The sequence below is a fragment of the Solanum dulcamara genome, chromosome 5 (genome assembly GCF_947179165.1).
Source record: "Solanum dulcamara chromosome 5, daSolDulc1.2, whole genome shotgun sequence".
NCBI classification, from domain to species: domain Eukaryota; kingdom Viridiplantae; phylum Streptophyta; class Magnoliopsida; order Solanales; family Solanaceae; genus Solanum; species Solanum dulcamara.
The window spans coordinates 77217139-77282578 of record NC_077241.1 but is presented as its reverse complement, the minus strand read 5'-3'; the positions used below and the strand labels follow the sequence as shown (position 1 = coordinate 77282578).

The following is a 65440-nucleotide window of genomic DNA, read 5'->3' as shown; positions in this document are numbered from 1 at the left end:
AATTTCATTCTTTAAATAAAAATACAAAATAAAAACTCAGAATTTCAAATAAGAAACTTAGGACAATATAGTTTACACACTAAATTGAAATTAACTTTTAATCAAATGGTTGTTTTCCTGATAGTAATATTGAGCACTTTAGTCTTTTATATATATATATATATATATACTAGTTTTTCAGCACGTGCGTTGAATGTGTGATAACATATAGTATATAACAACAACAACACAACAACTCAGTGAAATCCCACAACGTGGGGTCTGGGGAGGATAAAGTGTACGCAGATCTGACTCCTATCAAGGTAGGACGGTTGTTTTCGAAAGACTATCGGCTCAATGATAAAATATAGTATATGATATATAATTATTTATACGTTGAAAACTCTGACTATTTTATCTTAATATTAGTGTCCATTTCTTTCAAGTCTCTATATTCTCACCATTTATTCCAGCATAGAGTCCTAAACATAGAAGCCAAAATACATTGAAGTTTATTACTTCATGTCGATGGGCCAAGTAAGTCCAGCTAACAAAATGTAATACCTATCCTACTATCGTCAATCGATTGTAGATACTTCCTTCGTTTTAATTTATTTTTCTTAATTTTTTTAGTCCCTTTTAAACAAGATGTTCATTTGTTTTTTTTTAAAATTTTTCAATTATAACTTTCCACATGACATGTTTAAGACAATAATACTAAATAACATTTTGATACATTCTATATATTTTAAATTTAAGACCACACAATTCAAAAAAAAAAAAAATTCTAGTTTCTCGACACGAGTGTTACATGTGTATGTCGAGATATTAATGTACATTATTGTAAAATAATATTTTGAGTAACCAATGAACTTGAATGGAAAAAATATAAGTTCAATTTCTCTCAATAATCATTATGGATGTTGTGTGATGACTTGTTTGTCGAGGTTAAAAAAATTGAATATTGTCTGAAAAAATATAATATAAAGAATCAAAATTTAATTTATAGATACATATTTTATTTTTATGAGTTTCAAACATTACATTAATAAGTGGTTATAAGTAGATAGTTGTTCATCGACATGCCTATTTCTAGGCGAAGGTAACTGAAAAATTCAACATTTCAATTTATTTGTCTTACTTTCCTTTTTAGTTTGTTATATATTTGAAAATTACATAAAAAGTTCGATAAATTACAATAATTAACAACTTCAAAATATTTTTTAAAAAAAACATATATAATATTTGATTAACTTTTAAAATTCTATTCAGTATCACGTAAATTGAGACAGAGGGCAAGTTTTTTTTTTTTTGAAAAGCAAAAAAGGAAGTTTTTATGGAAAAAAAAGCATAAAATCAAGCTAGATTAGAGCAGATGTTGCACAAAAAAATCACACTTAACTAAGGATAAATCACTCACCTGCTCACATTTCACATATGAAGTAACATATATTATTTTTTAAAAAAAAAAAAATTTTTTATGAAAAAAAATGTAAAATCAAATTGGATTAGAGCAAAGCGCAAAAAAATCACAGTTAAATAGGTAGAAATCAGTCACTTGCTCACATTGCAAATATTTTTTAATTCTTTGAGTATAATTTTAATTTGTGCACTAATTTAACTGAAATCAAATAAAAAAAATTCAACCTTTGTAACCCAATAAATTTATCTATTTGAGAAACCTGCAAATTTCAGTATTCTATAACAATATTTTCACTCATCAACCACCATAAAAAGTAAAAAAAGAATAAAGTAAACCAAAAATGGTATTCCCTTGAATGCCAACAAACTAATAGATATATTCTATCCCCCCAAAAAATTGAATTTTATAAAAATAACATGTACCCGATCTATATAATCAATTGTTTAATCAATAGTCTAATTGATGACAGATTAAAATTTGTAGTTATGTTTAGAGAGACACGAAAAGATAAAAACTTAACAATGGTAATTGATTGATGTATGAACCTTTCATGAATGTTAGAATGAAGTTATGCTGTGATATCGGATCATCTCTTTTCACTTACTTTGATGTTTTTGGATCTCTTGAGAGTGCCTTAACCAGAAGACATGACATGAAATCGATATTGGTGTGTCAATGAATATGTTCCACTTTTATGGGGTCGACACAACCCTTCATATAAGAAGTTATCGGTGTTTGGCAGTGTTGGAAAGGTTGTGGCTTTTTATTTTGAATTTTTTGATAAGCAGGGGTATTATTTCTTTTAGTAGGGTATTTTTAGATTTTTGTCACGCCCCGGGAGGGTACCCTAGACGTAACCGGCACTCAGAAACCATTCTTGGCTCCCAAGCGAACCACATAGCCTGATCAGACATCCGTTCATCCATTCAATCAGCGGAAGACTTAAAATAAAGAGAATAGTCGGTGGGCAACTCAAATCATCAATCTAACTCAAAGAATAAAGGCCATAGGCCAACAATTCAACTCCAATATTTGTCATTTAAAAAAAATAGTTTGACAAGAATAATTCAAGGAAAGAAATACTCAATCGATCCATCACTATCTAGTCTATGAAGCCTCTATCACTACTATCTAATTGGTGTCAATGACATGTTCATGGCTACCTCAATTCAAATGAAAAGGGCTAACTCGACACAAGAACAACATAAGCGGTGTCCTCCGAATGTAGGGGAGGACTCACCAATACGTTGAGTGCGAATAGATCCCCAATGATGCTCCTATTGACGATCTCTTAAACCTGTCTCTGCATCATGAAACGATGCAGGTCCAAATGGATGTCAGTACATGAAATGTACCAGTATGTAATATGGCAGAATGGAACATACCTCAAGGAAGAATAACATTGGTCCACATATCTCAAATCAGAAAAATAAGAGAGACTCAAATAAGGCGTCATAAGTCTAAAGTAAGAATACAGTTTTAGACAAAGACCTATCACACATCATGCAATCCAATCCAATCATACACAATACAGTCCAATCAAATCATATATCATCCGATTCAATCCAATCGTATACAATCGGTTCAATCCGGTCATATACGATCCGATCCAATCCAATCATATATCCCTCCATTCAACCCAATCAACATATCACCTAATCCAATCCGATCATATACAATCAACTCAACAATCAACTCAAACAATCAACTCAAAGGACTCAACTCAGTAAATATGCAAATTAAATTATGCAATGTTTTACCATTCAACTCAATCATGTACAATCACAATCAAACCAATCACATCATGCACAATCTACTCAATTTGGGAGTTTCTCTAACCGACAACAATCCCACCACCTATATATAGGTGATGCACAACGAGTCACGTCGTTGCTCCGTCCGTTCATACTTGCCAGGGTATGAACGACTCAAACCAATCATGGATCCGTCAATCAATCAAGTCCTATCTTTTCAGGTCAATGAAATAGGGAAATATTCGACACGGTATAATCCCTTCCTACGTTGGCGGCGTAGTTTATGGGATTCGAGTATGGACTATACTCTTACCCAATTCGATGCTCAATACTCTTCCAAAGACTCAATACGCACATAGCTATTTAGTGAGTAAAATATTTAAAATACTCATTTAGTCTCATCGAACTCTTTCAAATCAGCTCATTTAGTCTCATTGGACTCTTTTCAAAACTCAATCAAATCCGGCCTCATTGGGCCTTCTTTCAAATCGACTCATCTCAAATCATCAAACTCTTCTCTTTGAAATTTATGCAATCTTAACTCAATGGATGTAGAAAATATTATATGCATTTAAAATATAATTCCAACTCCTCAACTCAAATTCGAAATAGATATTTTAATATAAAAATACTCAACTCATTTATACTCAAAATATTCATGTTCAAAAACGATAATTTAGAGGCTCCTCAAACTCAACTCATACTTAAACTCCTTTTTAAATCAAAGATGAAAATAATCATTCTTTAAACTCAAAATAGTATATAAATAGTTTATGCAAAAAGGTTCACAAATCATCTATTTAAAACCCCTTCTCAAAATATCATTTATTTTCAAAATGCTCATAAGACTCCAATCAACTCAAATTATGCAAATCACATATCACATAATCGCATTAGACTCCAATCCACTTCATCACACAACATCCTCATCAACAGAACCTCTTCATTCACATCATCATCAAACATCATCATCACATCATCACCAAATATCACCATTCACATCATCATCAAACATCATCATCACATCATCATTAAACATCTACTCCAAAATCCTTATTTAATTCTACATTCCATTTATAGAAACAAAAGTGACATTTTAGCTCTACCAATGTTTTAATTCTTTTTATGCCATTCACATTCATAACTATTCCAATTCATTTTTTTCATTCCAATCAACCCATATACACAAATCATCCATCTCAAACTCAAGACAAATTATGACCAAAAAGAAATCTCATCTTGGGTTCATGTGAATGAAGCATGAATCCATACTCTCAACAAAACTCAACTCAAGAATACCATCAATACCTATGAATTTATATACAACAATCCATTTGTAGTCAATAATATGAAATATAACTATTTAGTCATTCAAGTCATGAAAATCATCATTCAATTAATAATATATAAAAAAATATTCTATAGTTTAGAAAAATTCAAGAAAATCTTCATAGAAGTTTCAAACCTTTCACAATCTTCATCCAACACATTTAGGGAGCATATGAAAGAACTTAATCCATAGTTTAGGTTAGCCTTACATACCTTAGAGTAGATGTTGAAGAAACCTTGATGTTAGGTCTTCAATGGAAAACTTGAATCCTAAAGTTTTGAGGGCAAATCTTGTTGGAGATAAATTTGAGAGAGAAGGGGATGAAGATTAGGGTTCTTTGGAGAGGCAAAAGACTAAAAAATATGGTCCAAAACGCGTCCAAGTTGTATATATAGGTATTAGGTAATTTTCCCTAAATACCCCTCCAAAATCTAGAAAACTGGACAAGTCCGCGACAGGTCCGCGACGCGGACTTGTCGCGCACCTTTCTGTTCGTCAAAAAAATGAAATCTGAAAAATTCGGCAAAGTTCGCTTCAGGTCCGCGACGCAGACAAGTCGTGGACCTCTCTGTTCAACCCAGCATAACTTTTGACTCCGAACTCAGAAAAATGTAATCTTGGTGGCGTTAGAAAGAAGACTCAAAGACCTTTAATTTGATACGTCATGGGCCACCCAATTCATTGTATTCTAGGAGTTATGGTTGTTTGAAATTTACCCTTATACGAACTCATTCGGAAACTTAGGCGAAACGAATTCTTTGGACTCGGCTTTGTTCTAGGGATACCTTATGACCCTAAATCACATCTAATACACTTCAAATACTTAGGAATTGATCCTAACTCATATATACAACTAGGAGTCACCGAGTTCGATCCTACACGCACATGAAGAATGGCTTGATTTTTGGCGGAAAAAAATCCGGGGTGTTACAGTTTTAAAAGGGTATTTCAGTAATTTAACTTTTGAGTTTAGAAGTTTATGCTTTTAAGATAGTATATATATATTGCGAGTGTAGTTAAGAAATTTTCTTATACCAACTAATGGTTGTGTGTATATGCTATCGTCATTTCGTATTTTTGTCTCTATGATTCCTCGGCTGAGAAATAGAAGCGTTGGTCCATTTCGATCAACTTATTTGTGCATGCTATTACTTATATGCTGTAGGACCTTTGTCAATTTGAAATCTCATGATTCTTAACTTGCTTCGTTGATAACTATAGGCTACATCATTGGATGCTTAATCATGATAAATCACAACTTATAATGCATGTTATATATTTTGTATTTTTTTAATTGTTTGAAATTTAAAATTAGTTGAGGATATGACTCATTTAAGAAACTTTTATATTTTTATTTGATATGTCCTTAAATAGAAGATTGTGGAGGATACAGATTATGGTAGAAGGTTAGAAGCTAGGTGGATCCTTGATGTTCGTTCATACTAGCTAATTAATAGTTGTAGTAATATTCTTATAGTTTTTTGCTTTTCAATTTTTTTTATTATATATTATTTCTTATACTTCGAGATAATCGTATTGTTTTGTTTCTATATGTTATTTCTTGTTGAATTTATAAGGGCGTCAAAAACTAAAAAAAATGATGACGGAGATAAAAAGAAAAAAAATGTTTGAAAATATATTTATTTTTACTTATCATTTTTAGTATATATTTTATTTTTTTATATGTCACTTTTAATATTAAATTATTTTTTTAGAAACGTAACTGGATAATTAAAAGTGAACGGGGAAGGATATTGAACGACGGCAAGAACATGATAAATGCTGGGTCGCACTTGCACCACGTGCCTATAAGGATGGGCTCCTGAAAAACCTCTTATTAAAAGTCCAACCAAACAATTAATATTACCACTATTTATTTATTTATTTAAAAGATTAAAAGATACTCCTATTTCATATTAAGTGAATTTTTGAGAGATTTTTTATTGTTTAAAATAATTGAATAGTTCAAAGTTCAAGATAAATGTTTGAAACTTTTTTCATATTTGCCCTTTCATTTATTGAAGTTCTTTTTTTCTAGGAGATAAATCACACTACTTGCAAAGTTATATTTATGATTTTACAAAGGACAATAATGAAAAGTATGGTCCAAATTATGTTCTTGAATATTTTTCTTAATATGTGTGCATTGCCTCACAAATTTACTTAATATGAAATGGGGGAGTATATAACATTGTTTTTTTAATTTCACCAAATTAATGAATGGGCAAATAAATGCTTAAACAGCCCACCAAATTCTTGTCAGCCCTTCATAACCTCCAAGCAGCATCTTTATTCACACTGACTATTTTACCCTTTTAAACCTATTCTACCAATACTAAAGTAAAATAAATATAAATTTCCTATGGACGATTCTGCCAGAAATATGAGATTTTTACGATGAAACACTTGTCGAAAACGTTCTTGATAAGTCAATATTCAACGGAATCTATCACAAATTTCTGTTGGAATTTTACATTTTTTATTAGTATATGTGTTCAAATACACATTGTTTTTCATTACATCGATCTCAAAATCGATTAGAGTTCTTTTATTTTTTTCATAAATTTTAGACATAATACATAAATGTGTCTTTTAACTTGGTCATTTGACATCTATGTCCTCTAACTTGAGTGTGAACAAATAATAGACACTTAAATTTTTATAGAATTGAATAAATAGACACGTCATTTGAGAAGGAAGGAAACATTATGAGGGTATATGTGTCATTTTAGACTAGACAATGTAGTTTTTTCTGGTTCTTATCTACACCACAGGTTCTCTTTAAAAATACATATTTATAGGGGACTTTGTCACCATTCAACAAAAGTGAAAAAAAACTCAAAATTAGATCAACCTGCTTATTTCACTCTGTAACATTTCTTCTTTCATATAATCATGAAAATTCAGTATCTTTCTTTTCTATTTTTGCTAGTATTGGTAATACTCTTTGTTAGTCAATTATCAAGTTGTAGAAAAATACAAGAAATCACTCCAACAAGCACAGAACAAAGATTCAATTCAAGAATTTCATGGCACAACTCTGCACCAGCTCCTAAAAAATCAAGAAATGAAGATATTGATAAGAGTTATAGAGTTTCTCATCGAACCGTTCCCGGAGGACCAAATCCTCTGCACAATTAATCTTCATGTTCTGGTCAACTTACGTGCACCTCCACAGATAGATAGCTTTGTTCATCAAGATTTAGCATGTAAGAAAGAAATCATTTAATTTTTTGTCTCTACTGGAATTTGGACGTTGGTCTTTTAAGGTATTATTGACTTTATTGATCGTTAAGCCACACTCTTGGGTGCCCTTTTGCTCTATATATATTGATGTTGCCTTCTTCATGTGTCTCCAAATTCCCAAGTTTTTGCAGCTAAGTTTGATATTATACATTTTTTTTCTTAATCTTTGTACTGTACATGGAAATCACAAATGTATACTAAGAAAGTCATTATATAGTAATACAAATTGATTGAATTACATTTTCTTCTCCATCTTCTTTCTTTGTCTTGTTTTTTAAGTTTTTATTTGCATACAAAATGTATAAGAAGTAGAAATGACGTAATTAATAAAGTTGTTGTCATGTGATTAGAGACCATACGCTTGAGCGGTGGAAATAGTCCGGTCTTTTGCAGAAATATAGTAAATCTGTTTATAATAGATTCTTGTAGTTAGATTTTCCTCCAAATTTCGTACATAACAAAAGCTTAATAAGCTGGCGGCTGTACAACTCTTTTTTTTCCAAGTTATATATCAAGTAGTAGTTGAAGAGCAACATCATTGCTAGCTGATTAAATTTCAATATTTAAATTATGCAAACAAAGTAGTGTGAAAGTGTGAAAACATGCCAAAATTAAACCAGTTTTCGAATAGCGCTACTTGGATCAGCCACCAACTTAAAAAGTGTTTAGTAATTTTTTATTTTTATTTTTAAAAAAAAAGTAATATTTTTTTTTCAGTAGGAAAATTGCAGCTGATGTAAAAAAGTCAACTCATAGACAATTAAGTAGGTATAGACCGTGGACAAATTAAATAGCAAATTGTTGTTTATTAGTCTCTATTCAAAGCATAGTGCTTAAATAATGTTTAAGTAGTACAAGCCATATGTAATGGTGGGGAAAACCAGCTAGCTTTCTCATGCTTAAAGACTAAAGATATTAGTAATATAATCCACATTTTATATATTATAATGAAGAGAAAAGAAAAAACCTTCGGAGTAAAAAGATAGTCAACAAGGGCCACATGGTTTGATGTGATTTGGTGTCCTAGGCGTAAAGAAATCACACTAATCCATCCAGACAGGTTTATATTTTAGCGATCATGATAATTGAAGTTTAAATTTGAATATTAAAAAAGAAAAAAAAGATGTACAAACGAAATAGCTGAGGACATGCATGCAAAATGATTGAAGGTGACCATTATAAAATTTTAAAAAGGTCGTTTACAATTTGTTTTCGATATATAATTCTTCTAAACGGTAAAAATAAATAAATAAAACTATATTTTGGAGATGACTCTAATGATAAATGACACAGGGCTATCTAGATCTATGCTAGTGGAAAGTTACAGATGTTGAGTATATATAATAGTTGAGTTGTACATATAATATTTAAGTTGTACGCAAATTGATTCATATATATAAGTATATATATTTGAGCATAGTCAAAAACAACTCTTTTTGGAAGTATTTGGAGCCTACTTCAATAATATGACAATTAATTAATGTGATGTGAAGTGATTAGTAGTTTAATATGTATTTTCAAGCAACAATAAGTGACTTCAATGAGAACTTAGTCGGTCATGAGAGACACACAAATAATTTACAATATGATCATCTTATGTCTGCAGAAGAACTTTCCGATTCTCTGAAATTAAAAGTCGTATAGACATTTTTTATATTGTTTGTTTAGTTTAATCGATTATAGCAAGTTATTATTCTATTTTTCAAGATAATATATCATAATTGATACATATAGTTAGTAGCTGTTGCAGATAACATTCACCTAACAGTATAAAAAATAATAATCTTAAACTGCATAATTTTTGTGTAGACGTTTGAGTTTGATACTTAAATGAGTTTCCATCGAGCCTTAGGGTGTGTTCGATAGGGAGGAAAATATTTTTTAGAAAATATTTTTTATTTTTTCATGTTAGGTTGGTCAAAATATTTTGTTTAGAAAAATAAGTTTTTTTTTTTTTAAAATGAGAAAGAAAACTTCCTCATAGGAAGTAAGGAAACCAAGTTTCATAAGTGACATTATATTTCAAGTTTATTGTCTCCTCACACACTCAATTCTTCCAACCCTCACCTCTTGACGACCATTCCATCAATGGCGAAGCCAAAATATTGACTAAGGAGGTTCAAAATGTGAAGAAGTAGACACACGAACTAGTCGAATAGGATTTGACATCTACTATATATACATAAAAAATTATTTTAACTATATATAAATATTATAATTTTCTGCAGAAAGGAATTTGAATGAACCCCTAATATAATTATTTTAACTATGTATAACTATGTATAAATATTATTATTTTCCGCCACTGCATCCCACCTCCACGAACTGTCATTCTATGTTATAAATGCTTTTGAAATAATTTATTATTACGTACCTATCAAACATTAGAAAATAAATAATTATACAGAGCATTCACATATTTTTCTTCACTTTTTCGTGAAAAACATTTGCTTTATATACCAAACACACGCCTTTAGTCATAATATAATTTGGTAAGGAAGACTAAGAGCCCTTTGAATTGGCTTCAAAAAGTGACTTTTAAATCAAAAAGAAAAAAATAGGGAGACCAACTTTTAATTCTTGATTTTTTAAAATAAATTTTAACTTATATATTTTAAACATTTTTTTAATTTGCCAAATAATTTCAAAAATTAAAAAATAACATAAAAACTGATATAATCAACTTTTAAGCTAATCCAAGCAGGCTCTAAGTAGAATATGAGACTATAGTACGTAGGACTGGGTATAAAATACCGAAAACTGAATTACCGAACCGAATCGAACCTGCTATTTTGGTATTCGGTAATTCGGCAATTCAGAAATTCGGTTCGGTATTCGATATCGAAATATAAAATTCGATATTTCGATTTCGGTATTCGGTATTTATAATTATACTGTTCGGTATTCGATAAATACCGAATACCAAAATTAAATGGGTAAATGACCAATACTGAAGTCCATTGTATTCTGTAGGGCCTAAAGGAGTAAAGGAAAGACCCATTGTAAAAATATTAGTAAAATGTCTAGCCCAAATCCCTAAGTCCCTAACCCTAAGTCTTAAGACCTTCACTCCTTCACCCTTCACCAGTCACCACGGCACTTACTGTAAAATCCCTCAATATTTTTTCCTAAGATTCGGACCTCCCTTGTACGCGTGTAGGGTCAAAGTTATTTATTTTGAAATATGTGCATGAGTTGAGACGAGTCTTTGAGAAATTGAGCAGTGTTGGAGGTGTTGTGGGGTCACAAAGGACCCCTAGGACCAAGCTAAGTCCAAAAGGTTCGTCGTGGCTAAGTTTTAGGGTAAGCTCGTATATGGGGTCGATTTCTAACGACCCTATCTTTTGAAAGACGACAATCTAGGTGGCCCACGACCTATCGAATTAAAGATCGTCGAGTCTTCTTTCCAACGCCACCAAGAATGTACATCTTGGAGTTTGGAGTCAAAAGATATGACGATCCTAAGATGAACTAGCACAGCAGAGATTTTCAGGCCTGGGTTGCAATTGCTGGAAAACTGGGCTTGGCGCCGCAGTGGCGCGATGCGCCACTATCACGCCAGAAACATGCCTCAGTAGTTTGGTCTCTGGCGCGGCGCGCCACTAAAAGGTGTGCAGGGTTTTTCAAGCCAATTTCCAAAACCCATAAAATATTGGCCTTGGCGCTGTAAGGGCGCGACGCGCCACTATCGCGCCAAGAATGTGCCTCAGTAGTTTGGTCCTTGGCGCGGCGCGCCACTACGAGATGTGCAGGTTTTAGGCGTAATCAGCCTGGCACTGCAATGGTGCGACGCGCCACTATCGCGCTAGGAGCATTTTTGCCTATTTTTCAGAACTTTTGAGAAGGGGTAATTTGGGAATTCCCCCAAATTATATATGTATCAGCCTTAGCACATTTTGGGATCATTTTTCAATCCCTCACCCTCTCTCTAAAAAGTCCTAGGAGTTCCCCTCTCTCTTCTTCTTCTTCTTCTCCATTTCCAACAAGAGATTGTTCCAAGAGCTTCAAGACTTCAAACTTTCCATTGAAGACCCAACAACAAGGTTTCTTCAAGAGTCTATTCTAAGGTATGTAAGGCTATCCAAAATATGGGTTGAGTCCACTCATGTGCCCTACTCTTGCTTTGAGGTTAGATGTCCATGAAAAATGGAGTTTCTTGGTATGGTTTATATTTGAATGAGTTTTATCCCCTATTTATTTGATGATATATGTGTTGATGTTGTTGAGCTAAGAAGTTCCTAAGACCTTCATGTTAGTATGAGTTGATGGAGATGACTTGTTATTATGTTTTGTTGATCTCTTTAGCCATGTGATTATGTTGCTTAAGTCAATTTCCTTAAATGTGTTATTCTACTTGAATTGTTGAGCTAAAGTCATAGAGTTGTGATGAGTCTTGAGGAGATGTCATAAATGCTTACCTAAATGAGGCTTGGTTGAGTTAATTGGAGGATGGAATTGACGAGTGGACGAGGTCCTAAATGGAACTTGCCATTATGACTTAATTGCGTTGAAATGAGAATAGAGTTGATGAGTTGGCAATGTACCACATGAAACTAGCCGTGAGGGCTTGTTTGAGATGATTGGAGGGAGTCTTATGAGCATGGAGTCATGGGAGGAGTATCGAGCACCGAAGCGGGTAAGAGTATAGTCCATACTCGAACCCCAGAAACTACGTCGCCAACGTAGGTAGGGATGGAACCGTTAAAGTCGGATGCTTCCCATTTTATTATCCTGAAATGATAGGACTTGACTAATCGATGGTATCCATGATTAGGGAGGCGTTCATGCCCTGGCAAGGTATGGACGGACGTGGCAACGACGTCTGATTGTTGTACTATCACTGGCTCATAAGTGATGGTTGTCGGATAAGAGAAACTCCCATTTAGGTCTTGATAGTACTCCGAGTCAGTTGAGTTGAGTGGCATGAGATTTGGTCTGGTCTAAAACACTTCTTGTTAGACTTAGGGCACTTGAGTGAGTTGTTATGTATATATATATGAGTCGGGATCCTGAGTTGATATCGATGCTTTCTTGATGTTTGTTTCCTCCGGGCATTTTTACATACTCGTACATTCCATGTACTGACGTCATTTGGCCTGCATCATTTTATGACTCAGCGACAGGTACTAGAGATTGTTATGTCGAAAAATGGACAAAGTGCAAAATTAATTTCATTTTTATAAGAAAAAATCAATTTTAGTAAAAAAAAGAGTCGCCACTTAATTTTTTTAAAGAAATTAAGAAAACTTAATTTAAAAGACTCTAACAGATTTAAGTCTTAAAAATTTAGAGAAAAAGGGTACGAGGTTCATATTACTATTTTAAGAAGGTTTTAGCACTTAAAATAGCCGCTAACATGCGGTTATCCAACGATTTGAAATTTATTTGACTAACTTTGGGAAATATTAATTTAAAAGAAAACGAAGACTTTGAAATTATTTTTTAGAAAAAAAAAATTGATAAAACTTAAACATTTGATTATAATATACATGTGTATATATATATATAAAGAAGTAAAGTTTATCAATAACTAAGTAAATATAGAAAATTATTTTAAGAATAAATTAACATGAATTGGTTTATCTTTAGGGGAATCTAATTAGGTTAAAACAAATTAAAATTAATAGCTAAGAAAATCATGAACGACATAAATAAATTAATTATTACAAACCGAATCAATAAAATAATAAATAAAAATAAGTAATGAACATATAAAAATATGGCCCGACACTTAGTTTCTGTACGCCTGGACTAAGCTGTTGGGCCACCTACGTTTTGGGCTTTGGGGCCAATTCTGATGTATATCACAACTGTATATACACTGTATATTAGTGCATACAACCAACAGTTTTCTTGTATATCAGATATACATAAAATTGCATATCAGTCAATTTTGCTCCAGCGCCTGTAGAAATACTTAGTAAACATGTTAATAATAAATAATATGAATAGTAATAATAAAAATAAAAATAATAACAATAATAATAATAATAATAATACAAAAATAAAACCCGTCTTATGAACATGGGAGGTCTTGGAAAGCAACGGTAATTTCTTCATCGGCCAATTTCAACTTGTAATATATAATATATAATGTAAACTTAAATTAAAATTTCTGTCTTCAAAATGGAGAGGCCTCGAAACCCGACGGAGAGATTTTTTCATTGACCAAAATAAAGTCTGTTACATAAGTAGTAGACATGTAATCATCCCTCCAAATAATAAAAAAAACTATTTAAAACTTATTTTAAAGAAGTGGGTACTAACTTTATTTAAAGTAGTAGGGTAATAACTTTATTTAAAGTAGTGGTGAAATAACTTTATTTAAAGTAGTAGAGTAATGACTTTATTTAAAGTAGTGGTGAAATAACTTTATTTAAAGTAGTAGGGTAACAACTTTATTTAAAGTAGTGGTGAAATAACTTTATTTAAAGTAGTAGGGTAATAACTTTATTTAAAGTAGTAGGGTAACAACTTTATTTAAAGTAGTAGGGTAACAACTTTATTTAAAGTAGTGGTGAAATAACTTTATTTAAAGTAGTAGGGTAACAACTTTATTTAAAGTAGTAGGGTAACAACTTTATTTAAAGTAGTGGTGAAATAACTTTATTTAAAGTAGTAGGGTAACAACTTTATTTAAAGTAGTAGGGTAACAACTTTATTTAAAGTAGTGGTGAAATAACTTTATTTAAAGTAGTAGGGTAATAACTTTATTTAAAGTAGTAGGATAATAACTTTATTTCAAATTTAATAAAGGGAGACAAGATTAATTATGATAAATGCCAAAATAATTACTACATGCTAGCAAATTTTATAAAAAAAATACTATAATTATTTCCTAACAGTCAAATATTTCAATCAACAAATTATGCCTGATTAGCAAAATATTAAACATTTCCCAAATCTAAATCAAGAAAATAAAATATCGGTTATCAATTAGCTAATCAAATAGATACTCAAATTAAAAGATATGCATTTAGACAATAGCAAATAATAACAATCTCACCGTAAAAAACTTAACTAAATACAAGAATATAAACATGAACATAATTAAAATATAAGAACATGAATATGAACACGAAACCTTAATTAAATACAAGAATATAAACATGAACATAATTAAAATGTAAGAACATGAAACCTTAATTAAATACAAGAATATAAACATGAACATAATTAAAGTGTAAGAACATAAATATGAACATGAACATAAACATGAACATGAACATGAACATAAACATGAACATGAACATAAACAACAACAACAACAAAAATAACATAAATATGCTTTGCAATCTTAATCAATTATGAATGAACAAAAAATTTTTGAATCTCGAGTTTATCAAATCATTTGGAGCAAAAAATAAAGAACTAAAGTGATGTAGTAACATGTGAACAATATGAATCTTATAAGCAAGAAAAAATAACAATAATGGTTAGAGTAATTGATCAGCCCAACATTTGTTATGAAAACAAAATCAGTAAAAGGAGTCTAACATGAGAAAGATCTAAATCTTCTAAGCAAGAAAACTTATCAAGAACACCAAACACAAGATGTAATCAACCCAACATATACACAATAATAAAAAAAATGAACTTTTAGATCTAAAAGAACACAACATATATAGTAAAATAAAGTTAAACGAAACCATACCAAGACGGATTTGTAAAAAATTCGTCTTGTTAGTCTAGCGGCGGCTTGGTGGCTTTTCCTGCGTGGTTCGTCGGAGCTCTCGCCGGAGACGAGTGGAAGAGAAGTATTCGGTGGTGTGTAAGAGGAGAGAGATTGAGAGATGAGGGGAGAGAATGGTGAGGTTGGTAACTTGTCTTGCTTTCTCTTTTTGAGAAGATGAAGAGAGTGTAGAGAGAGAGAGATAGTGAAGAAGAGAGTTTAGAGAGAGAGAGATAGTGAAGAAGAGAGTTTAGAGAGAGAGAGATAGTGAAGAAGAGAGTTTAGAGAGAGGGATAGTTGTTTGATAATGGAAAGAGAAAATAAAAGATATTTTTATTTATTTATTTTTATTTTTAGAAAAAACTAAAAATTTCAAAAATACAAACCATAATTAAACTAACCTAACTAAAATTTATTTAGTAAAAAAATAAAATCTTTTGAGATAATTTTCGAATAATCACATAAATAGTAATCAAAGATATAGTTATATAGAAATATGTATGTTATACTAAAATTTATATAAAGATAAAAATAGTTAAGAATAATATGAAAAAAAATATATATATATATATATATATATTATTTTTTTATTTCTTTTATAAAAGCTAATTATTTCAAAATGTTCGAATTCAAAGAAACTCGCTAGCTAATTTGCGTTGTGGATGGTCAAAATTGGGTGTCAACAGCTGTCCCTTTCTTTGGATATGATCGATAAAAGAGATCCTGGACAAAGAAAATTGACAAATCCAATTTTGGCCGACTCCATCTTCATCTTTCTGGAAAGGGGTTGGTATGAGTTTTGAATTATGACTGGACTCCGAAATAACCACACGCCTTTCAATAGAAATGTTGTTTACTGTGGTGGAAATCGTTTCCTTAGCTCGTGTCCCATGAGCTTGACATTATTCTTGGGACTGTGTCCCAGTTCTCTGCTAAAAGAATTCCACGTTGTGCTGCATCCTCTTTGATGTCGTTCGCACTTTCTTTCATCCTCTTTGCATGTTGAAAAATTCTCATTGATTCATTGGTAGGATAATGTTGCACTATCGGTAGGATGATAATCCATTGATAGGATACTTGGCAAAATAACTGTTTGTCCATCGGTAGGACGAATGAAAATCCATTGATAGGATATATGCAATGGTCTTCTTGGCAATGAATATACAATGGCCCTCTTGGCAAATGAAAATGCAATGGCCTTCTTGGCAATGATATGCAATGGCCCTCTTGGCAATGATGAATGCAATGACCCTCTTGGCAATGATATTACCACCTCCGGTAATATAATATGAATAAAATAAAATATGAATGACCCTCTTGGCAAATGATATTACCACCTCCGGTAATAAATATGAATAAAATAAAATATGAATGACCCTCTTGGTAGATGAAAATGCAATGGCCCTCTTGGCAATGATATTACCACCTCCGGTAATATAATATGAATAAAATAAAATATGAATGGCCCTCTTGGCAAATGATATTACCACCTCCGGTAATAAATATGAATAAAATAAAATATGAATGGCCCTCTTGGCTGATGAAAATGCAATGGCCCTCTTGGCAATGATGAATGCAATGGCCCTCTTGGCAATGATGAATGCAATGGCCCTCTTGGCAATGATATTACCACCTTCGGTAATATAATATGAATAAAATAAAATATGAATGACCCTCTTGGCAAATGATATTACCACCTTCGGTAATAAATATGAATAAAATAAAATATGAATGACCCTCTTGGCAGATGAAAATGCAATGACCCTCTTGGCAATGATATTACCACCTCCGGTAATATAATATGAATAAAATAAAATATGAATGGCCCTCTTGGCAAATGATATTACCACCTCCGGTAATAAATATGAATAAAATAAAATATGAATGGCCCTCTTGGCTGATGAAAATGCAATGGCCCTCTTGGCAATGATGAATGCAATGGCCCTCTTGGCAATGATATTACCACCTCCGGTAATATAATATGAATAAAATAAAATATGAATGGCCCTCTTGGCAGATGAAAATGCAATGACCCTCTTGGCAATGATATTACCACCTCCGGTAATAAAATATGAATAAAATAAAATATGAATGGCCCTCTTGGCAACGATGAATGCAATGGCCCTCTTGGCAATGATGAATGCAATGTCATCCTCTTGGATGATTTGACAACATTTTTTTTTTGAACAACTCGTGTTCATGGGAACTCATGTCTTTGATAAAAGTTATACGAGGCCTCGGTGGCTCGCATATTGAATTCGAGTTCGCTCCATTCTAGTAATGTTGGAGATCATTTGAAGTTGACTTCGAACTTCTGACAATTCTTGATGGAATTTTTGAAATCTTCCTCAAAAATTCTTTCCAGTTAGATCTCTTGATAAATCTCGAGCTGCTGAAAAAAGAATTTTGACATTCTTGTGGAATTTTTGAGATCTTCTCAAAAATTCTGTCCCAGTTACATATATTAACATGATCTCCAATCTTAACTTGCTAGAGATAGTATCTTTTTTCTGAATTTTTGAGATCTTCTCAAAAATTCTGTCCCAGTTTTCATTATAAGGGAGAAATGAAAATCTTACAGGGAACATGACCGAGCCATTGTGGCGCCTACATATCCTGTTGGTGCAGGAATCAGGTCAAATATAGTTCCAATTCTCTGGACGATGAATGCTGCAAAATCTGAGACAAGATAATCAGTAGACACATGTGTAATATGAGCATAATGACATGGAAAACTGTATTAGTTGCAACATTTCCAGCTTAAAACACAAGATATTCCACCCGTCTGATATGGACGATCCAATGAAGTAAAATAGACATCTCACAATGTAAAGAGATAGTCAAATTTTGACTACAATTGGTATCAACAGTTAGGAATGCATGGAAATATTTCTCATTTCCTTTCTTATAATTGAGATTGACTTCAAGGTAATTCCTATAGCTTCAAGTAGTACCTCAAACATACTTAAGTGTCGGCAAGATTTTTTCATCCTGCTTCCAACAAAGGTTTAGAATTATACCAATCATCATGTTTCAAGTGCCCTCACAATAAAGAAAATTCTATTTCGCACATATATGAAGTGTTTGATTTGAGAACATTTTACAAAGTGCACTCACACTCTCAAGAAAGTTCAACACATGCAACTGTGATACCATATGCTTGGCCTGCATGTAAGTCTCCACTAATGTGAGAATATTTGGAATGAGATCATATAGGGCTTGTTTATTGGCTTGTAATGTAGGCTTAGGGAACGAGTGGGATATTAATTTGGGATAAAAGTGACTTAATCTCTCCTTGAGCATCACACTGAATTTGTGTTTTTGATGATTGATACGCCTTTAACGTCTAATCCTCTTTCTTTTGTCTCAACTTCTTCGAGTCTTTATTTGATAGAGTTTTTCCTCTTTTCACCTCTTTCTTTTGTCTTGACTTCTTTGAATCCTTATTTGTTAGAGGTTTTCTCTTTTTCACCTCTTTATTTTGAGGTTTATCCTCTTTTGTCGGAGTAGTTTCCTTTTCGTCTTACATCGATTTTGTAGAAGTTTTTTTTTTTTTTTTTTTTTTTTTTTTTTTTTGTAAAGTCGTCTTTGCTTTCTTGACTTTGGAGACTTTACGTCTTTTGCCTTTGACAATTTTAAAGTTGGATATTCTTCTATAATTTGCACATCTTTGGTGCGCTCAAGGAGATTGGGCCAAGAGAGGAATAGTGCATGTAAGCACTCAGAAGGGAAATGACTAAGATGTGGTTGTCCAAAGGAAAGACTTTAGGCTCAAAGTGGGGAAACTAGGGATTAATGTTATTTGGTAGGCTTTGAAAGACACAATCGGATCAAAAAAGGCCTATAGTCCTTTCTCAAACCAAACATTACTCAGGATTTCGCCTCAACAAACATTCAGGCCAAGGTCTAGATCAACAGTGTGATGCAATTGAATTTTAATCTAAAGCTCACCACACAATGCACATGCAACCATGAGGTTGGTTTTATTCTTACCTTGAATACGTGCAAGAGATTTTTCAAGCATCACAAAAGTATAAATGAAAGATACCAATAGAAGTTATGGTTTACCACAAAGCCAATCTTTTTTTTTCCATCATATCGAATATTTCGCATGCTCCCAATTGTATTTGTCCCAATCAAGAAGATATGACTCTTAAAATATGTACACAATTTTTTTATTATTATTATTTTATTATTATTATTATTTTAATTTTTTTTAAAAAAAAACAAATACCGAACCCAAGAAGGGCTGCCTACGTATCTCACCGAGATGAGAATCAGGTGTGCGTAGTTCTTGCGGTATAATATATAAAATAATTTAGAGCTTTAGACAAACTTGGTGTGGTCTTCCAATGTTAATATTTTTTGTGGAGATGCTGCAGCATGCTTTATAACCTCTCTTGGTCGGAATATTGTGGCTTCCAACTTCATTACTCCTGATTCGACTTTGGAAAGATCAATGATGTCATTTATTAGTTGAAGAACCAAATCTCCTGAAGACAATATTACATTCACAAGCTGACGATGTTCCTTATCCAATTTTGTGGTAGAAAAAATCTCGATCATATTGACCATTCCTGACAAAGGAATCTAATCTCATGAGACATGATTGCAAGCATTTGTTCCTCTCGCATAGTTTTCTATGTTATGTGAATAGTTTTGTTAAGTTCAGTCTCCTTGGCTTTCTGTACAACTATCTCTTCTTGCAATTTTGCCATATTTTTTTTCTCTTTTCCTTATCTGATCAGTTATCTCCATTCCTATATAATTTACACCAATTGTCTCTCCTGCCTTACTGAACACAGGTTCAACATATATTAGAGAATTCTTTGACCCAAATAATCCCTTCTTTGCCGATATTCCCTTTTCCAAAACCTCTCGTTTGAAGTCTCGAGATTCCTTTACATCAGTACTAGTAAAATCTTTACATTTATTTATTGATGATGTCCTCTTCATGCAGACTTGACAAACAATTGTAGATAACATAACTCATTGTCCTGGTGACGGATAATAACGGGTGCATTTTGGAGGACAAATTGTACGAAATTATCTGCTCTTTTCAGAATCTGGGATAATTCTTCTACTGGAGAGGATTGTCTTTCAATGTTTTCTATGCTTTCCTGTAATTTCTCAATTAGTATTTGCATCCTGTTGAACACTTGTTTCCAATAATTTGTCCAAATATTTAGCTCTCTGCTTTCAGTATTTTATGCTGTCATACTCAGTATCTATTTCTTGTTTATCTTGAATTTTTACATCATTTTTTAGGAGACTCTTGGAATATGTATCTCTTTATTTCTTCATCCAATATAGAGGTTGGATGTTTATCACCCTATATCTTTCTTCCTCAAATTGATACTTCTCCAATAAATCCAATTTCTTGAGCTCTGGTTATTGTTGTTGTGTTTTTCTTGAGGATTGTCTCTTATGATTTGAATTCTTCCAACTATTGAAAGAATCATACATTGTTATAACCATCCCCGACAATAGTCGGGGACAGTTTTCCTGCAAAGATATGAGAAAAGTGTGAAAGCGGGGCCATTATAAAAAATAAAAAAAAAAGTAACAAGATATAGGAGTAAGATTTCATAGTCAAAGACTCCCCGATTTATCTTTCAGGCTGTGTATTGGTATCTTGTGAAATTTAATATCATCGTTATTTCCCATTAACTCTTTGTCCCGTGATCCCCTCTCTTGAAATAATGTCGTCTCTTCTGTGTACAAAGAAAACTTCATAGTTAGGGAGAGAGAATTGACCTCAAAATTGAGATCCTTTCATTTATCGCATGATGTCCTTTGATAACAGCCCCTACAAAGAAAGAAACAACTTTGTTGAATCCTCGATCTTTGAGAAGTAAGCAAGTTTGTTTTCCGACATAAATTAGTCTTTCCCTAAAAAAGAAGAATAACTCAAAAGCCAAAGTATTAGTCTGTGCTTGTAATAATTAATGCAAAATATCACATAAAGAACTAAACACATAAATGTTGCTTTGTTTTAAGACAAACTAATCTATGGGTGAAGAAAGAGTAAACGGACAAAAATTAATCTTATGATAAATGTGTGAGAAAAGTTGACTTGTGAATCACAGATTTTTTTTGCGTTTCAACTTTTGTACACTTGTTTTTCTTAGATGCAGAAAAAGTTCTCAATTTCTTTGAAAGAATGAGAAAAACTGAAAACTTCAAAAACAGGGACCGAGCCTTGAAAGACTGCCTACGTATCTCACAAAGGAGAATTCAGGTCCTACGTAGTTCGACCACTTGATTTTTTTTTTGTGGAGATGAGAAAGCAAAGTTTATGATTTGAGTGTAAAGTTCGAATTTTGTTAGGAAATTAAAGACTCATTGAATATTTGGACGCACTATCGATAGTGACTCGATATTTATGCCTATGAGGCTCTAAAAAAAATCTAAAAGAGTGGACTAGCATGTCTCCAAATAAAGCAACATATTTACAAAACAGTTATAGCATATATCACACAAACAATTATTGCGCATCCTAAACAGATATGTGACCTTTTTGTGCCAAAGGTAGGCCTAACGATTTGAAGGATGTATTACGTCATTTGAAACATTCCATTGCCCCAAAACTTATATTTATACAAATATTATGAATAATTTGAATGGGGATACATAAATGGAAAAAAGGGATATAAATAATCAGTCCCACGCAGGGGTACAATCCTAACTAAGCCTTCGTGGAAAATCCTTCTTTCTTGATTTCTTGACATCTCCGAACGCCAACGCCTTTTGGATGAAGTGTCATTTACTGAAGGTCCTTCTTTGACTAGACTAAGCTACAAAAAAAAAAACTCCCAGCCCCGAGGGACAATGGTTTGCCAAACCGCGTATAAAACCTTCAAATTTAAACATATAGGTATGATTGTCCATTTAGGCCGAGGGCCGTTTTGAACTCAAGGTGGTCTTCCTAATGGGCCCAATACGCCTTGGGTATTGGGTCGTCTTAGGCCAATGCACTAAATTAGGGATTTGGTTTTGCTCTACGCTAGGTTGACTAAGAGTGGCTTTTGCAAGACTGGTAACCCAAGCGGACAACTCAGGCTGGAACTTACGACAACCATTGGACGCATGACGTATCAATAAATTGTCGATCGTTCCGAAAAGGGTTAAGTATAAAAAGCCCGACTGCGGTACCGCAAAATCGTTCTTTAATATACTATACATTAAATAGGAAAAATGCTATGAAATGCGAATAACAATTTAATATATAAATTAAACACATAATTGCACAATTAAGGAAAATAAGAATTACTAATTATTACAAACCCAAATAGTTAGTCAAATAAGCAATCAAATCTAATGGTTAGAACCTAATTATTCCCCAGCAGAGTCGCCATTTCTGTTATGTCGAAAAATGGACAAAGTGCAAAATTAATTTCATTTTTATAAGAAAAAATCAATTTTAGTAAAAAAAAGAGTCGCCACTTAATTTTTTTAAAGAAATTAAGAAAACTTAATTTAAAAGACTCTAACAGATTTAAGTCTTAAAAATTTAGAGAAAAAGGGTACGAGGTTCATATTACTATTTTAAGAAGGTTTTAGCACTTAAAATAGCCGCTAACATGCGGTTATCCAACGATTTGAAATTTATTTGACTAACTTTGGGAAATATTAATTTAAAAGAAAACGAAGACTTTGAAATTATTTTTTAGAAAAAAAAAATTGATAAAACTTAAACATTTGATTATAATATACATGTGTATATATATATATAAAGAAGTAAAGTTTATCAATAACTAAGTAAATATAGAAAATTATTTTAAGAATAAATTAACATGAATTGGTTTATCTTTAGGGGAATCTAATTAGGTTAAAACAAATTAAAATTAATAGCTAAGAAAATCATGAACGACATAAATAAATTAATTATTACAAACCGAATCAATAAAATAATAAATAAAAATAAGTAATGAACATATAAAAATATGGCCCGACACTTAGTTTCTGTACGCCTGGACTAAGCTGTTGGGCCACCTACGTTTTGGGCTTTGGGGCCAATTCTGATGTATATCACAACTGTATATACACTGTATATTAGTGCATACAACCAACAGTTTTCTTGTATATCAGATATACATAAAATTGCATATCAGTCAATTTTGCTCCAGCGCCTGTAGAAATACTTAGTAAACATGTTAATAATAAATAATATGAATAGTAATAATAAAAATAAAAATAATAACAATAATAATAATAATAATAATACAAAAATAAAACCCGTCTTATGAACATGGGAGGTCTTGGAAAGCAACGGTAATTTCTTCATCGGCCAATTTCAACTTGTAATATATAATATATAATGTAAACTTAAATTAAAATTTCTGTCTTCAAAATGGAGAGGCCTCGAAACCCGACGGAGAGATTTTTTCATTGACCAAAATAAAGTCTGTTACATAAGTAGTAGACATGTAATCATCCCTCCAAATAATAAAAAAAACTATTTAAAACTTATTTTAAAGAAGTGAGTACTAACTTTATTTAAAGTAGTAGGGTAATAACTTTATTTAAAGTAGTGGTGAAATAACTTTATTTAAAGTAGTAGGGTAATGACTTTATTTAAAGTAGTGGTGAAATAACTTTATTTAAAGTAGTAGGGTAACAACTTTATTTAAAGTAGTGGTGAAATAACTTTATTTAAAGTAGTAGGGTAATAACTTTATTTAAAGTAGTAGGGTAACAACTTTATTTAAAGTAGTAGGGTAACAACTTTATTTAAAGTAGTGGTGAAATAACTTTATTTAAAGTAGTAGGGTAACAACTTTATTTAAAGTAGTAGGGTAACAACTTTATTTAAAGTAGTGGTGAAATAACTTTATTTAAAGTAGTAGGGTAATAACTTTATTTAAAGTAGTAGGATAATAACTTTATTTCAAATTTAATAAAGGGAGACAAGATTAATTATGATAAATGCCAAAATAATTACTACATGCTAGCAAATTTTATAAAAAAAATACTATAATTATTTCCTAACAGTCAAATATTTCAATCAACAAATTATGCCTGATTAGCAAAATATTAAACATTTCCCAAATCTAAATCAAGAAAATAAAATATCGGTTATCAATTAGCTAATCAAATAGATACTCAAATTAAAAGATATGCATTTAGACAATAGCAAATAATAACAATCTCACCGTAAAAAACTTAACTAAATACAAGAATATAAACATGAACATAATTAAAATATAAGAACATGAATATGAACACGAAACCTTAATTAAATACAAGAATATAAACATGAACATAATTAAAATGTAAGAACATGAAACCTTAATTAAATACAAGAATATAAACATGAACATAATTAAAGTGTAAGAACATAAATATGAACATGAACATAAACATGAACATGAACATGAACATAAACATGAACATGAACATAAACAACAACAACAACAAAAATAACATAAATATGCTTTGCAATCTTAATCAATTATGAATGAACAAAAAATTTTTGAATCTCGAGTTTATCAAATCATTTGGAGCAAAAAATAAAGAACTAAAGTGATGTAGTAACATGTGAACAATATGAATCTTATAAGCAAGAAAAAATAACAATAATGGTTAGAGTAATTGATCAGCCCAACATTTGTTATGAAAACAAAATCAGTAAAAGGAGTCTAACATGAGAAAGATCTAAATCTTCTAAGCAAGAAAACTTATCAAGAACACCAAACACAAGATGTAATCAACCCAACATATACACAATAATAAAAAAAATGAACTTTTAGATCTAAAAGAACACAACATATATAGTAAAATAAAGTTAAACGAAACCATACCAAGACGGATTTGTAAAAAATTCGTCTTGTTAGTCTAGCGGCGGCTTGGTGGCTTTTCCTGCGTGGTTCGTCGGAGCTCTCGCCGGAGACGAGTGGAAGAGAAGTATTCGGTGGTGTGTAAGAGGAGAGAGATTGAGAGATGAGGGGAGAGAATGGTGAGGTTGGTAACTTGTCTTGCTTTCTCTTTTTGAGAAGATGAAGAGAGTGTAGAGAGAGAGAGATAGTGAAGAAGAGAGTTTAGAGAGAGAGAGATAGTGAAGAAGAGAGTTTAGAGAGAGAGAGATAGTGAAGAAGAGAGTTTAGAGAGAGGGATAGTTGTTTGATAATGGAAAGAGAAAATAAAAGATATTTTTATTTATTTATTTTTATTTTTAGAAAAAACTAAAAATTTCAAAAATACAAACCATAATTAAACTAACCTAACTAAAATTTATTTAGTAAAAAAATAAAATCTTTTGAGATAATTTTCGAATAATCACATAAATAGTAATCAAAGATATAGTTATATAGAAATATGTATGTTATACTAAAATTTATATAAAGATAAAAATAGTTAAGAATAATATGAAAAAAAAAATATATATATATATATATATTATTTTTTTATTTCTTTTATAAAAGCTAATTATTTCAAAATGTTCGAATTCAAAGAAACTCGCTAGCTAATTTGCGTTGTGGATGGTCAAAATTGGGTGTCAACAGAGATCATCAACCGGCGCTTCGTTGAAGATCCACATACACTCCCAGCTAGTTGGTGAGTCCTCCTAGTTTCCGGAGGATGTTGAGCTTCCTTGTATAGTTTTGTTGTTGTTGTTTTCTTTATCTTGATTGTTGGTAGCCATGGGCTTGTCATTGGAACCTTCCAGACTTTGATAGAGGCTTCATAGACTAGAGTGTGGGGAGGTTGAACTGTTATTTTTGAGGAGTCCTATTATATTTATTCAGTTGAGGTAAACATGTTTGGCCTTCGGCCCCCATATTGTAAATAGCATGTTATAATTGAGCCTTCCTTTGAGCGTATATGACTGAATGATGGAATGATTGAGTTAGGTGGTTCGCTTGAAGGTCAGAAATGGCTTTCAAGTAGCGGTCACGTCTAGGGTACCCTCCCGGGGTATGACACTTACTCAGTTACTCTCACGGCTCCTCTCCTCTCCAACAATTTTCCCAGCTCTTCATCATTCCTCACTATCAAAAGCACATGCATAGGAATAATTCTGGTCTTCTTGTTTTCTCTTGCCGCATTTCCAGCCAACTCCAACACCTCGGCAGCAAGGTATTCAAGAATAGCAGTGAGATAAATTGGAGCACCAGATCCTACACGCTGGGCATAACGACCCTTCTTCAAGAAACGAGCAATACGACCAATAGGAAACTGAAGACCAGCTTTGATTGATTTGGTTACAGACTTCTTCCTTGGGTCACCCTTTCTTCCTCGACAACTTTGGTTGTTTTAGTAGCATCCATTGCTCTGAATTTCTGTGTGAATAAAAAGCTTAAAGAGAAGAAGAAGAAGCTTTGAGTATTTTTGATTGAGATTTGAATTTGATAAATTCAAGATTTGGGTTTTGTTTATCTGTTTGGTTTCTGAAATCAAGCATATATCTGTTGTCATTCTTTTTCAATCTTCAAAACAATTTGATGGTTAAGTTGAATGGGACAATGATTTGTTTGACTGTTATAACCTATTGTGGGTAATGAGGGTCTCTTTTAGATTTTCTTCCAAAAGGCAGTCTTTTTACTATTGTACTGTTGGCTATCAATTTATCATTTGATTCATATCACAAAATTCAAGGTTCTGTGTCTCTCTGTTAAGTTTTGAACTTATTCTCTTCTAGTGTCATTACCAAAATGATAAAGCATCTCCAATATTTGAAGTCCCCAGGCAGCCTGCAAATTGGAAATATTGTTGTTGTTAACTTGTTATTTCATTGACCCCTTGCATAGTATACTTGCATTCTAATACAGTGGACTTCGACTTTAATATGGTATTACTGAATACCGTATCGAATCAAATTTTGATTTATCAATTACCGAATTACCGAATTGAAGTTTGAAAGTTCGGTATTTGATATATACTTTGAATTAACGATTACCGAATTAGCGAACCCGAACTTTGAAAATATCGAACCAAATACCGAACGTCCAACCCTAATAGTACGTATCTCATTTTGCTTTTCCACAAGATCTTCAAGCTAAGCAAGAAACTGAAGTTTAAAGTATATAATTAAAGCTCAAATATTATTGTTGACTTTATTCAAAATACAGTTCTTCAAAGATAGACCTAACACGTAATAAACTATAAGTCATGTTTGCTGCCTGGATAAAATGAAAGTAGGAGATACAGCTTAAGGTTCAAGTTGGTGAAAAAATGAAAGTGGAGATTAGATATGACTTTTCTCGTATCCGTACTGTTTATATGAAATCAAATAATTTAATCTTAATAGTTAAATATAAAATCGGGAATATATTTCATGTAACCTTAGTTAAGTGTTAAATATATTAACAACAGATACATCATGCATTCATTCATTTAGCATATATAAACACGGAATGTGACATATCTTGACCTTTTGATTTCTCTGTGATGAAAAAAATAACCCAGTGTAAGAAAGCTACCTTTAGAACACCATTCATGGTTAGTATCCAAATTAGAATGAAAAAATTAGCTCATAAAAATACAATACGACTAATTAATATGTTCAGGTTTTGGATGGATTGGGCTAAGCATATTTTTATGACGGATCAAATTAAATTGGGCACATCCCCAAGTGACATCTTATAAGGGTGGGCCATAAAGCACATACGATAAGGATCAAGGGAGATCTCATTGTTGCATATTAGTTTAGCCTGTTGAGCTACAATCCATTATTTAGCTTATCTCAACTCAAATAATCTTTAAACGGCTTAAAGACGACCCCCCCCCCCCCAGCCCCTCGTTTATTGATGCAATACATTTTAACTTGTTCAATTTAGTTCAACCTACCCATTTGATCATATCCCAAATGCAGATGAAGATGTTATAACTCAACTTTAAAGAGTTAAAGTGACACTGATAAAAGCAAAGAAACATTCTGATACATAAGCTCTGTGCCCATTGTATCAACATAAATATGAACAGGGAGAACTTCTAAGACAACATAGTAATTCTTGAGGATGTGATATCTTGCTAATTTGGGCAACTACACTAGTAATATTTATGCATACTAAAAAAGATGACAAAACAATTACATAAGGCACAAAAAGGATTATGTTCTTTACATGTTAGTGCACACATGGCAATGATATATGCATTAACTTCACCTTAGAGAAGTTCATGATTTTATAGGAGTATGATCTTGTACTACTTCAGAATTTCCTGCACCAACGGAGGCGCGCAAAAAACAAAATATAAAGTTTATGAATTTCTAGAGTAAACTTAAATTATAAATATTCACTAAATTTTTTAATATCCATACATGTTTATTTTGAGCAAAAGTTAATGAATTCTTGTGAACCCGCAACTTTCACTTTGAATATATCCGCTATTGTCCAGTATTGAACTTAACCAATGTCTTAGAAGAAATTATTAGTCATAAATTAGGATCTTCACTATACTCTTGTTTTTTCACGAGAACATTAATAACAATTACGCCTCAGTCCGAAAAGGATGGTGAGGTGAGGTTGCTGTACTGCAAGACTTAGGATTAATCAAAAATATATTAGTATTGTTTTCAGATTTGAAAACAATAATGTACATCTGAGTTATTTGAACTTTTCTTTTCCATTTTTACTGCATTTTTTTTTACCTTATGCTGTTCATACTTTTTTTAAAATGTTAGATAGATTTGTGTCAAATTCTCCAAAAACATCATTTTTGAGGGATCCAACATAAATGTAACAACAGAATTTGACTATTTGAGCAATATAACTTTTAAGTACATCAGATTAACCATTATACATAATTCATAAAACAACTTACCCAAGATCAACATGAGAATGAAGGCTTGGAAGCTTATCAGCGATAGCCTATATATGTCCTCTCAAAGATGAGCAAAAAAAAGGAAATGCAACATAAGAGAGAATATATAAAGTAGTACTACTTGTGATCAAGTTTCACACTAAATTTTATTTCAATGGCCAAGTTGTGACGAGGGACGCCTTTGTGAGCTGCTAGCACCTTTATTGTAGGAAGAATTTTGTGCGATATAATTGAATCTCTATTGAGATTTTTTTATCATCTCTACACTTTTCGATACTCATCCCCTATGTGATTTTTTGAGAAATGGTTCTTCCTCTCTATTAATTTACACATTGATTTAGTGTATGAACACACCCTTTCATATCAACAAAAAGTATTCAATATGAGCAACTCCTAGATAAAGTCACATTATAATAATGAAAGATTCAAACAAATATAATTTATATGAGTAGTATTTTTTATTATTCGTGTAATATTTAAATTTTAATTTTAAAAATAATTAAATAGATCCACATTGTGGAATTTAACTGGATATGTTGTTGTTCAAAAACAAAACGTGTAATATAATAACATCGAGGAAGCATAAACAAGCAGCACCAGTGGTCTAGTAGTAGAAGATGTTAGGGGGAGGAAGTACCACAACTAAAGTTTGATATGATAATAAATAATGAAAAATAAATTGAACACGAAAATTTTACGTGGAAACCCCTCAAACAGATAGAGGGAAAAAACGACGGGGTAGAAGGATTTTACTATGATAATATGGGAGTACACTGCTCTCATATATAAGAAAAAAACAACAATAAACACTTCTCTCTTGTATAAGGAATAACTCACTAAAGAGGATACTCAAGACTACAATATTTATCTTGATGTATAACTCTCTTTGTGTTCTTACTCATTTGGATTTGTGGGATGATCTAAATATTTATAGGAAACTGAAAACGCGTAAAATACGCATTTTTGTGTAAAATACATGTTTTCTTGTCAAAAGTTGTTAAAGGAGGCAACAATTTTTGAAATGCATAAAATACGCGTTTACTTCTTGAACGGTGTATGTGCACCTCCCTTTTTGACTTTCTTGTAGAAGAGTACCCTGCCACGGTACAGACCCTCCCGGCTGGTGCAGTGAAGAGCTTGCAACGATGGGTCGTCACACTCATCTGATTACAGATGATGGCATATAGTGTATCTAAGCTCTTTTTTTTTGTTGCCGCTACATAATTAAGCTTTGTGCTCTCACTGCATCAAACAGAGATATGAACAGAGGAAACTTTTTGGTGAATATAGTAATATTAATATATATACTGAAAAAGATGACAAAACAATTACATAAGTCACTGTCCTGCACTGAACTTGACCAATGTATTAGGAGATGTTGTAGTCATAAATTAGGATCTTCATTATATCTTGTTTTTTCACGACAACAACAATAACAATTACACCTCAATCTCAAAGAATGGTGAGGTGAGGTTGTTTTACCGCAAGCGGCAAGACTAAGAAGTAAGAATCGATAAAATATGTTATATTATTCTTAAATTTAATAACAGTAATGTATATTTGAGTCATTGATTATTCCTATTTCATTTTTATTACAACTTTTTAGGCTATGTTGTTTATATTTTTCAAAAATATCAGACAAGTTGCATGTCGAATCCTCCAAACACATTGTATTTTTGAGGAATTCAACACGAATGCAATAACATTTTTTGGTGAATTTGACTATTCGACCAACATAACTTTTAAGTACATAAGAATAATCGTTATGCATAAGACAACTTACCCAACATCAACATCACAACGAAGGCTTAGAAGCTTATCAGCTATAGACTGTATATGTCCTCTCAAAGATGAGCAAAAAACAAAAGAAGAGGAAATGCAACATAAGATAAAATATATACAAAAGTACTTAACAAGTTTCAAATTGAATTTTCTTTCTGAGTTTGGCTATATAGGTCAAGTTGTGAAGAGAGACGTCTTTGTGAGCGACTAGCTACGAATTTTGCACGAGTAATTCAATCTCTATTAGGATAATTGAGTCATCCCTTTATGGTTAATTTGTGCTATTATTAATGATTCATCCCTTTTATGAAAAAGAATATGTTGAAATTCAGAGAACATGTACCTCCCGAAAGAAAAATGATTAGATGAAGAAGTATTTCTCTTTTCCTTGGATTCGTAAATATGTTGTAGTAACATATATAAAATCAAGAAAATGTTGTCATTTCTATTTCATTATTTTGCTTTGGCAAGAAGAAATTGTTATTCTTGATATGGTTATAATCACAGATGACAAAGAGGGAAACTGATGAATTTAATGTGAATCTTCAATGTTTAACTTTGGGATCATCGTATTTATAGAAAGTTGGCGAAATTTATTTTAATTAACAAAGTTGGTGGATGGTACATTAAAAGGAAATTTTGTATTTAAGTAGCTTAATTTCCACATTGTTAATATATAATATTCATTGCACATTCTATAAAGTATAAAATAGTATATAAATTAATTATATGATCATTATTTTTTTCCTGATATGGCCACCAAATGCTGCATTGTCATATACATGACTATAATGATTGGATTTTTGAGTCTTAATTCATGATATTATGTCTTTGAGCATATTCTTTTCAAAACTTTTTGGAAACAAAAAATAAATTAATTTAAATTTCTTACAAATTTTAATTAACAAGGAAATAAAGCTTATTTGTCGACTAATAATAGTGTTTCAAATAAGAGTAAATTAAAAACTTTTTAAATTTGAGTTATCATCTAATAGTATATTTTTTCATTATTCTTTTCTTGTTTAACAAACACACCATAAGAAATTAAACAAATTATTTGTGACAAATCATAACTTAAAGGTTGGTAGGAAAACTCAATAAACGAAATTTAATTTGCAACTTTTGTGGTTGATAGCGATTTGGCGACAAAATCATCTAATCGAAATTTTATTAACAAATTTCAACTTTAAAATTATTAGAAACAAAAAATTAGAGAAAACAATTTGTAACAGGTAATAAAAACAAATTCTAACTTTCATTTACTTGTTAGCGATGAAAGTTTCCCTAACTAGACAAGGTATAAAATACATACCTAAATAATTTTAAATTTCCATTAATATCAGTGAAAAAATTTTAAACTAAAGAATATTGGATTAAAATTTGTATTGATGATTTTTTAAAAAAAGTTTATATATAAAAATATTTTTTATTTAGTAAATTTAGAGAAAACATTTTTGCCACGTGTTTCTCCACTCGCAATTTCCTAACAAAACCTTTCCATATTATAATCTTTTCACAAAGAGCTAATTGACCCTCACACTCGACAAAATCCGTCAGCTCAAGTGTGCCGTTTCAGCTGAAATCGTCAGATTCCGGCGATATGGCCGTCGGAGATTCGACGAATTGGCCTCCTCCGGGATGGACTGAGGATGTAAAAGTATCAAACGGAAGGAAAATCAAGGTAGAAATTGGACTTATTTAGCTAAATTTTACTCATCATTTCTTCCAGTTTGATGAATCTTTAAAGTACGCAATCAGTCGGTTTTGTGGTTAAATACGAACAGTTCTATTAAAAAAATTAGGATATTGTTGCTGTTATTGTGTTTTTTTGGGGGATATTGTGTTCAAATCCAAATGGGTTTGCGGTAATTTTTAACGGGGTTATCCAAAATTCGGATATTATTGTTTGGGAATCGACCGATATGCTGGGCCAGATTTTTAGCTCAATTTCCCTGTCATTTCTTCGAATTCGATTTAAAGTTCGTTCATTTTGAGGAAAGGTTAAGGAATTTCGATTTAAAGTTGATAATAAGACAATACTGTAGGTAAATCCAGATGGGTAGATGGTGCTTTTTGATGGGGTTATTCAAACTTGGGATATCAGTTTTGTAAATGTTGTTTTTGGGTGGGATCAACTTGGCAAACCACTTGCATGTAGAGTCTTGATATTACCCTTTTTTATTGAGTGGTTTATCACTTGTGTAACTTGAGTCTGTATTGCAAATGCATAGTTTATGTCAATTTTCCGCTTTCTAACTTTTTGTGTTGCAGCTTGAGGTGCCCATGTGTTATAAGTTATCGGTCTTTGATTTTTTTATTTGTTTTTATTTGCACCGGGTGTCCGAGCCTCTTAGAGCCCCAACTAATCCCGAGGGTGCACAGGCCCTCGACAAGGATTTTCCCGCAAGTGCACCACGGTTAATTCAGGTTCTACCCAATTCGATGGCCCTCGGAAATTGTTTGCACCCAGTGGGTTTCGAACTTGAGACCTTGAAAGGGAGAAAATCCAAGGCTCAAGTCAATTGCAACCAGGCCAACCCCTGAGCGGTGTTATCAATTTTTTTATTTTATTTGAAAATTATCTGGATGTTACATATATTTTATTAGTCCAACATGTGTATCTGGCTAAATGCTAAAAACATTGCATCAACTTGTTGACTCAATTTGTAAGAATGATGGATCAAGCATAATGTTATTTCCTTTAGGAATTAAAACTTTCCTCGGTCTTTGAATTCTTTCTCAATGTGTTTCATAAAGAACTTCTCTTTGGAGTACTTCATGTAATTGTGTTCCTGTCTTGTCTTGTCTAGTCTAATGGTGATGTGCGCAGTGATGTTGTAACATTAGAATATTAACAATAAGACCAACGTTCCCAGTGATTCACTCCACAAGTGGGGAGTTGTAACATTAGAATCTGCACTATAAAAGATGTGGAATAGAGAATCGACCACTGTTAAATGATGCCATGTTAGAAAGCATAGTCTTTCTGCTAATATGGCTTGCATCACAAATTGTTTTCATTTCCCTTTTCAGTACTATACAAATGGGGAGACTGGGAAAAAGTTTTATTCCAAGAAGGAAGTCACTCGGTACTTGAACACAAAAGATACTTGCAATGATGTAACTCAAGCAATGAGTTATCAAGGTAAGAGCTGCTCTGAGAACAATGTTAGTCATATGAGTAATCAAGATGAGAGCTTATCCAAGGACAATGTTAGTCAAATGGATAATCAAGATAAGAGTTGCTCTGAGAACAATGTTAGTCAGGTGAGCTTTGAGGGTAAAGCAACTCTTATGTTCTACTTTTTTGCTATGTGGTTCTTAGCTTCTAAGGTCTGTCTCATGTTGTTGTCAGACTGTTGGGGCACCAAATAATTCTCATGAATGGTTACCTCCAGGGTGGATAGTTGAATTGAAGACTCGTAAGTCTGGCTCACATACTGGTACAACTTACAAGGTATGCAAATGGAAATATACTGACCTCTGAAATGCTTGTGGCAATGATTTGTTATAATATGCATCTCTTATTTTGACTTTTAGTGTGACCTTTGAGAAGATCAGCATTGTGTCAATTTTGATGATGTATCAGCATGTCTTTTTGCAAGATTTCATGCTTAAAGTAAACAGATAACTGTGTTCTTAAATTCCATGTAGATGACGAAATCTGTGGCCTAGTATTTGTTAGTTGAGGTAATGATGAGCATGCAGATTCTAGGCAATATCTATTTCTGCTGAATAATTTTTTAAGGTCAAAAGTCTTCCATTAAGGGGTTGAGTGGTGCACGGACTAGTTATATAAGGTTTATAATATAGGGAAAAGATCCAAATTTACCCCTCTACTATACAAAATATCTTAATTGTACTCTGGTTATACTTTGGGCAATTCATACCTTTACCGCTAACAACATGTCTTGTTTTTGCTCTTGATTTTAAGGACCCTCCAGCATGGGACGGGTGAATTCCACATGTCAAAATACTTTTGAAAATGGTCAAGTTTACTCTCTGCTTTTGACTTGGGTTAGAATTACCCTTCATTATTCTTTAGATTAGAGCTCCTCCGTAACCCTTCGTTATTCTTTAGATTGGAGCTCCTCCGTTAGGGTCAAGGGAAAACATAAGGATTTCATCATCAAAATAAAAAATGAGGATTTGCTAACAATGGGGTAAATGGCCATTGGCCCCAAACATAAAGGAGGGTAAAATACCCTGTGAGCTTCATAAAAGATGGTATCCCTCTGTCCCAATTCATGTGACACCCTTTCCTTCTTAAATGATTTATAGCTTAACTTTAAAATTTTCATTTTATCCTTAATTAAATGATTTATAGACATAAATGATCCTTTTTTTTTCAAGAAAAATGTCTAAGGTTTGTTTTAGACCACAAATTTTGAAAGTCTTCATATTTTATTAAACTTTGTGCCAAGCGGTGCCATATAAATTGGGACAGAGGAAGTAGTATTTTAGAATGTTGTTCATAGTAATATAGTGTGTTTCAGCAAAATCAAATTTGGTCCTATATATGTATGAAAACCTCAGACTAGTTCAATCATCTGGCCAACTCCTGAAACAGTGGTCTTCTGCATCTTGGCAGGGTTTGGTAATTAGGGGATTACTACAGAGAAAACTCACATTGAAGAAGCTTCATGATTTAACTTCAATTATACAAATTTTGAGTTCTTTTTGTCATAGGAACTTCAACCAAGTATTCCTAAGAAACTTCTTTAGGGGCTTCTGGTAGCCGGCTGTAGTCTGCTTTTCCGTGTAAAAGTTTTTTTGTCTAAGCAGCAGTGGTCCTAGTTCGGGACTTCTCAGAAAGAACCATGGCCTTTAGAGCAGGAGTGGTGCTACTTTGCAGATAAAATGCTCGAAGCATACCTCATCTTTAATTTACATTCTTATTTCTTTTGCTGTTCTTTCAGGTTTACATTGATCCATCAACTGGAAACAAATTTTATTCAAAGCCTGAAGTATCTAAATATCTCAAAACTATGAAGCAGAACAACATCATGGGAGAAGGACAGATAGTAGGTTTTCTCCCTTTTAACTTTCTCACCATGATATTATCTGTTTATTATTTTTCTCTATCTTTTTTGGAGAAGTCATACGAAGCCACTTATTAAAGATGGTGCAGTCAAAATAAAAATAAAGAAAAGGAAGTACTTTGGATGAGATTTGATCTCCTTATTGGTATCTTGATCTGTGTAATTCTAATAATGAATACTCTGTTTCTTAGGATCTTTAAGAAAAAAAGTTTCTTGTATTTATTTTGGCAGTGGCCCACAGGAAATGACAAAAGTACTAAAAAGGGTTGCACCATGCATTTGTAACTAGTTGGAAATGAAAAAAATTATCTTTGGGCAGCCTGACTCATATTTTGGACATTCCTTATAGGAAAGAGTACTAGAGTAGGTAAAAGTTTGATGGAGGAAGCAAGTTCCAGAAAAGAATTTGATAGTAGCTTTTGTAGCCTTGGGTTATTACATATTTTCCACATTCCTTATAGAAGAGAATTTGAAATGCCTTACTTGAGCCGAGGGTCTATCCAAAACAACCTCTCTACCTGCACAAGGCCCCACTCGTGGGGCTAGACCTCTCTACCTACCCTGGGTATTTTTGTTGTTGTTGTTGTTGGGTTATTACAGCATCCTTCATGTGTAATTATGTTTTTGTGTCAGCATGGAAATGGTGAAGTATCCTCTTCAAATCAGAAAAGATCTGAGGATTCCAAAAATATCAGGGGTGGGGGCCAGAGTCGTATATCCAAAAGGCAGAAATCTGACACCAACCAGGCCTCGGTAAAGACTATTTGTTCTATAATGTACTTATGATTACTGCTTCCAGATTTCCTTATCAAAAAACGACACTTCTTACAGATTTGATTGTTAGCTGTCACCATGGGTTACCGATTTCTCTAGTAACATACAAGTGGCAGTTGAAAGCAATTTACTGGGTGTAGCATTCAAGAACTGCAACTTATTCTCGTCATATTATGTTTTTTCTCAGCCTGGCATTGAGGAGGGATCATTTTCCAAGAAGAAAGCATTTCAGGATTTTGAAGAAGCTGGGGAACAGAGTTGCATAGCCAAAAGGAAGAAATCTGGCATTAACAGGACTACAAAGATTTCTCCTTCTGTAATATACTCAATATACCTCTGGAAAGATTTGACTATTTAATTCACTATGGTTTTGCTGATTCTCTAGTAATATCTAAGTTGCTGTTTGAAACCATTCAATGGGTGTAGCCTTGTATTCTCATGTAATAATGTTCTTGTTTCAGCATGGTGCTGGAGAGGACTTCATTTTAAATAAGAAAACATCTCTGGGTTCCAAAGGAAACGGGGCTCAAAGTCCCCAATCCAAAAGACAGAAACCTGGCAGTGACTGTCCGTCTGCAAAGAGTGTTTCTCCTGTAATACCTCAGATGCTTCTGATTGATATGATCTATAGCTGTTCTATGCTCTATGGGTTGCTAATTTTTGTAGTAACATTTAGGTTGCAGTTGACTGCGATTCAGCAGATGAATTGCCCCCTGGCTGGAAAAAAGAAGTCATAAGTAGACAAAATGATCGTGGAACAAGGAAAGACCCGGTATTTCTCTTTTATCCTCATCCCCCCCCCCCCCTCTCACTATCTATATATGTGTGTGTATATAGGATTTTGCTAACCTACTACATGAATTTAGTACATAGCACCATACCCACTTTTCATTTTCCCAAAATAACCCTTTCATTTTTCGTATTTGGTACTCTCTCTGTCTCAATTGATGTGGTACCGTTTGACTAGGCATAAAGTTTAAGAAAGAAATTAAGACTTGTGAAATTTGTGTGATTATAAATCATTTAATTAAGGGTAAAAGGGGTATTTTAAAATTAAATTGTTTCTAATTATAGAAAGGTTATATTCCTTTTGGGATATACTAAAAAAGGAAAGTGTGTCATATAAAAGAGGGGGGGGGGGGGGGGGGGGAATAGCTACAACAACATGATACTCAGTCTAGTCCCACAAGTGGGGTTTGGGGAAGGTAGTGTGTAGATCTTACCCCTACCTTGGGAGGTAGAGGTAGAGAGACTGTTTTTGGAGAAAGTAATAAATAGTGGACAATTTTGTTTATTTTATTCTAGAGAGGTTAAAGGCTGTCTAGTTCACCATCACCAGAAGCTTGCTTGCCCTTTCCCCCCACTGCATTGCACTCGACAACAACATACCCAGTGTGATCCCATAAGTGAGGTCTGGGGAGGATGAAGTGTACGAGATCTTACCCCCTTACCTTGTGAGAAGTAGAGAGGCTGTTTTCGACAAAGTTTCGGCTCAAGAAAAGCGATTTCAAAAACAGGTTTGACAAATACAGAGGCAAAAGCTACAGCGAAAATATTGTAGAAAGGAAAGTACAGACAAAAGAGGAATCACTCGACTGCCTATTAACTCTCTATCCTGATCCTCAACCCCCACTGCATTGCACACAGACCCCAGAATCAAAATATGCTGGTCTAGGTTGAGTCTTAAAGACCCTTGTTGAGTAGAAATTATGAACAATATGTCTTGTGAACAATGCGGAGTCGAATTTGTTGATTCTCGGATATGAAGGTATCAAATGGGCTATATCAATCTCGCATGCCCAGTAACCCAATATGTGGTATTTAAAAAATCTTCCTAGTTATATTGCGAATCTTTTAGATAAATCTCTTAAAGAATTAGAAGGCCTAGTATACTGTGATGTGTCATTTGATCGAAATTCTGGTTTTACAGAGTCGGAAGGAGAAACTTCTCAGTCAATCCAATTGGGATGCCTTGGACCTGACTTGCCACAAAGAGTAACATGAAGCTCAGAATTGGGGTGTAGTCAGTACTCCCAAATAAAATGGGAATTGACCTATGGTTCGAGTAATTTTATTTTTTTCATCAATAGGGAAGGGGAAGTTAGAAAGGATTAGTTGAAACCATACAAATTTAGAATATGTGCATCTTTTCATAATAAAGCTAAAGAAATTTGAAATATTGTCTACCAAGGTATTCGTTGTTCATCTTCAACCCCAACAGCCTTTTCCCAATTGAATGTTTTGGGGAGTGGGGTTGAGGGGGATGGGGTGAAGGAGAGAGACTTCAACTTTTTTGGTTAATATGTCAAAACATCCCTTTTTTGATGAGATAGTATGGACATTTTGGGTAAATTAAAGTGGGTTGCTGCTAACCTTTGCACAACCCATATTGTATATACACGTATAATCTGTTTAAGGGGACTTCTATTTTGCACCTTTATGCAGTATTTTAGTATGCATGAGAAAGGGTGATATGGAAACAGTAGATATATATTCAAAGTTGAGAATTTTATGTTGACTTGGTCATTGCAGCTTTACACGGATCCAGTACATGGATATAAATTTCGCTCCAAAAAGGAAGTTTTCCGCTATCTACAAACTGGAGATGCTAGTAGGTGTGCTAGAAGACCTGTGAAAAGGAATGTAGCTTCAACTACAAAGGATGATTCTGTAAGTCTACATCTTTCTGGATCCCCCCTCCCTCTACCCATCACCGCTGTTATTTGGACTTGTTTGATAGCCCCTTTTTCATGTTACTGTTCAGCTTGCATACAGAACCTTGTTGGTCATATTTGTAATGTAGCCTTCAGTGAGATGCACTAGTCTCTACCCTTTAGTAGGAAAACACATTACATCCTGTAAGAGTAGTGTATTTGGTGCCTTCTGTAACATTTTTTGTGCATTGGAGGTACTGAAAAAGCTCTTCTAAAGCAGGGCAGGCTCATTGAAGTTGTCAAATTTTAGTCGCACTTGAAAAATCCGAGTTTAAAGAGAATAAAATTCACATCTTACCATGCAAATGGGAAGATGTGTAGACAACGAGGCATTTGGCTAAGCTTGTAAGCTAGTCAAACTATCTTGTAAGCACCTTTTGGCTCATTTATGCATTTGATAGCAATCAAAGTGTTTATAAGCCTTCCAAAATTAGCCAAAAACTGTAAGTTGGTCATTCCCAACTTGTGGCTTTTCTAAGTACTTTTGGTTTGACTAAAATTTTATGATTTATCCTTGATATATTTTCTAATTCTTTAAGTACCTTTTACAAAACAAAGCTCTAACTTACTCTCCACTCTATATTTGTTGTTCGTCCTATTCCTTACAAAAATATATTTTAATTTATGAAATATATTTGAGGTAGAGGGTCTTCCGATAACAACCTCTCAACCTCCTCAAGGTAGGGGTAGTGTCTGCATACACTCTATCCTCCCTAGACCCTGCTTATGGGACTACAATGGGTTTGTTGTTGATTTTTTTGTAAAAATGTTAAAGGATATTTTAGTCGTTTTAACAAAAGAACATCTTATCAACACCTTTTTACCAAACACATTAGCTGTTTATAATCCGTTTCAGTACTTCTATCCAAACACGTTTATTTAAAAAAAATTCTTCAGCACTTAAAAATACTTTCCAACACTTAAAGCTTATCAGCTATCTACAATCGGCTAATGTAAACAAGCTCAATAATTTGCAAGAAATTTAGCTAATAACTGTTTGGTGGATGGCAAAGGAATGGCTCAATACCTTATGATTCTAGATCTGAATCACCATCCAAATGCTATTTATTGTCTTTTTCCTTGTAAGTCCTTTGAATGAGGAGGAATCTTGTCTGATATTGCATATCAAATATAATCATTCAAGTGTAAAATCAAAGTTGAATGGAAGAGGGACATCCAAATGTGTCCAATTTTTTTTTTTTTTTGTGAGCAAAAAGCAGAGACAAATCAACCATCTGTTTTTACATTGTAAAGTGATTAGCCAGCTAAGGAACCTGTTTACTAGTTTCAGAGGCATAAGATTGACTATGCCTGAAAGGGCAGGTCAGGCTCTAGTAAGCTGGAACAATAAAGGGAGTGGTAGCATAGGTAAAAACAGATGGAGAATTGTCCCAGCAGTGATATAGTGGACCATTTGGAAGGAGAGAAATTCAAGATGTTTTGTAAGTTTCAGTAGTCCTTTACATAAGATTAAAATGAACTGCAATATTACTTTATGCTATTGGTGTAGTTCTGAGTATATAGATGATCCTGTAGCAATTGTAGACATTCTAGGATCTTTGTGAGATGAAATAGGACCTGAGATATTTTTTTTTGGGGGTTGCTGAGCCTACTTAGTTGTATGTAGCTCTGTGATGTAAGTTTTTGGGATCCCAGCCTTAGTGCTGAAGATTTATATGCAAAATTTTTACCTTTGTCAAAAAAATATAATCAAAGTTGAATGTCTTTTCACCATATTAGCATTTCGCAGAATGGGTATATTCTTTCTGTCTAACTAGTTGATCTTGAAATTCTTCCTCCTTGTTCTTGACTAGCCTTATTTTGGTTTCATGAAGGACTGTAGTTGGTCTTAATCCTTTGTAGACATAGTTTTTGAAAAAATTGAAGTTTGCAAGCTTAGTTTGCTTATTATCAAGACTAGTGGATGTTGATTTACCCTGAATGGGAGGGATCTCTGATGTTTAGAAATTTGTCTCTTTTGATAGCCCACGACAGATGATGCCAGCTTGAAGAAATTAGGATGCTTTACGACAGGAAGACGGCTTTTTGCCACTGACGAGTCGAAAGGTGATAATCTGTAGTTGGAAATATTGCTCCGTAGTCCTATCTGAGAGAACGTGCATCCTTTATTCAGCGTCTTGTCATCTGTTCTAGTCATTTCAATTCTCTTCATTTTATTTTTCTTCATTAATATGCTTACCTGCTCTCTCTCTAGATGTTGATAATTGTTTCTCAATTGTGAAACTGGGATTACCTATGTAGGGGGAAAAAGTTTTGGTACTTGCTCACCTGCACAGCAAGTTGAGAGTTCGAAGAAACAGCCTGACTGCAGTGTGTCTGATCCTAACGCCATCATCACATCCATTTTAGCTGAGATAAATGAGAATCATTCCTTTGAAAATGTAATTGAAGATGCTGAAATTGAAATTGTAAGTGTTGGTGTTAAACAGCCATCAGCTGTTTCCACCGAGTCAGATCTCCTCCAGGAGAAGCAACTACTAGAAAATGAGCAGGAAAAACATATCTATAAAGCAGCGACACAGCAGTCAAAAAAATCCAGAAATACAGAATCACTTAACCTTGGTCGTCGGGTCTCCAAAAGACTTGCAGGTCAAAATCCAGAAGCGGTGGCCAATTTGGATCTTGGTGAACATGCTCTTCCAGCTGTAGTTGATAAATCTGCCTCTCCGAGCCTCTCCGTGAATGGCTGCGGCCAGGAATTGCTCCAGGACTCTAATCCTACACCAGAAACTGGCAACTCTGATCATGCTTCTTTGAATGGAGAATCTTCATTGGACGATTTACCCCCAGGCTGGAAAAAAGAAATCAAAATTACAAAAAAAGCTCATGGGATAAGAAAAGACCCGGTACATACTCTCTCTTCTCGCATGCACATCATCCTATTCCAGCAATCGATTTCACATTATTATGCCGTGGCATGTTAAACATGAGAAAGGCTGTGTTATGTTAGCAGGAGTAGGAGCTGCTTATGTGAAGAATGCTGCATAAGTAGATTTATATTCAAATATTTTAGGGCGGATCTTAAATTGACTTGGTTATTGCAGTTATACATTGATCCAGTGCATGGCTATGTATTTCGCTCCAAGAAGGATGTTTTCCGCTATCTACAAACTGAAGATATCAGTAGTTGTGCTATAAGACCTGTCAAAAGAGATCTAGATGCTACAATGAAGGAAAGTTCGGTAAGTCATCATATTTCTGATACCCCCCACTCCCCCACCACAAAGCACACACACACCCCTCCGTTATTTCTATTTGTTGGATAACTTCTTTTTTCTATGTTACTGTTAAACCTTGTTGGTCATATTAGTATTAGGAATGAAGTTATAGGGGGCAAGGTGGGAGTGGCCTCCGTGGCGGACAAAATGAGGAAAACAAAGCTGAGATGGTTCAGACATGTGAAGAGGAGGTGTACGGGCGTACCAGTAAGAAGGTGTGAGAGATTGACTCTAGCAGGAGTTAGAAGAGGTAGAGAGTGGCCAAAGAAGAACTGGTCAGCTTATTGAAGAGACATGACCCTAGATAGGAAGTTGTGGAGGTCAAGGATTAGGGTAGAAGGTTAGTAGATAGCCGAATGTTGTCTCACTTTAGATGGGAGAGTTAGGGGCTTAGCCCCATCGTGTTGCAGCCTTATTAGTAGTATTTAGTAATCGTGTAGTTTATTATTCTTCAAGGTATTTTACTATCCATCACTTCATTTGCTTTGTATCTTGATATTTTTGCCGCCGTATTTTTCTTGCAATCCTGCTTCGAATATCTTCTCTTTTGAGCCGAGGGTCTGTCAGAAAAAACCTATCTACCCGGCAAAGGTAGGGGTAAGGTCTGCGTACATCTTACCTTTCCTAGACCCCACTTGTGGGACTATACTGGTATATTTTTGTTGTTGTAGTGCCTCTAGTGAGATGAAGTGTTTCCACCCTTTACTAGTAAAACATATTAGAACCAGTAAGAACTCTGTTGAAGTTGGTGGCCTGTTAAACTCTGTTTCAGGTCTGGAGATCAGGAAGAACCTCTCCTAAAATAGGTATGCTTTATTCTGAGACAGTGTAGCTGCATTAGTGGAATACTAAGTCAAAGGAATCAAATAAAAAAACTTTAGTCACCCTACAACTTGTCAAGAGAGGCGATAGTGTAGTTGTAAAGAACCTCCACCTTCAACTAGATTGTGTTCGATTCGTGAAGGGAGCAAAGTGGGGAAGGTAGTTGGACTCCGGGTGTAAGGGGATTTGGGCGTGTTGTAAAGGATAGCTTAAACTTAAAGCATGCTTAAGCCTTGAGGTTTGGTGAGGCCCAGGTTGTGGACTTTGCCTCTCTTATTTGGTGTTTTGGTGTATGCGTCAAGGTGTTAAGGCGTGTGCACCTTCACCGATGGGTTTTGTCTTTTAAGGACAAAACAACATATATATAGCTTAATTATAGTTTTTTTCCATTCTTTTGTCCAAAAAATTATTTTGTGTTTATAATTACATTTTCTTGCATTACATTTCTATTTTATTTTTTCTTCATAGCACTTTTCTCCCCTAAATCCCACACTTGAATTGCGCTTTGCTGTTAAAGCTACCAACAAACATTAGTGCTTTTTTGTGCTCTTCGCTTTGGACTACTTTTTATTTGGGCGGTGGAGTTGCCCTACACTCTCTCTTCCTTTCTGAAGATGCAGATGTTTCCTAAGTTTGAAGAGAATAGCTCCGGATCATATTATCTGAGTTTAAATATGCGGAGACAGAAGTTTACATGATACCATAGCCAACTATGCTGTAGAAGGTTAAAAGGATTGACTCTGCTCCTTCTGTTTCCAGTTTGAACAATGAACATTATCAATGATCTTTTCTTGTAAGTTCTTTTAAATGAGGAAAATAATCATTATAAATTCTAGTTAATGATATAGAAGGTTAAAAAGGAATAGCTCGATAATTATGATTCCCAAATCTGAACCACCATCCGTGGAAATTACCATTGTCATTTCTCTTGTAAGTTTTTAAAATGGGGAAATCTTTATATTTAGTATTTTGCATATAGAATATAACTATTCCAAGTGTAGAATTTAAGTTGAATGTCTTTTCATTGTATTAACATTCCACGGCATGTTTTAACACTAAATATAATAAAATAATCTTGTCTTTTTATGAAGTAGCCTCGTTGATGGAATCAAGAATATGTAAAGCTTACAAAGATATTGATTAAAAAAAGTGTTTTTTGACTCCGTTACATGTAATCCTATTCTTAGGATAAGGAGCTAAGTAAGTCCACAAAATGGTAGGTGTAGGTAGGGGTATCTATAGGAGATAGATTCATCAACTAAATAAACCTAAGACTTCTAGCCATAAGGGAGTGATTTGGAGTTGTTATTCCATCAACACATCTGTGGCTTCTTTCTGTACAAACACACCAAAAAATGCTTGCAGGGATCATTTTCCAGATTTTCCCAATTGATTTACCAACTTTCCCCCCTGCCATACTCCAGCTTGGTAGTTTCCACTTCCTGTCCAGGGTTGAGCCCTGGGATTTGACATTGGACTTAAAAAGCCGAGATCTCCATCATTCATAGGCATACTTAATGTTCTCTGGCATGACCTTGAAATTTCCACACCTTGTTTTTAACTAGTCCTTTAATTGGGAGTGTAATCACAAACTATGTATTTCATTGTTTGTGATGAGTTTCAACTTTGACATGCTTAATTCGTTTTAACTCAGGACTAATGTATGTTGATTTACTTTGAACTAGAGAATTCTCTAACGGTTGAAAATTCTCTCTTTTGGTAGCCCACAACAGTTGACACCAATTCAAAGAAATTAGGGTGCTCTGCAACCGAAAGGCAACCTTTTACTGCTAAGGAATCCAGAGGTGATATTTCTTTAGTTAATATTCCCTTGCATTCTAATTTTTAGAGGTGATATATACTTGACTAAGTGTTGGGGCAATCAACAGCAGTCATTTCAATTCTTTTATTCTAATCTTTCTCCTTGATTTTTGTATTATCAACTCCAATATACATTTATTTCTCCATTCTGAAACTGTGATTGCTGATGTAGGTCGAAAACGTTCAGTTACTTGTTCACTGGAAGTACAAGCCGAGAGTTCCAAGAAACAGCCTGAAAGCGGTACGTCCAATGCAAACGCTAATATTACATCATCTGCAGCTGATATTAATGCAAAGCATTCAATTGAAAATGCTGAAATAAGTCTAGACACAGTGCCAGAAATAAGAGACTCAAGTGCAGACACAAAAGTCGTAGCTGCTGAAAGTGACTCTATTAAAAGGTTATCAGCTGTCTCAACTCCTCTGTCAGATCTACCCACAGAGCAGCAATTACCAGAAACTGAACACAAAAAACATATTAATAAAGAAAAACTGGAGCAGTCAAGAAAATCCAGAACTAAGAAACCACTTACACCTGGTCGGCGGATCTCAAAAAGACTTGTGGGCCACAGCCCAGAACCGGTGGCTGATTTGGATCTAGGTGAACGTGCTTTTCGAGCTGTGGTTAAGAAGTCTGCCTCTTTGGGCATCCCCCTGAATGTCTCTGGTCAGGAATTTTCCCAGAACAAAGATCCTACAGTAGGAACTGGCAATTCTGGTCAGGCTTCTCTGAGCATAGAAGCTTCAGGCGTTGAATTTCCACCAGACTTGGAAAAGGAAATACTTACCCAGAACGAAGATCAGACAGTAGGAACTGGCAATTCTGATCAGGCTTCTCTGAGCATAGAAGCTTCAGGGGATGGATTATCCCCAGGCTTGGAACAGGAAATACTTACCCAGAACGAAGATCAGACAGTAGGAACTGGCAATTCTGATCAGGCTTCTCTGAGCATAGAAGCTTCAGGGGATGGATTATCCCCAGGCTTGGAAAAGGAAATACTTGCCCAGAACAAAGATCCGGCAAAAGGAACTGGCAATTCTGATCAGGCTTCTCTGAGCAGAGAAGCTTCAGGAGCTGAATTATCTCCAGGCTTGGAAAAGGAAATACGTGCCCAGAACAAACCGACAGTAGGAACTGGCAATTCTGATCAGGCTGCTCTGAGCAGAAAAGATTCAGGGGATGAATCATCACCAGGCTTGGAAAAGGAAATGCTTGCCCAGAAAAAAGATCCGACAGTAGGATCTGGCAATTCTGATCAGGCTTCTCTGAGCAGAGAAGCTTCACTAGATGAAATACCACCAGGCTGGGAAAAGGAAGTACTTGGACAGAACAAATATTCTACAGTAGGAACTGGCAATTCTGATCAGGCTTCTTTGAGCAGAAAATTTTCACCAGATGAAATACCCCCAGGCTGGGAGAATGAAATACCCCCAGGATGGAAGTATGAAATACCTGCCCAGAACAAAGATCCTATAGTAGGGACTAGGAATTCTGATCAATCTTCTCTGAGCAGAGTTAATGCTTCACTGGATGAAATACCCCCAGGTTGGGAAAAGGAAGTACTTGCTTACAACAAAGATCCTACAATAAGAACTGGCAATTCTGATCAGGCTTCTCTCAGCAGAGAATTAGCTTCAGCAGATGAATTACCACCCGGGTGGGAAAAAGAAATGCTTACCCGGAACAAATATCCGACAGTAGGAACTGGCAATTCTAATTCACTAGATGATATACCTCCAGGCTGGGAAAAGGAACTACTCGTCCAGAAAAAAACAGTAGGAACCGGCAATTCTTATCAGTCTTTTCCGGGTAAAGAAGCTTCAGTGGATCAATTACCACCAGGCTGGAAAACGGAATTCAGAATGAGAAAAAATGCTCGTGGGATAAAAAAGGACCCGGTATTCTCTTTCTTCCTCAGCATTTCTGTCTTCTCTCCCCCCCCCCCCCCCCCCCCCCTGTGCACTTCTCTCTCCCACTCTTTCTCATGCACATCTTCCTATTCAAGCAGAGTCTATTTTACACATACTAATTCATAAATTAAAAAAAAAAGTCTGTTTTACACCATTGTGCAGTTGTGGGATATATGTATGAGAAAGGGTGCTTCTGGAGTAGGGTTATATAGCTGCTTATGTGGCAGACATGAAATGCTGCATTAGTATTTTGCAGTGAGAATTTTAAGTTAACTTGGTCATTGCAGTTTTACATGGATCCAGTGCATGGATATGTATTTCGTTCCAAAAAGGATGTTATGCGCTATCTGCAAACTGGAGACATCAGAAGTTGTGCTGTGAAACCTACCAAAAGGAATCCAGATTCAGCAATGAAGGATAATTCTGTAAGTCAGCACCTTCTGGATCCCCCACCTGTGTTCCCCGTCAAATCTATCTGTGCTATATGTTTGATAACTCCTGTTCTCCATGTTACTGCTTTTAAGCTTCCGTATAGATCTTGTTGGCGTATTTGTATGAACCTCTTACTAGGAAGATATATTCGATCCTGTAAGAACAGTGGTAAATTGCCTTTGATTATCACATTACTTTGCTATTGCTATTGCTATTGTTCTTGTCTTGTAAAGTTTGCATCGCTTTTTTGTCATTATGCTATATATATTGTTTGATTTTCTCTCTTACTTGAGACTGTGACTTTTGAGCTGAGGGTCTTTCGGAAACAACCTCTCTATCTCCATGAGGTAGTGGTAAGGTCTGCGTACATCTTACCCTCCCCAGACCCCACTTGTGGGATTTCACTAGCTATGTTGTTGTTGTAAGAACAGTGGTAAATTTGGTGTCTCCTGTTAATTTTTTTTTATGTATTCGAGGTGTTGAAGCACCTCTTCTTAAACAGGCTTGCTTGGTCTGAGACTGAATCTTTCTTCCCCATAAAGGAAATAGGGTAATTCGTTGGTATACCATATGTATATGTATTTTAGAACTCCTTCTAGCAACTGCTTTAGAGAATACTCACAGAGAAGATAAATTGGAAAGCAATGACCTTGTCCAAGTTCAAAGAGAATAATGACGAGCAATGACCTTGTCCAAGTTCAAAGAGAATAATTCCACGTCATTCTATTTTAATTGGAATATGTGGGGAGAATAGCTTATACGAAACTACAGGTAAAGACGATGTCATAGAAGGGTAAGAGGAATGACTCAGTACCTTATACTTCTCAGATCTGGACCACCATTCTGAGCTTTATCGCTGTTCTCATAAGTTTGTTAAATGAGGAATGTCTTTATAAACTATATAGCTGCAAAACGATGCTATAGAAAGTTAGAAGAATGACTCAATACCTTAGTGATTTCTAGATTTCAACCACCATTTCAAGCATTATATAAGCTTTTTTTTCCTTGCGAGTTCTTAAACGAGGAGGAAAATCTTTATGTCTAGCGTTTTGCAGATACAAATATAATCATTCGTGTGGAAAATTTAAGTAGATTGTCCATTCATTAAATCAACACTTCGCAGCATGTCTTTACTTTCTGTTTCTATCTGACAAAATAATCTGGGAATTCCTTCACTTTATTCTTGATTAACCCTTATTTGGTTCAGTGGAGGACTGTTACGAATCCTTTATGCATTTCACTGTTCATGACAAGATTTGAATTCGTCAAGCTCATTTTTAATTTCTCAATACAAGTGTGTTGATTATCTTGAAAGGGAGGAATTTTCTGATGGTTGAAAGCTTCTTTCTTTTGATAGCCCTCAACACATGACACCAGTTCAAAGAAATTAAGGTGCTCTTTGACCGGAGAACAACTTTCTACCACTGAGGAATCAAAAGGTGATACATTTTAGTTGGGAATTTTGCTCAAACTCCAATTCTGATAGCAGATACAACATTATTCAGTATCGACAGTCGTTTCAATTCCTCCAATTTAGTCTTCTTGTTGATATATGTCCTACCTAATTCTCTACATGTTGATAGTTATTCTCAATTCTGAAACGGGAGTTGCTGATGCAGGTAGTAAGTGTTCTGTTACTTGTTCACTGGCACTACAAGCTGAGAATTCCAATGAACATCCTGGAAGCAGTATGTTTAACCTCAACACCAGTATTTCATCTATTGTAGCTGATATAGCAGAAAAGCATTCATGTGAAAATGTAAATGAAGATGCTCAAAAAAGAGTAGGCGTGGAACCAGAAATAAGAGACTCAGTTGGAGACACAAAAGCTATAGCTGCTCAAAGTGTTGATGTTAGAAGGTCATTAGCTGTTTCCCCCCAGTTGGACTTCCTCCCAGAGCAGCAATTACCAGAAAATGAGAAGGAAAAGCATAGTAATAAAAGGGTGCCAGCGAGGTCGAGAAAATTCAGATATAGTAAGTCATCTACTCCAGTTCGTCGTGTCTCAAAGAGACTTTCAAGCCACAACCCAGAAATGGTGGCTGATTTAGATCTAGGTGAACATGCTCTTCGATCTGTGGTTAACAATTCAGCCTCGTCAGGCCTTCCCCTGAATGTCTCTGGTGGGAAATTGGCCCAGCAAACTGATCTAGCAATTGGTGATTCTGATCAGCCCTCTCTAAGCAGAAAAGCTTCATCACGAGATGATCCATTAAAAGCTGTGAAGTGTCTCTCAGAGGGCCAAGCTTTGAAAGAGCAAAATGATGAGAAAATATTGCAAGATTCTCAGTCAGATGGAATATCTCATGAAAGAGGAAAGGTTCACTTGGAACACCATGCGGTTAAAGAAAGGCCTACAGGAAAGCTGGCAAAAGAAGAACAAGACGGTCAGAATAGATTACTGAACAATTCTCAACCAGCTGAATTAGCATCTGGAAGAAGGGTATTCCCTGTGGAGGACTGGTCTGTTTCAGATAGGTCTACCATAGAACAGTTAAGTGAGAAACGAGATGATGAGAACAAGCAATGGCAATATTCACAACTAGCTGAACCATCATGGAAAAGTGTGGATCTTAATGTGGAAAATCAGCAATGGCAAGATGTACAACTAGCTCCATCACAGAGATGTGTGGATCTTAATGTGGAAAACCAACAATGGCAAGATTCACAACTAGCTCCATCACAGAGAAATGTGGATCTTAATGTAGAAAACCAGCAATGGCAAGATTCACAACTAGCTGAACCATCACACAGAAGTCTGGATCTTAATGTGGCAAACCAGCCTGTTAAAGAAAAGCAAACAGGAGAGCTGGTAACTGAGAATCTAGATGAACAGAACAGAAGATTGCATGCGCAATTAGCTTCTTATCCATTTGGGGACTATTGGTCAGATCCATGCTTGGAATTTGCATTCAAAACCCTTACAGGTGCAATACCAGTAGAAGATACCCTGGCCTTTCAGGGATCTACTCATCAAGAATACAATACTTCCTACACGCAGGCCGATGATGGGTGCTTTGAACTCCCATTATTCAACACTTCCAGCTTTTACATGAATGATGTTCCGAACCACTGTGCTCCATCGGAGGAGAACATCGTCAAGGAGCAACCGCCAATAAATCAAACCTTTTTACCCACTGGAAATAATAGCATACCAGGTTGCAGTAGTGTTGTTTCTCAAAATCCAGGTTTGACCTTTTTGCCCAATGGAACTAATAGCATGCCAGGTTGCAGTAGTGTTGTTTCTCAAAATCCAGGTTTGGATACCCAGGCTACGGACTATCAATCTAAATTTAAATCTCAAAGGTGAATGGGAGTACATAAAGAGAGGGAAGTGTTAGGTGTATCGATGGATCAACTAATAACACGGTGCTGCTCCTGTGAATGCATTTTTGTGCAGCTATATCCTCTGGTTGTAACATTTCCTGATGCGGTTTCTGGAGTTTGGGGTATCTTTAATTTGTTGAAGATTGATCACCGGTGATGCTTGAATTGTCTGGAGGTGACACGTAAATTAGGTTTGTTCGAACCAGATAGCTGGTTGAAATGTCGCTTCAACTTTTTGAATGCTTAGATCCCACGATCCGTTGGAATTTAGACAATCTGTTTCAAAAGGCATTATAGACAATTGTTTGCTATATGTAGTCTGCATAAGGTTGGGTGTCTCTAAGCTTTTATAACACGTAGATGCGTCTCTGTTTTTTTCTCATCTCTATAACTGGATTGTCAAAGCATTACAACTGTTGATGCATCCAAAAATGCTTCTTCAAGCAGGCTACTTATTTATGAAAAGATCAGAAATGTACTCAAAATACTGTATAGTGTTCTGAAACTATGAGAGACCAAAATTCTTTATTCCAGTAGGTACAAAAAGCTCATATATCTAATCCTTCGGATATTCATTTTGGTGGAAGATAGCAAGTATTAGGTGAAATGGTCGAGGTGAGTTGGCTCGAACACCATTATATTTCCTTAAGAGAAGAAATAAGGAGTGTTATGGACAAAATTAGAGTGAATTCATCACTAGAATTTCAAGATATTTGACCTGGTTATCTCACAACTCGACATTGTGGAAGCAATGGTAAAATCATTCTGCATAATAAACCTTAAATTGCAGTGTTTGATACAATAAATTGAAGATCATTGCAAAGAAACATCATCAAATTTAACTTGAAAAATGAAAAGAAAATCCCAACTTTTTCATTCCACTTCATGCTCGGAACACATTATGACGCGATATAGTGCGTCCTTTTTTATCCTTTTTACTATCTGAAATCCACACTTTGACAACTGAGATTTTGTTACGAGTAGATACTTCCGTAGGAAAAGTTCATGTCTAAGCAAGAACAAATTCATTGATCGAGCGATGCTTCGCATCAATAAGAAGACTCTTTCCATCCACCAAGGTTTTCATCTTCATACTTCCTCTCAGAATATTCCTACAAAATATAGCAAAAGATATCATGCACTTAGCATACCAAATTATACTTGCATGTTAGAGTTCCTTTATCCAGGGTTATTTTATAATACTTTTATTGAGAAGGGTTTACACGAATAGTGATAATTCATATAGTCGATTTCAATTTGCTTGCTCAGGATTGAGGTGTACTTTTTCGTATAAATCAATAAAATTTGAGAAAGTAACTTGCCTCAGGAGTAAAGGTCAGACCAACTTTAATTTCTCCACAATATTCTTCATCTTTAACAACATTATAACACGTTATTGGGATGCTCCCTTCTGATAAAACTGGTTCAATTGGTATCCTGCAAATATCATACCATTGAATCTAAATAGCTCAAAAACAATACTATCAAACTCAGATTATGTTTATGTATAAATCTAATCTAATAGATAAATGTTTATTTGACTCCATATACTAATAATCTCAACCGTTTAGACCATGATTTATATAACACTACTAGAAAGTAGATGTATACTAAAACAACAACAATAACAACAACATATTTATTGTAATTTCACAAGTTGGTTCTGGGAAGGATAGGACGTACGCAAACCTTACCCCTTCCTTTGCAGGACCCTTGGCTCAAAAGAAAAGAAGAAATCGAAGCAGGATGCAAGGAAATAAGATGACAAAATACGAGGATACAAAGCAAATGAACCAACATATAGTAATAAACAAGGAAGAAAGGAAGCCAGGCTATGCACTGAATAATACTACTAACAAGGAGAAGTAGAGAGGAGGCTAGTCCTTTTCTTCTCCTCTAAGACATGCAACAACACTCAGGCTCAGCTGCCTACTAACCTTCTACTCTAATCTTCGACTCCCATACCTTTCTATCTAGAGTCATGTCCTCAGTAGCTATTTACTGATCTCGACATATACTCATACTATGTCTATCAATATAAAAAATACGTATAAATCTTGAATTCACCTCTAATTAGATAAGATATACTTACTTAGCTTCCCCCACAATATCGTCATCACCGATAGAATCACTGTCCATTATCTTCAAGAAGAGTTCTTCAACATCCTCAGAAATGGAGAAAACAAATGTTTCATTCCATTCTGGTTCACATCCCTTGCCTACGTAAATTGGCAACATCAACATCATCATAAATCATTATTGATCAAACTTCATTTCATTTTTCTTAAGAAATATATGAAATTAACCAAAGATTATGACAAATGTACCTGATGCAACACTGCTCTTTTTCTCCTGAGATCTACAAGTTAGGATCACATATGGATCCATATCATCTGTATCACCAAAGATGACATTTTTTTAATCAAAAAAACACAAGAGTATGAATCGAATTAACTATTTAAATATTTTTTTTTAAAAAAAAATTGTGCATTTTCAAAAGATCACCTTTTTATCGACCAGGATCCTCAATTATACCTAAACATGAGCTTATTTGACATTGTTTGACTAGGCATAGAGCTAAATGTTATATCACTAGTATATATCGCATACACTAGTAGATTCAAAATTTGAAGTTTATATATTTCAACTGCGAACTCAAACTAATATACAATAATAACTAAGTTCAAAGACAAGTATTTGTTGATATTAGTGTTTGGCCATATATTTTGGCAGTAAATTTTAAAATTTATCTTCAAATATTTGTTTGACCATAAAATTTGATTAGATTTTCAAAATCAAATCTTTAGATATTTTCAACTTCCCCGCTCACAAAACTTCAAATCTTTTCCAAGTAAAATGCTAGTTTAAATTTCAACTTCAAAATCTACATCAAACGGGCGCTTAGCAGATTTCTTAATACATATATACATATAGGATCTAAGTAAAAGCTATTGATCGTGATTCGTGTGAACCCATAAATTACATGTAGATCAACCTATGATCACATAAGTAACAATTGAAAACTAAATTAATTAAGAAAACACTAAATCTAATCGAAGGAAAAGAGATCCATATACTAAACTGATCAGATCAAAAAATTATTAAAGAAACAGAGAATTCAAACAAATAAATTAGAAAAACTTACTGAGAAAATCAGTGTTTTCAAGGCCTTTAGCCCCAACAAGATGTACTACAAGTTTTCCTCGTACCATTTTCAATCAAAGTCTCGTAGATTCCCAGGAAAAAAAGAAGAGATTCTCGCAGGAATTTTCAGACAGAGACCGGTTCTTTTTTTTTTTTCGATGAAGAATATGTTGAGCTGATGTATTTATATGTGAATCAGAGACCGGTTTAGGTGGGGTTAGATCGGGTCGTTGTAACTTGAACCGGACAGGTATGGGCTGAAGTATGGATCTCTATGAACTGTCAAATTGAAAATAACATTGTATATCTTTTCATTTTAAGGTAAAAGGGTAAAAAAAATATCGTTAAATTATGTGAAATTGGACAAAAAAAGGTCATCTGTGAATATTTTGGTCCAAAATATTTTAGGTCCAAAAGTGCCCCTGCTATTAATACTTTGATCCAAAATTATCCCTATCGCTACTTTTGAGTAAAAAATGTTATTTTCTTAATAAATATATTGTTTTTTTAAAAAATACATTACTTTTCTAAAAGATATTTGTCGTACCCTTTGGGTCTTGGTGGTTGATGAAGTGGTTCAAAAGATATTAGACGGTCCTCAATTTTGTACAACTAACAAAATCTTACAATGTGATCTAATATTTTTTTCATAGTTAAAATTATTGATTTGTTCAAAAGAAATTTTTACACAATTGTCTAAAAAATTCATAAATTGCAAGACAATTAAAAAGAGAGACATTTACTAAAATGTTTTCTCAAAAAGGATACAATCAGCGAAAATTTCTATGATATATTAGTGGGAGTAAAATTAAAGTCTCAAAACCTAAATATCACTCACTAATCTAGCACTTACCACTGTAAACATTGTACGTACCTACTTAAATAGTTTTGATGTAATGCCATAAAGTTGACTAATTAATCTAATTTTATCGTGTGCCCAACTTACAAAAGACAATATATGTGTGCCCAACAATATAAGTCTTCAATTCTTTGTATTGCAAATATTCTTTCTAATTCATATTAAATGAATTGTTGGGGTATGACATCTTTTTTGAAAAAAATATTTAAGGATATAAATTAATGCTTACTTTTTAGATAGTTTTACTACTGTCCTTTTGATTATCCCTAAACTACCCTCCTAAAAAATGTAAAGTAGTTAAAACCATCATCAAATAAAAGGTAAACATGAAAAAAAGTCTCAATAATTCTCTTGGACTATGAAAAAAGTTTCAACAATTCACTTAATATTAACTACTAGGAGTAATAATTAAATATGTGCTTAACAAATACAATTAAACCAATCTAGAAATTAAATACTAGACACAACAGAGGAAGAATATGGGATAGCATAATTAATATCATACTAATACTGTAATTTCTACTCCATACTTTCTAGGTACATATATTTGAGTTTTAACTCTTTGCCAATATTTAATAATGACTTATCTTATATTTGAATAATTATTACGTTCTCTTGATGACTATAAATGAAGAGCGGAAATTAAATTAAATAATTATTCACATTCGAAATTTACATCATACATTCCTTATTTTTTAGTGGATATTATCGGCGGCGTATTTTCTCAAGTGGACATATTATATATCACCAAACAAATTATTAAGTTCTGTATATGTTCATTGTACATAATAATTGTATACGTCCATAGTGCAAAAAGCCGCCATACCCCTATATCTTTATCAAAACATCTTTAAAGATTATTCTTTTATTAACATATCAAGTGTCAATAAATATAATTGTAACGTCCATAGTGCAAAAAGCCGCCATACCCCTATATAAACCCCCATCATAATGTGTAAATATATCCGACAACCAAACGTTCTTCTTATACTAAAATGAGTCACCTGACAACTTGTTTGGTGTTCTTCCTCCTTGCCTTTGTGACTTACACTTATGCTTCAGGCGTATTTGAGGTCCACAACAACTGCCCGTACACCGTTTGGGCGGCGGCGACACCCGTAGGAGGTGGCCGACGTCTCGAACGAGGTCAGAGTTGGTGGTTTTGGGCCCCACCGGGTACTAAAATGGCACGTATATGGGGTCGTACTAATTGCAATTTCGATGGTGCTGGAAGAGGTTGGTGCCAGACCGGTGATTGTGGTGGAGTTCTAGAATGCAAAGGATGGGGTAAACCACCAAACACCTTGGCGGAATATGCTTTGAATCAATTCAGCAACCTAGATTTTTGGGACATTTCAGTAATTGATGGATTTAACATCCCTATGTCTTTCGGCCCAACGAATTCTGGTCCTGGAAAATGTCATCCAATTCAATGTGTTGCCAATATAATTGGTGAATGCCCTGGTTCACTTAGGGTACCTGGAGGATGTAACAATCCTTGTACCACATTCGGAGGACAACAATATTGTTGTACCCAAGGTCCATGTGGTCCTACTGATTTGTCGAGATTTTTCAAACAAAGATGTCCCGATGCCTATAGTTACCCTCAAGATGATCCAACAAGTACATTTACTTGTCAAAGTTGGACAACAGACTACAAGATTATGTTCTGTCCTTACGGCGCTACACACAATGAAACAACAAATTTTCCATTGGAAATGCCTATAAGTACTCTTGAAGTGGCTTAATTAAGTAGATTCTTTGAGTGGATCCAATCTCTTTCTTATTAAATTATCTTGAGATTTGGTCATTAGTTGTCTTTGTATTATCCACATTTCTTTTAATTTGTTTTCTCGAGGTGGTTAAGATTTGAATAACGATTGATCAATCGATCACATGCATGTTGTACTTTGTCTTACACATAATGTTTTAAATTTTCACTCATCAAGAATGCATTTGGAGTATGTCTTTTAATTTTGGCTTTTGAACAAGTATTGAAGAAGTCCTAAACCTTATTCTACAGTACCCAGATCTGAAAATATAAAATTGTAGGGACAAGATAATCTATTATAATTACGTAGGATAGCTCTTTACAGGACATAATAAGTTGAGAGATCGAAATCTTTTTTATAGGCGGCTTTTAGAATATTTTCATGCATAGGGCAGGGACAGGGTCACGTAGGGGCAAAGAGTTCATTCTAATTCTTTTTAATTATATTGTCATGATTAAAATTATTTATATATATATTAGTTAATCTTAAAATTTTAGTCAAAACTCATATCATTTCATTCTAAAAAAAATTAACAAATAAAAAGGAACATATCCTACTAATCGGCCTTCTCCTTGAATACTGATTGATTTTATAGTTTGGAAATGAAAGACCATTATCAAGAGATATTCAAATATTTCACCCTCCTTTTTTCTTAAAACTGTACCAAATAATTCAAATTTACGTAAAGTAAACTTTACTCCCCACCATGTTATAGAAAAAATATGTCAACCGGATAATTAATAGGAAAAATATGTCAAGTGGGATATAATTAAAAGAAAACGTATGTGCATCTACAGTCAAAAGTCAAGAAAATGGGGATTTTGGTGGGTGGGGTCGTTTATGTTGCTTGGTGGTTCATTTAATTATTAATAATTAATTACTATACTGTCAAAAGAATATTCTTTTCTGAAATAATTTTCTTCTTTTATGCTAATACAATATTGTCATTTCATTCCATCAATTTCTGTTAGGCTCAAACCAATCACGATTTCAAAAAAGATTGATATTAGTAAAGTCACATTCTATCCCGTGTTTTTGACCTTTGGGCGATGGCAATCGTTTTTATCTATTTTTCATATTTTTATTTTAATATATGTGTGTGAACAGAGTCTTGTTAACCTATTACAAGAAGCTAATAGGTTTGTAACCCCTTTCATTTTTCAGTTCTCTAAAATTATGTAAAAATATGTAGTTAAAGATAAAAAGTGAAAATTGTTGTAAAATTAACTTTGCAATTGATTAGGAGAATGAACAGTGAGAGAAAGGGAGATTTAAACAGAGAAACAGAGAAAAGAAATATGATAGTATCTATATTCTACCGTGTGTTCTTTATATGTCTTTCATTGCCCATATTTATAGGCATAATAAAAGTATTACATACCAAGTGGGCTAGTTGCCCACTTTGAGTGGGGCCCACTTGGGAAAAAGACATCCACTAAACAAATGCTCAATACCTAACACTCCCCCTTGGATGTCAAGAATATTCTAGTTAAAGAATAAATAAATATAGTTATCCTGAGCATCTATAAGTCTTGTGCCTCTTTAAAACCTTACTAGAAAAAAAATCCCAGTGGGAAAAAATCTAATAAACGAAAAAGAGTACACATATCTGATAATACGTCTTAGGTGCTGCCTCATTAAAAACCTTACCAGGAAAACCCAGTGGGACAAAACCTTGGTTAAGGAAAAAAGAGTGCAGCGCGTATTTACTCCCCCTGATGAAAGCTTCATTTGATATTTTGGAGACGGCGCATTCCAACCTTATGCCTTAGCTTCTCAAAAGTTGATGTTGGTAATGCCTTTGTGAATAAATCTGCAAGATTATCACTTGAACGAACTTGTTGTACATCAATTTCACCATTCTTCTGAAGATCATGTGTGAAGAATAATTTTGGTGAAATGTGTTTCGTTCTGTCTCCTTTTATGAAGCCACCTTTCAATTGAGCTATGCACGCGGCATTGTCTTCGAATATAATTGTGGGTATTTTCACATTATTTTCTAGACCACATCTTTCTTTGATGAACTGTATCATCGATCTCAACCACACACATTCTCTACTTGCTTCATGAATTACTATTATTTCAGCATGATTTGAAGAAGTAGCAACAATGGACTGTTTTGTAGATCTCCATGATATAGCAGTCCCTCCGTGTGTAAACAGATAACCTGTCTGAGATCGAGCTTTATGTGGGTCTGATAAATAACCTGCATCTGCATAACCAATAAGGTCTACGCAACCTTTGTTAGTATAAAACAAACCCATATCAATAGTACCCTTCAGGTATCGCAAAATATGTTTGATACCGTTCCAATGCCTTCGCGTTGGGGATGAACTATACCTTGCTAGCAAATTAACAGAAAATGTTATGTCAGGTCTAGTTGCGTTAGCAAGATACATAAGTGCACCAATAGCACTGAGATATGGTACTTCAGGACCCAGAATTTCTTCATCCTCTCTTGGAGGTCGAAATTGATCTTTTTTCACTTCAAGTGATCGAACAACCATTGGAGTACTTAAGGGATGTGCTTTGTCCATGTAAAATCTTTTTAAGATTTTCTCAGTGTAGGCAGATTGATGGACAAAAACTCCGTCTGCTAAATGTTCAATTTGTAGGCCTAGACAAAGTTTTGTCTTTCCGAGATCTTTCATTTCAAATTCTTTCTTTAGATATTCAATCGCCTTTTGGACCTCTTCAGGGGTTCCAATAAGATTTATGTCATCAACATAAACGGCGAGTATCACAAACTCTGATTCCGTTTTCTTAATAAAAACACATGGGCAAATGACATCATTTATATAGCCTTCATTTATCAAGTACTCACTGAGGCGATTATACCACATACGCCCTGATTGTTTTAAACCATATAATGATCTTTGTAGTTTTATTGAGTACATTTCTCGAGACTTTTTACATGCTTCAGGCAATTTTAATCCATCTGGAATTTTCATGTAAATTTCATTATCAAGTGAACCATAAAGATAAGCTGTAACAACATCCATTAGATGTATTTCAAGATTTTTATGTACAGCTAAACTGATGAGATATCGAAAAGTTATTCCATCCATAACTGGTGAATATGTTTCTTCATAATTGACTCCGGGTCTTTGAGAGAATCCTTGTGCAACAAGGCGTGCCTTGTATCTTACAATTTCATTTCTCTCATTTCGTTTCCGCACAAAAACCCATTTATAGCCAACTGGTTTTACACCTTCAGGGGTTTGGACTACAGGTCCAAAAACCTCACGTTTAGCAAGTGAGTCTAATTCTGATTGAATTGCCTTTTGCCATTCTGGCCAATCACATCTACGTCGACAATCTTCGACGGATTTAGGTTCAAGACTTTCACTATCTTGCATGAGGTTAATTGCAACATTATATGCAAAAACATTATCCACCGTAATTTTTGATCGATCTAAATTTATCTCATCACCGGTAGAACTTATTGAAAGTTCTTCATTCACTTGAGTCTCGGGTTCACTGATTTCTTCAGGAATATCTTCAGGAAGTTCGTGTGTAGTATCATCTTTATTATTTCTTATGCTTCTTTTTCTAGGATTTTTATCCTTTGAACCCAATGGTCTACCACGCTTCAGGCGTATTTGGGATTCAGAAGCTATGATACTAGTAGATGGTCCTTTAGGGACATCAATCTGGATAGGTACATTCACTGCAGGGATATGTGAATTAGTTATCCGTTTCAAATCAGTAAATGCATCTGGCATTTGATTTGCTATTTTCTGCAAGTGAATGATCTTCTGGACCTCCTGTTCACATGTGCGGGTACGTGGATCAAAATGTGATAGTGATGAAACTTTCCACGCAATTTCTTTTTCTTTTTCGGGTTCCTTTTTCTCTCCCCCTAATGGCGGGAAAATTGTTTCATCAAACCGACAATCTGCAAATCGTGCAGTGAATAAATCTCCAGTCAACGGTTCAAGGTATCGAATTATGGAGGGTGAGTCAAACCCAACATATATGCCCAACCTTCGTTGAGGGCCCATTTTTGTACGTTGTGGTGGTGCTACAGGCACGTATACTGCACAACCAAAAATTCTTAAATGGGCTATATTTGGTTCATGACCAAATACTAATTGTGACGGAGAGTATTTATTATAATGTGTCGGTCTTAGACGTACAAGTGCTGCTGCATGTAAAATAGCATGACCCCAAACAGTAATTGGCAATTTTGTTTTCATTAGTAGAGGTCTTGCTATCAATTGTAGGCGCTTTATAAATGACTCTGCAAGGCCATTTTGAGTATGAACATGAGCAACAGGATGTTCAATTTTTATCCCAATTGATAAGCAATAATCATTAAATGCTTGGGATGTAAATTCTCCAGCATTATCGAGGCGAATGGCCTTAATTGGATAATCTGGGAATTGCGCTCTCAATCTTATTATTTGTGCTAACAACTTTGCAAACGCCAGGTTGCGAGATGATAACAAGCACACATGAGACCATCTAGATGATGCATCTATTAGGACCATAAAATATCTAAACAATCCACTTGGTGGATGAATAGGTCCACATATATCTCCATGTATACGTTCTAAAAATCCAGGAGATTCGATGCCAACCTTCAGGGTCGATGGTCTGGCAATTAATTTGCCTTGATAACAAGCAGCACATGAAAATTCATCATTTGTAAGAATCTTCTGGTTCTTTAACGGATGTCCAGTTGAATTTTCAAGAATTCGTCTCATCATTATTGATCCAGGATGACCTATTCGATCATGCCATAGCACAAATATATTTGGATCAGTAAACTTCTGGTTTACGATCATATTTGCTTCAATTGCACTAATTTTTGCATAATATAGGCCAGATGACAGAGTTGGTAATTTTTCCAAAATATATTTCTGGCCTGAGACACTCTTGGTTATACCAAGATATTCAATATTCATTTTATTTAATGTCTCAACATGATATCCATTTCTGCGGATATCTTTAAAACTTAATAAGTTTCTTGGAGATTTAGAAGAAAATAATGCATCTTCTATAACAATTTTTGTCCCTTTAGGCAGAATTATAGTAGCTCTTCCGGAGCCTTCAATCATTTTGGAATTGCCAGAAATTGTAGTAACATTAGCTTTTCTTCTAAGTAAATTAGAAAAATATTTCTCGTCTTTAAATATAGCATGGGTTGTTCCACTATCAATTACACAAATATCCTCGTGATTTATCATTGATCCAAACAAGATTTGAGGCATTTCCATATTTTCTTCACAAAGAAAGAAAGTCAATATTATAATTAATACCTGATTTATTATACAAAGTTTTATTTCATTACATTGAGCTAGAAAAATACAAACATAATATTTAATACATACAACAACAAAGAGAATTATTTAAATATTATCGGGCTTATCAACATTCATATTTACTTCTGGAAAATTAAAGAAATCAGCTACATCCAGATGCATGGGCTCAATGTTGTCCTCAGAGATAAAATTTGTCTCTGGATTATTTTCTGCCCTCTTTAACGATGCCTGATATAGCTGAACCAAGCGTTTTGACGACCGGCAAATCCGCGACCAGTGCCCCACACCTCCACATCTATGACATATTGTTTCTGAATTATTCTTCGGTAAAGCTTCTGGCTTTTTACCCTGCCTTTTATATTGCTGGTTATTTCTCGGTGCCAGCCGAGCATCATGATTAAAAATTCTTCTTTGACTACGGCCACGACCACGACCACGACTGGGGCCATGACCTCTTTCTCGTTGGTTAGAATTTGCCTGATTCACTTCAGGGAGTGGCAAAGAACCAACGGGCCGACTATCATGATTTTTCATTAATAGTTCATTATGTCTTTCAGCAATAAGAAGGTGAGAAAGTAATTCAGAATATTTTTTAAAGCCTTTTTCGCGATATTGCTGCTGCAGGAGCATATTCGCGGGTGGAAATGTGGAGTACGTTTTTTCAAGTTTATCTTGTTCCGTGATTTCATCTCCGCATAAAGTTAACTGAGCTATAATTCTAAATAAAGCAGAATTATATTCAGTTATATTTTTAAAGTCCATCAGTCTCAGATTTAACCAGTCATAACGTGCTTGTGGAAGCATGACCAACTTCAGGTGGTCATACCTTTCTTTTAAATTTTTCCACAATTTCAGGGGATCTTTTAATGTAAGATATTGTAATTTAAGACCCTCGTCAAGATGGTGGCGGAGAAAAATCATAGCTTTTGCACGGTCTTGACTAGATGCCGTGTTATCATCTTTGATGGTGTCTGCCAGACCCATCGATTCAAGATGAATTTCGGCATCTAGTGCCCATGAAGAGTAATCTTTTCCAGAGATATCCAAAGCAACAAATTCAATTTTTGAAATATTTGCCATTTTATGAAAATAAATTTAAATAAAACTTTTACTACTTTATTACCTTGAAAAATTAGCCGGAGCCTCGTGCTGATAACGTGTTGTAAAATTAACTTTGCAATTGATTAGGAGAATGAACAGTGAGAGAAAGAGAGATTTAAACTGTTACATTCCGTATTTTTGCATTTTGGATTATTCGTAAGCTAACGATTATAAATTCAAGGGCTTTTAATTTTGAATTTTTAAAAGGACATGATTTGTTGTAGATGCCAAGTTATATGAATAAATTATGTGTAGTAAAATACATCTCAAGAAGTACCCTTAAGCCGAATCAAAATAGAAGCCATCAAATATGTTTTTCTTAAAGTTACGTTTCGGGTAAGCTGACTTCGGGAGGCCATAACCTCTTTATAATTTGAGAATTTGGGAAAACTCTCAACATGAAAGTTGTAGATAATTGAAATATCTTTCCAACCATAGGTCGTGGGACGAAATGTGATATCGGAGTAATAAGATATAGACGTTTTAAATCTGACAGGCCAAACTAAATAGTGAATTCGGCCCAACCCAATTCTAATTCGGGTCAGGCCCAATACCCACAAAATTAAATCTGATTTTTTGTAACTATTCCTTCATACAAAGATCAACATAATTCTGGAAATTTCCAAAGAGAGAGAGAAAGGGAGTTCTTGAGAAAAATCCCAAATCCGACCAAAATTAAGTCCCGAAATCCGAAGCTCATGAAGAGAAAATTGTTGTACGTCGTGTTGGCTTCAATTTGAGCTAGAAATCAACCAATAAGGAGAAGATTTTATGTGGTGCTGCAAATTCAAGGTAATATTAAAGTCTCCTTTTCATTGTTAACAAGTTTAGTTAGAGTTTTAACGGATTAGAACGGAGAAAATAGTGTTATAAACTAGTTTGGTGATTTGTTGAGATTTATGGGTTAAAGGGTTGTTTTAGGTAGATTAAATGGATGAAATTAGGTTAGTGATGATGTATAATAATGGTTGATATTGTTTTGATGTTGTTGATGAGTTGTTGTTCTTGAATTTGGAGGAAAAAGGTGTATGAAGATTTTGAATGTTCAAACCCGTTTTTGGAATTGAGTAGCTGGTAGTAATTCTGGAATATCTCATTGTGTAGACCTTCGAATTTAGATATTAAACATGTTTTGGAAAGCTAATACACGTACCTACAACTCTTATGTTTATGTCTTAGTCTATATCTGCTGTTATGATGTCGAAAACTGAGCATGAATCTTAAGACAAATTCTGTCCAGATTCTGGATTGAAAATTCCTTCATGTATAGCTGTTCGTATTTTGATGATATCTCTTTGTAGAAAATGAATTTTGAGTTGATTTCTTTTGCATTGGAAACTTAAGACATAGATCTAAATGTTTCATGAAGGTTATAAAGTCCAGTTTTGCCGTTTTCATTTTCAAATTTTAGATACAACGTGAGGTACTTGACTTTCCGAATTTACTGCTTTGGTAACATGAATAATAAATCTTATTTTGTGTCAATATTTTGGATTGTTGATGTTGGTTGATGATTATATGGCTGGTTTAAAAGTGGGAAAAGTGAGTGGTATAGGGGAGGTGCTGTCCAATTTTTTTTAGAAATAACCTACTAACGATAGACTACGTTTTATTCTTGTCCATAGCTTAATCATAGTGCTTAACGTTTTAATATAGGTTGAGACAATATTGGACAACGTATACGTATAAACGCTAAAGGTATGTAAAGTTAACATTTTCTTCTTTTGGCATGATCCATATGAAACGAACGAATGACGTATGCTTAAATTCCAAAGAAACTCTTATTCGTAGATATACTCGGATGGCTACCGTTCTTGATTTTCAAAATTTATATTGTTATGTCTTGACTCATGTGTATAATTCCAGCCATCCTAGTTGGTATAACTCATGTTGTGGTATAATTCATATTTTAGTATAATTCATAATTAGTGTGATTTATAATGACTATTGTCTTGGTTTTCAAATGATGGTCTGTTTTGCTTATTCTATTAAGTCTCCGATAATGATTAAATTTCACAAGGTTGCTAATGATATCTTATTCGTGCATGCTGTTATGGTATTATTCACCGAGTCCTACGATAGGCCGGGTATGTTATCATGTATGAATTCCACTACATTATTCACCGAGTCCCTTACTAGAGGGCCGGGTACGTGATATGATAATATGATATTATAATGATATGACGATATGATTATGGCACCGAGTCCCATAATGGGCCGGGTACGGTATCAGTGTACACTACTCTATTCACCGAGTTCCTTGCT

At 34.1% G+C, this 65440-nt stretch overlaps 3 protein-coding genes, 1 long non-coding RNA gene and 1 pseudogene across 5 annotated transcripts in view; 3 read left to right on the top strand and 2 right to left on the bottom strand.

Annotated features, from left to right (window-relative positions):
* Positions 1-26330: 26330 nt before the first annotated feature.
* Positions 26331-26714, bottom strand: LOC129890788 (histone H2A.1-like; annotated as a pseudogene).
* A 5767-nt stretch (positions 26715-32481) lies between these two features.
* On the top strand, positions 32482-51560 carry LOC129890012 (uncharacterized). Of its 2 annotated transcripts, XM_055965501.1 has the most exons (17): positions 32482-32631; positions 33984-34217; positions 34306-34407; positions 35870-35974; positions 36626-36745; positions 36954-37082; positions 37228-37359; positions 37443-37538; positions 39299-39436; positions 41466-41547; positions 41743-42347; positions 42546-42683; positions 45265-45346; positions 45535-47261; positions 47561-47698; positions 49063-49144; positions 49325-51560. In XM_055965501.1, exons 1-17 carry the CDS (start codon positions 32551-32553, stop codon positions 51013-51015), a joined length of 5682 nt encoding a protein of 1893 aa, XP_055821476.1. In that variant the 5' UTR covers positions 32482-32550; the 3' UTR covers positions 51016-51560. The 2 variants fall into 2 exon arrangements, with proteins under 2 accessions (XP_055821476.1, XP_055821477.1); XM_055965502.1 differs by lacking the exons at positions 32482-32631; positions 33984-34217; positions 34306-34407; ... (3 more) ...; positions 37228-37359; positions 37443-37538 and adding an exon at positions 38802-38825.
* Positions 51561-51772: 212 nt separating this feature from the next.
* LOC129890014 (elicitor-responsive protein 3) lies at positions 51773-54328 on the bottom strand. Its single transcript, XM_055965503.1, has 5 exons — positions 54178-54328; positions 53360-53425; positions 53125-53251; positions 52355-52469; positions 51773-52144 (listed from the first exon to the last, which is right to left on the bottom strand). The coding sequence occupies exons 1-5, from the start codon at positions 54242-54244 to the stop codon at positions 52082-52084; spliced, it is 438 nt and encodes a 145-aa protein (XP_055821478.1). The 5' UTR covers positions 54245-54328; the 3' UTR covers positions 51773-52081.
* Positions 54329-55987: 1659 nt separating this feature from the next.
* Positions 55988-56999, top strand: LOC129890011 (osmotin-like protein OSML15). The gene has a single exon (XM_055965500.1). It carries the CDS (start codon positions 56031-56033, stop codon positions 56781-56783), a length of 753 nt encoding a protein of 250 aa, XP_055821475.1. The 5' UTR covers positions 55988-56030; the 3' UTR covers positions 56784-56999.
* A 6556-nt stretch (positions 57000-63555) lies between these two features.
* The window catches only part of LOC129888573 (uncharacterized), a 2457-nt gene continuing 572 nt past the window's right edge, over positions 63556-65440 (top strand). The window contains exons 1-2 of the long non-coding RNA XR_008766683.1: positions 63556-63967; positions 64832-64873. This is a non-coding gene — a long non-coding RNA (uncharacterized LOC129888573). The remainder of the gene's footprint in view (positions 63968-64831; positions 64874-65440) is intronic.

Bases quoted from the DNA above. Each gene is read 5' to 3' on its own strand.
- LOC129890012 (XM_055965501.1), top strand. From the start codon at position 32,551: ATGGCCGTCGGAGATTCGACGAATTGGCCTCCTCCGGGATGGACTGAG. The intron at 37,360-37,442 runs GTAATACCTCAG...AGTAACATTTAG, and splicing joins CTGCAAAGAGTGTTTCTCCT to GTTGCAGTTGACTGCGATTC. The intron at 42,684-45,264 runs GTAAGTCATCAT...CTCTTTTGGTAG, and splicing joins CTACAATGAAGGAAAGTTCG to CCCACAACAGTTGACACCAA.
- LOC129890014 (XM_055965503.1), bottom strand. From the start codon at position 54,244: ATGGTACGAGGAAAACTTGTAGTACATCTTGTTGGGGCTAAAGGCCTT. The intron at 53,426-54,177 runs GTAAGTTTTTCT...TTGGTGATACAG, and splicing joins TGAAAACACTGATTTTCTCA to ATGATATGGATCCATATGTG. The intron at 52,145-52,354 runs GCAAGTTACTTT...TATATTTTGTAG, and splicing joins GTCTGACCTTTACTCCTGAG to GAATATTCTGAGAGGAAGTA.
- LOC129890011 (XM_055965500.1), top strand. From the start codon at position 56,031: ATGAGTCACCTGACAACTTGTTTGGTGTTCTTCCTCCTTGCCTTTGTG.